We start from the raw sequence: 72,089 nt of genomic DNA, 5'->3' as shown, positions 1-72,089 counted from the left end.
CAATTATCATTATAAAGAGTATGATACGTACATGTTAACAAATCAGATTTAATTTTTTTCAACGATGGACATTACGAATCTTCTAAATTTTGTACATTTTGTATATATTCTAAACGTACATCTACTGATGCCTGTTTAAGAAACTCATTTTGTTTTGAACAATCAATAAAAATTAGAGGAAATAGTTGTTTAAAAATAGCCCTTGTTAAAATAGGTTCTGAGTCTATTCCATAGTAAGATGTTTGAAAATTAGCATACATTTCATAAAGCAGAGCATACTGATTTTGATCAAAGTTTAGATTTAAATTTCCATAAGGGTAATATTGTGAATTTAAAAATAGTTTAACATTTGTAATGTTACAATGATCAAAATGACAGGCATATTTTTTTCGTTTATCTTTTCTTGCTGTTTAAATTCCTACAATTACATATCGTGGATTCTCCAATTGTGTTGATGTTTTTATTTGCCATAGGACTTTTCAACTTGTTGGAACTAACGGATACACGTACATTTCCCATGATCGAAAACTTATTGAAATTAAAGGATCTTTTTCAATAAATTTCAATAATTTTATTTTATTATTATCAGCTGGTAAAACGTATGGTACCATCCATTCTAGTTTCTTGATGAAAATTTTAAATTCTTCATCAGCTCCTTGTCCTGTTTGAAATATGGCATTAGTGTCATTACGTGCTCTTGTTAAAATAAGTTCATGTTTAGCGTTCATAAGAATTTTCTTATAATCCTCAGCAAAACCAAAAATCATGCCAAGTGGTATTGTAACATCAAAATATCCATTTTCTAAAGAAATTCTTGCATCAGCTGTAATTTTTGAAAACCCTGCATTTTCAATTAGATTTAACTGAGGTGGAGTCAGAGATACTAAATTTTTCATAATAGTTGTATGTCCAACGTATTTGCATCGATCAATCTCGATACCATTTAATTTATAGCGAATTTCATCAAATAAAAAACATATTGCATTGCTACTCAAGTGCACGTTTTCTGTAACAGCAATACCATCATTTTTAGTCAATTTCCCAAATATGTGCAATGAACTTTTACTCGGTGGAATACATAAATCTTGATGTTGAACTGCAATTCGAGTTTCATCACTATTGTTAAAAGAGGATGAAGCATACGGTTGATGAGCATGAATTTCATAATGAGCTATGGACTCATCAAAATTCACTGCTGCTGGAATGTTGAGAATTTCGTCCATTTTTGTTGCAACAACACCCAAAAAATATATAAATTATTTGTCTTGGCGTTTTCCTTGAGGTATAACTTTTAGACCTAGTTTTTTCAGGAACAGGCGATTAAGAGGTGTTAACACCTTGTGAGCAAATTTAAACTGATTTGTCTTTGACATGTTGGTTGACTTTTATAGTTTCCAACAACTTTTTGATTATATACAATTCCCATTACATTGACTTTATGTGCAATCGGATTGTTATAGTTTCTCCTCGAAAATTAATCAAATCACCTTCCTGATCGAGATTGCGGAGTTGAATATTATGTATTGTCTTGACAACAATCGGAAGGTAAATGACGTGTGCTGGCACTTCCACAATCTTATATCCTGGTGGAACGCTAGGGAAGAATTCATGGATGGTGTGGGCCTTTTGATTATTTATATAAGCTCCAGATGTAATGCTACACTCAACTCTGACTGAATTTACCTTGAGAATTGCTACAGGTAAATCAGAGATGTGTGTTTCATTAGGTGATAATTTAAGCGGCATAAATCCCAATAATTTACCAATTGAATCTTTATGTTTAAAATCAATTGGTAAATTTGATTCAACTAAACTGCGTAATGTATTGTTATTAGGTTTTATACTAATAACAGTTCCAAGTTTTACTGAATTTTTTATACATGTTTCAATATCTGTGATTTCATAACTTCCAGTTGGTATATCAATTATATGATTACCAATGTAAAATTTATTGTTATCTTGATCAATATTGGGAATAGAATTAAAAGTCAGTAATTCACCAAGACCGAGGACATAATTTTTATTTGGATTAAGTTCTATTGGAGGGAAATATTCAGCTTCAAGAACTGAAGTGTTTCCAGTTAGTGTTAAAGTAAACGAATCACTCATGATGCTGTCAGTTTATATACTAAAAGATTACAAAAGTTACATGTTCTTATACAGACTAAAGCTACTCTTAACATCATTAAGTTGTTTACATAAAAATTTTAAACATAAATGTCCACACACATAAGTATCATAACTTTGATATCTCTCATGATTATATTTTATTAAGCTACCATCACCCAAGTATATGATTAGATCTGTTGGTGGAGGAAGGTTGCCAAAACTATCAAAATACATTATTTCGTTATTACATTTTTTATATGCCACCCAATGTGTTCCTGGACCTTCTTTATTATCCAAGTTAATAATTCCAGACTCATATCGATAAGGTCCTTTAAAAGGTAGTTCATTTCGCATAAAAACTCCTCGAAAATATGGTATTTTCATAGTTTTAGCATATTTCAACAGATCAAAATCAGTTAGAGGACGGTGAGGTAGCTTCAATGCAAGTTTTTTTTCTTCCTTAATGTTGGTTTCTTCTTCTTTTTTAATCCTTTCCCCTGATTGTATGGTTTAATATGAAGACCAAGTCCTTGTCAATAGGATTTGAGATGTAATCCTTTTCCAAGAGATATTGCTTCCATTGCTTTATTATGTCGTTGAGCTTCAACAAGTTGTTCCTTGGCAGTTTTAGCCTTATTTACAGCTTTCACTATACCTGAAGCTCAACCAGCAAGAGCTCCCAAAGCACTAAGTCCTGCAAAAATGGGAACTGGTGGTAAAATACCACCAACTTTAGAACGTACAGGTAGAATTCGCGGTGATAAAATTTTTGATTTACCACCAGCATTCTTTATTGCTTCTTTTGCACCAATCAGAGCAGCTTGAATTGATTCTCCAATTATGATTAGGTAGCATACTTTTTCTAGCAGCATCAACAACTCTTCGTAATGCTAGTCGCTTTTTCTTACACATGGTTTTTCTTTTCTTCTTCATTGTAGACTTTTTCTTCCTTTTCATTCCCATACCTAATGTTGATTTAGCTTTCATCGTTCCAGATATCGCTAAAGCTGCTGCCTTTTCACTAATACTAGAATACTTAGATGTAACACGTTGCCACGCCTTTTCAGCTAGCTCTTGGTCTGCAACGTTTCTTGCTTTAATGTTTTCTCGATTTTGCGAATATGCAATATATTGCTTTACATGCAGCATCTAATCACCACGTGCTAATCTTTTTGTCAACTTTGTACCGGGTCCACAGAATTGGTATCGAGGTAAATGTAATTCAAAAGGTAAACTATTGATAATACGGTTAACTAATCCTCTACCACGACAAAGATGTTTTTTATCACTTCGATGTAAAATCATTCTACACTCTATGAAGTTTGATATGCAACTGACTGTAATACTATAAAAGCCGAGTATTTATAGTTTACAGAGCAGTTACTGTCAAGATGCAGTTCACGAAACAACCTGTAGCACTGCCAATCACACATTTTGCGCATGTACATAATCATTATCTGAAATATTAGAATCATTCAAAGTGCTATAAAAATTTTCTTTTGACGGTAATTGAGTTTCATCGAGTTTTTCCTTCGAGTCAATGTACTCATAGGGAAAAGCTCCTTTTCGCGTTAACAATTGAATTTTTTGGTGGCTGTAATTGGAAAAAACCGAATTAACAATTTTATATTCGTTGAGATAGGACGCTAACTTGTCCAATGATGATGCCATGAATTTAAAGGAATCAATGAATCGAAATTTGATTAAACTATTTTTAATATTTTTTGTAAATCTGATATACTTTTCTTTGTTTATTGGAAGTAGATCAACTCTACCTTCAAACTCAGTAGCAATAGCTTTAATAATAAAATGAGCGTCATAATCGCTAAGGTTATGAAAAACAACAGGTATGGTCGGTGATTCATGGTAATTAACATTGCAATTTTGATGCGCAGCACCTCGGTACTTCCCTGATAGATGGTTGTGGTCTCTTACTTTTACTTCACCTTGCACGATTTTCTTTTGACAAATATGACAAGTATTAGCATTTTTAAAATTAACTAATTCTTGTGAGGTTAATGCTTGCATGGGTTTAAAATTCTTTAAAATGAGCTCTGCTTTATCTGCTAAATTTTTTAACTCTTTTGAAAACCATTTAGCAGGATCTTCTTCAGCTTTTGGGGATGCTTTATATGTGGACAATGAGTCATCAAAGCCACACTTTAAATAATATCCAATACTGAGCGTTTTATGATTTTGCAAAACCTCAGTATTGCATGCTTCTTGTGGTGCTTCCGCAGGAATCAAAAGACTCACAATCTGTATAAATGATTAAAGGCACGCGCTCCTTATTTTGATAATTCTTAAACTCAACAGTATTTTTACCTGGTTGCGGTAATCTGATCCTTGTATCATTTCATTTTCTGCATGTTTCCTCGTGTTCTGTAAGCTGCAATTTATCTCTAAAATAATGGAGACAACGATCACAAATAAACTTTTTATTTTTCTTCTTCGACAGCTGTGATCCAACCAATCTGGATTGATCTTTTATCCAGACATAGTGGTAGTTAAAAAATATGATTGGTAGATCATCTTCATCTTCTGCGCTAAGACTTTCATCAATGTAATGATCTTCAATGCGTAAAAGATTAATATGATTTACTCTCTTTTGTGATGTAAGGTGTAGAGGATAGACACTGAAATTTTTTTTCTTTTTCGACAAACCATAGACATTAACTGAAATATTAATGTTTTGAGACTCAAATTTTGAAATATCTTTGAGAGCAACAGGAAACTTAATTCCTAAAAAATTAAGTTCACCTTCATAAGACTTATACTTTGAAACTCGTTCCGAGTTCTTTTCAACTGGATGTAAAGCAGATAACATTGCCCATTTAAAGCATTGGTTATCACTATGTTTAATATTAACACAAGCATGTTTTTTATCCACCCATTTCATTCTAACATTAGTCACTTGAACACCCGCACCACGTTTCATTAGAGCATCAAAATGGCAACGCAAATATTCTAATTTTTTATCTAAATTCAAACATCTAGATCTTTGAGAAGTAGTTAAATCTGATCTTCGCAAAAAATTTCTAAAAATATTTTTATACCTTTGACACTTATTTTGCCATTCGAATGCGGTAATGAGCTTCTCATCAACCGCCATTGACATTGTAATAATGAGCTGCTGCTCCGCGGATTTAATAAAGTTGTCAGATTCCAGACAAATTTCAATAAATTCATCAATCTCGATTCGTTGCCGAGACTTTTTTACCACCTTACATTTATGCATCTTAAAAGATAAATCTAAAAAAATACCTAAAATAGAAAAAATACCCACCACCTCCTGAAAAGAAAAATAAACTAAAACCAAAATACCCACCACCTGAAATAAAAATAATAAACGAAAAACAAATTCTGAAATAAAAGAGAGAACCTAGAATAGAAAAAAAAATCGGACAAGTGCGAGTTACACTCGCACTGAAATCGAGGGTTCCGTACTCGAAGCGAACTTATTTGGTATAAAAACAAATGTTTAAAAAATATGTGTTGTATGACAACTAATATAAGTGGTACAAAAAGGAACAATTTTCTTGAATTTTACAAAATTGTTCCTTTTTGTACCACTTATATTAGTTGTCATACAACACATATTTTTTAAACATTTGTTTTTATACCAAATAAGTTCGCCTCGAGTACGGAACCCTCGATTTCAGTGCGAGTGTAACTCGCACTTGTCCGATTTTATTTTTTAAAAAATATTTTACTAAAAAAATATAAGAAACATAATTTTATTTCAACTCGCAATATTTTTATTGTATTTACATTTTAAAAATATATTGAATATTAAATTTTATCTTTCTAAGTCAAAAAGAGATAAAACTTAAGATATTGATATAAGGCTAGTAGCTGCTTGTCAAGGAAAAATCGAAAGTTATCTAAAAAATAAAATTTGTTTATTAATTCCAGAAAAATCAACTCCAATCATCCTCGCTATATTTTTTTTGTAATCTACACGTAAAAATACGTCAAAATATATAAATTTGAATCACTGTAGAAAAACTTTTTTCGTTTTTTGCGGAAAAATACATTTTTTTCTGAAATTTATCATTTTTCTTCAAAAATTTGATAAAAATTGATCATCAACTCCAATCGCGCTTACATTTTTTCCCTGTATTTTTCACGCAAAAATTGAGTTTTACAGCAAGTATGAACAGTCTGGATTGAATATTGTGTGCGCTAGGGAGAATAAATCATTTTTTTCGAAATTTTTGATTTTTCCTTGACAACGCTATGTAAATTAATCCGAATCAAGTTCGCTATAATTTTCCTGTAATTTTCACGTAAAAATACGTAAGTGTGTCAAATTTGAGCTCTTTATGTCAAAAGATGTGGCCGCTAGGGGGGGGTACATACTCATTTTTAGGTATTTTTCGTAAAAATTCATGGTTTTTCCTTGACAACGCTATGATAATCAACTCCAATCATGCTCGCTATATTTTTTTTGTAATCTACACGTAAAAATACGTTAAAATATATAAATTTAATTTCCTTTAAATAAAATTTTGTTCGTTTTTGGTGGAAAAATACATTTTTTTCCTAAAATTGTCATTTTTTCTTGAAAAACTTGATAAAAAGTTAATCATCAACTCTAATCGTGACCGCTTTTTTTCCCCTCTATTTTTCCCGTAAAAATACATTTGTATACTAAATATGATCTGTCTGGGTTGAATATTGTGTGCGCTAGGGAGAATAAATTATTTTTTTCGAAATTTTTGATTTTTCCTTGACAACGCTATGTAAATTGATCCGAATCAAGTTCGCTATAATTTTCCTGTAATTTTCACGTAAAAATACGTAAGTGTGTCAAATTTGAGCTCTTTATGTCAAAAGATGTGGCCGCTAGGGGGGGGGTACATAGTCATTTTTAGGCATTTTTCGTAAAAATTCATGGTTTTTCCTTGACAACGCTATGTTAATCAATTCCAATCAAGTTCGCTATAATTTTCCTGTAATCTACACGCGAAAATACATATGTGTACTAATTTTCAGCCCTCCAGATAAATTTATGTGGCCGCTAGGGGGGGGGGGTACACGATTTCAAAAAAACCGATATTAATAGGGTTCCGAACCGAGTACGGAACCCTAAAAAAGCTGGAATGCTGTGGAAGTACTGCGCTAGACCTGTAAACAGAAAGCAGTGATGCTGGTGGCCCGAGCGCTGTGCTATATACCCTACTCCCCACTATGAGGCACCCCACTTCGTCGCACCCCACTACTCAAGCGACGCGCGCAACAAAACAAACAAATTATTTTGCGAAAAGAAAACATGTGAGTAACTTTTTTTCGGTTATGATATGAATCCAATAGTTAGTTTGGCGTTAGAATCATTGTGTAATGTATGGGCCTCAATGCGCTAAATAAGACGAAACCCGACTCACAGTGAGAGGAAAATAGAATTTACTGTTCAAAGAGGTGCAAGCCTTCATTTTTTAACCGATTTAATTAAATTTCGTTTAAATGAAAGATTGTAAAATTTATAGGAGATTGGTTGAGACCGATTTTTATTTTTTTTATATGTTTATATTAACTAGAACTTTATTTACGTGCTACGCGCGTCCATTTATTCGTCTTGAACTACTATTATAAATAAAATAGTCCATACCATCTATTACAACTTCCCTAAACGGTAAAAATATTTACTTTAATTGAAAATAGTTTATTTGAGCTTTTTTACCGACGTTGATCTATCACTGGTGCCTCATCGCTTAAAAATCGTTACTCAGGGTTTTTGGGGTCGCTGATTACGAATATAACATTGGTTTTCAAAAATTCCAAATTGCGGATCCAATATGGTGGATGAATTTTTTAAAATTATCCAAATTCGATTGAAAATCGTTACTCAGAGGTTTTTGGTGTCACTAGTTAAAAATATGATCTTTGATCTTAAAAATTCAAAATTGTCGATCCAATATGATAAACAATATGATATCCGAGTTTTAAAAAAATATTAAAAATTTTTTTAAATTTGAAGTCAAATTTTTTATCAACCCAGTAAAAAGACTAATTAAAAGGAATTGAAATGAATTGACTTTTGGTTGAATTCTTCTGAATCCCGCTTACTGATTTGTCACGACAAATTGAAATGAATAGAAATGAATTCCTAATGGGAAAAATACCATTGGCGTATTAATCGCCCAATAATTGCATGTCGAAACATGAATAACATGAAAGATGTTACGTGAAGAATATTAGTTTCACTTATGAAAAATCTGATGTTACATTTAATAAAAAGTTTCCAAACTTGAATATCATATTAGTTATCAGATTGGATCGACAATTTTTAATTTTTGAAAACCAAGATCATATTTTTAATCAGAGACCTCAAAATCCCTCGAGTAACGATTATTAATCGAATTTAGATGATTTTAAAAAATTCCTACGCCATATTGGATCCGCCAATTTGAATTTTTGAAAACCAATGTTATATTCGTAATCAGCGACCCAAAAAGCTTGCAAAGCGAGTTTAAAAATTTATTTAAACTTATCGGGCTCACTCTGAAACCTTTTTCAAAGTATTTTTTACACTTTAAAGTAGGTACACAAAAAAAATTTGTTTATAAATCGGGCCGAAATGTAAAAAAAGTTTATTAGTTTATAAAATTTTTTTGGAAAGTTTAAGGAAAAACACATTTTGTATGTTTAAACAAAATTTTTTAAATATCATGTTGAAAAATAAAATAAATAGATCATCTTAAACTTTTCTGATTTATGTAAGTAAATTTAAGATTTACACATTTTATTTATTATTTTTTGTCATTTAAATATTGATCATAATTTTTTGACTTTTTTTATTAAACTTTCACGGTTTGCATAAGCAAATCTCGGCATGAATTGTTTTTAATAATCTGAATTATATACCAAATACCATTCCAAAGAACCCAAGAACTAAAATGAAAATTTTTTTTTAACTTTCATTAATTAATTAAATTTACCTCAAATGTATACTTTTTACATACCAATCATTACTGTTTTTAAACAATTGATTGTTTAAACAAATAAAAGAATTTTGAAAAGTTAATAACAAAAGCTGAAAAACTAAATAATTATTGGAGAGATTCCTCTAATTTAGTTTGAAAAGCATAAACGCACGTATTTTCGAAAAATCGGGTAGAATAAATATATACGAACATGAATTAGAAGTGAAAGATGACAAACCATTTTTTAAGAAAACATATCCAATACCAATTAAATTGAGAGATAGAGTAAATCAAGAATTAGAAAAATTATTAAAATTAAATATTATAAAAAAAAATGAATACAAGATTTATAAGTCCAATTTGTACTGCGTTAAAAAAGGATGGAACGATAAGATTTTGTCTAGACGCGAGAAAATTAAATGAAATTTTAGTTGAAGAATTCGAGCGTGCGGAAATTACCGAAGTTTTATTTCAACGTTGTAGTGATGTGAAAGTGATGTCTTCATTAGATTTAGTCAGTAGTTTTTGGCAAATTCCGTTGGCTTAAGATAGTAAAAAATACACGAGATTTATTATTGAAGGAAAATGTTATGTATTCAATGTAGTACCTTTCGGTCTAAAAACCAGTACGAGTGCATTAGTAAGACCGCTAGATCAGGTATTTTGCGGGATAGGTAACTTTGTAATGACTTTAATTGACTATCGATGAACATCTTTATCACTTAGAAAAATTTTTTAGAAGATTGGAAAAACATAATATGACTATAAATTTTGCGAAATCACATTTTTTTGGTCCAGAAATAAAATTTTTAGGACATATTTTATCATCGGAAGGTATAAAACCGGATCCTGAAAAAGTAAAAGCAATTCATGATTTTCCGCCACCGAGAAATTTAAAAGAACTACGAGGATTTTTAGGTTTAGTAAATTTTTATACTAAATTCACAAAAAATTATGCGCAAGAAATAGTCCCTCTACTAAAATTATTAAAAATTGGAAATAAATGGGAGTGGAATTTGACAAAAGAAGAAGCGTTCAAACGAGTTAAAAATCTTTTTTGTGAATTCACTATTCTTAGTTATCCAGACTTATCAAAACCGCTCTATTTAGAAACAGACGCGAGCCACGTAGCGATAGGAGCCGTGTTATATCAAATAGACAAAGATGGAAATCACTCACCTATAGCTTTCGCAAGCCGTACTTTAAAAGGAGCGGAACTTACATACTTTACAACAGAGAAAGAATTATTAGCTATTGTATGGGGTTTATTAAAATTCAGATCATACATTTTAGGTTGTTATATAGTTATAAGAACCGACCATAAAGCATTATCTTTCGGGAAAAGTTGCAAATTATTAAGCGGTAGAATTACGAGATGGATCTTAGCTATTCGGGATTTTAATTTTGATATCGAATATATCCAAGGCAAGAACAACATCGTAGCGGATACTTTAAGTAGAGCACCAGTTTATGAGAAAACAGGCATAGGACTAGATTTCCATGAAGGAAAACTATTTCTATATAATTTAGCGAAACGACCTTCATCCCCCCAACTGCGAAATAAATTTAAAAACATTATAAAAGAGCAAAATAATGATTCTATTTCAAAACAAAGAAATTCAGATGTTAGACAAGGAAAGACCAAGCGTTATATAATCGATAAAAATGTACTTTATTTTGTCGTAGGAGATAATCAAAAATTATGTTTAACTAAAAGTATAATTAATGATTTAATTGATGAAACACTTGAAATATATGGACACGTCGGTCCACAGCGAGTTTTCCGTATGTTAAATGAATATTTTTATTACCCACATTTTGCAAAAATAAGAAGACATAGAATAACAAGTTGTGACTTATGTCAGAGAAACAAAGTTTCTTATCAAACAAATTTTTCTGAAATGAGAAACTACACACCCAAAAAACCAGGTGAAATTTTATCGATAGATTTTTATGGTCCATTACCAACTTCTAAGGGAGGATTTAAATACATACTATCTACTATAGATGCGTTTAGTAAATATTTCAAATTATATCCTATTAGAAAAATGACCACAAAAGCGCTTATAAACAAAATTTTCAATCACCATATTAAAAAATTCGGTAAACCAGAGAAAATAATAACTGACCATGGAACTCAATTTACTTCAGGGATTTGGACTAGTAAACTAAAAGAAGAGGGGATACAGCCGGTTTTTTCATCAATTAGACATCCTCAGGGAAATATTGTTGAACGTATACATCAGGAGTTATCTAGATTTTTTAGGACCCTTACTAACGGCAAACATAGTTCTTGGTGGAATTGGATTAATATAATAAAAACTTTTTGTTATGAAACCCACCATGAAACAACCGAGTTTACGCCAGTCGAATTACATCTTAACAAAAAACCTAAAAGAGCATGGGAAAATTGGTTTAATTTTCCACCGAATCCGAAAAATATGGATTATGATAGGAAATTAGAATTAGCATACGATAATATTTGTAAGAAAGGTAAAAGAAGAACTGAAAAATTTAACATTTTGCATAAATTAACGGAATTTAAAGTTGGTGAGAAAGTCCTTATTAAATTATTAAATAGGTCGGAAAAAGAAAATAAAATCATAGCTAAATTCCTACAAATATATGAAGGTCCTTACGAAATAAAAAAAGTAGTAAAACCGGGAACATATATTTTATGGAATTCTAAAACTAAAATAGAAAAAGGAATGTACCATAGTCAAGACTTAAAAAATACATAGCAGACTATAATAAATAAAATACAATAAAATAAAAAAGTGTTAAGTGCAGTAAACATTAATATAAAAACATATATAAATAAATTAAATATAATAAACATTAAACAAGCGAACAATAAACAAATTAAAATTACTAAAAATAAACAATTTATTATAACAAGTGATTTTAAAAACAAAGTGTTAAATACTTAAAAAAGTATAAATAAAACAGTGAATAAATAAAGTGAATAGTGATAAGTAGTTGTATATTTTGAATAAAAAGAAGAATAAAGAGGAAATATAGAAGTGATAGAGACACTAAGATTCAATTTCTTTTATTCATGTACTAAATATAATAGTGACAAAGACAAAAACAATAATAAGTAAAATAGATTTATATGTATAAAAAAAGATTTAAAAAAAATAAAATAAAATAAAAATAAAAATGATCAATAAAAATAATTGTTACTAATAAATAAAAAAAATATATAATAAATAAAGATGTATACAATAATTATATATTTTCAAATTTGAAACAAATAGCGCCAAAATCAAATAAATAATATAATTGGTCAATTATCTTATTATAATGGAAACCAATTATATTAATACATTAAAAATAATCAAATGAAAATTGAAATATCAAAATTAAATAAGAAAATATAAATTTATAAAATTGTAGTGTACAAACTGTCATTTAGTTGATTCAATACTGTTTCGTGATCATCAAAACAAATTGTGTTTAACTAAATTTTGAGGTATGCTACAGTGCTATTACTTATCATAAAATTAGTATAATAATTATTATTATAGATTAGACTAAAATAAACCTTAAATTAGTAAAATATGCATGCATTAATAAAAATTAGAGATATTTTTTTATGTAGCCAAAAGAAAATTTTTTTTTATTTTTTTTTCTATAGATGGCATTAATAATAAATAAAAGTCAGGCAACGAGCACTGTGTGCGATGGCGCAACAGAAGGGGCAGGTCCTCTATCCATCTCTGCCAGCGACTATCATATCACAAATAAAATAATAACAATTGAAGTAGCCAATAAGGCTACACAAACCAAAAACGAAAAAAAAACAACAAATAATTTAATGAAAAGAAATAAACTAAAAAAAAATAAAATGTTAAGAATAAAAAAAATTAAACCACTAATTACAAAAATCGAAAATGTTAAACTTAATGTAGAACAATATTTGTTCTACAATAAAAAAAAATAATGTAGAGGAAGAGGAACCTTTTCCTCTATTTGTAAAGATTAATGGGGTGATATATCCTAACATAATCCGCTTAACGGATTATACCGAATAAAAAAAATAAATTTTTATATACTTTATTTTTTATTTTTTTACCTTCTTAAAAAAAGAGTACATAAATTATAAATCTCAATTCTCCTATTCATTTTCATTAGCATGTTTTAATTAAAATTAAAGATTATGATTATTATTATTTTTTGTTGTACTTTATTTTTTTTCAAGATGCAACAACAAAATTTAATTGAACACGACATTATAACAGGATATGAACAATATCGTGATATGGTCCTTAATAACAAAAAGTATAAAATGAGAATAATCAACTCAATTAATCCATCAGCTATCAAAGCCAAATTAATGGATATAGAGGAGGTACAAATGGAAATGAAGAAGGAGATTTTCAAATTTAATAAAGACAAGGAAGACCAATATAGAATTACAAATTTCGACAATAGAATTTTGGCGGTCCCTATTATATATAAAAAAGAGTTAAAAATTTATGAAAGGGGTTATGTTATTCTAATAAATACCGGTATGGAAGACCTAGTGCTAGTATATAATATTGATGAGCATCTGCATACATATATAAAAAAAATAACATCTTTCATATAATATATAAATTTTTGATAATCCCTAAATTCACACTTAATATCGCATTAAGTGATATTTGTCCACCACGACGTGAAATTTGGGAGCCTGGAACTAATTCCAGCTTCCAAGCCTTTATAAAAAATATGGTGGTAGATTTCCATATAAAAAATTCGTAAATTGTCATTATGTGGGATGGGCAAAAATGAATCAATTATACTCACTTGATGATTGGCTATTGCAAAATGAACTAGCTATAATTAAACCAGACTTATGATTTATATATTAATCACGACGAGGTGGAAGAGGATTATGATGAGGACGATTTTGAGGATGCACCTGTAAGAGCCCAAGGAGCATAATAGCTCAGCATTGTAAACATCATAAATAAAATCTTTTTTTCTCTTTATAAACGAATAAATTTATTCATAAATTAAGAAATTCATTCGTTTAGATGGGCATTTTCTTCTCTCTTTTTGCCAATTGAAATAAATTTTTTTTTTAAATCAAATAAGATTCCTTTTATGTTAAAAGAATTCATTTGTTTAAGGGAGCATTGAAATGGTATTTCAATAGTCAAAAAATTTTATTATAAAATAATTATAAATTACTTAAAAATTATAAATTAATAAATATTAAAAATAAAATTACACAAAGAAATGAAATTAAAATTAGATAAATTGAATTTCTGAAAATAATAGAAAGAGAGAGAAGATATTTATAGATAACACAATGAAAATATAAACAGAAAAAATAATAGAAAGAGAAGGTAGATATATAAATACGAATTAAGAGAATTATTAATTTAATTTAAATTTAAAGTTTTTTTTTATAAATAAAGAATTTTTATAGATTATTATTTAAAGAATAAATTTATTTTATATTTTTTCTTTAAATTATTTAGAAAGTGAAATAATAAAAATTATTTTAAAAAATTGCTGAAATTAATAATAATTAAATAAAATTATATGTTATATTAAAGTAAACAAGTTGTAAATTCAGATGTTCATTACATGAACATTTTGTTTCCTCTTTACGATCAGCAAAAAAATTTGCTTCCTCGTGGAGAAAGCAAAATTTTATTGCCAAAATGTGATTTTGATTTTTTAACTTTCATTAATTCTTTAAATTTACCTCAAATGTATACTTTATATATATCGGTCGATTCGTCTTGACGTAAGGAATACAATTTTTTTATATATAAACTTCAATTTAAAAAATCACAAAATTTTATAGCCAAAATGTGAATTTTTGATTTTATTTTATATAACCTTAAATTTTTCTATTTAAGAATTTTTTCGATTTAAAGAAAATTTTTGGAAAAAGACGATAAAATTTTTTTTTTTTGGGTATTTTTCAAATTCCTTTAGTCAGATTTGAGATATTAATATAATAAATGAGCCTACCAAATTTTATCTAAATCCATTAAAACCTGTTAAAGTTATCTTCTAAACAAATAAGGGATCCACACACATACATACATCCGGACAATTGATCAGGATCTCATATAACATGTTTCTATAAAGAAAAAAATTTGTTTCCGCCACTTTGAAATGTTTTAGAAACGAAAGGACTACAAAGCTTCCTCCACGAGGAAGCAAAATTATTTAAAAATTAATGGTAAAAGTTAAATAATTTTAAAATTATTATTTTTTGAGAAATTAAAGATTTTAGAAAATGAAAATCAGTTAGAGAAAAATGATTGACAGGTAGACAATGGCACTGTTCTTGGCGAACGTTAGAAACGGTATTAGAAAGAAAAAAATATCTCTGTTCTTAGAAAATAATTTAAATATAATTGGCTATCTGAAAATAGACGCCGCGAAAAATCCAAATAGAGGGAGAAATTGGCGGTAAGAAATACATGGGAGAAGCGCCCTGCGTAAAGTGGTGAGAGAAACTCGCGGATTTTCGCTCAATCAATTTGAAATTCCTTACTCACACACTCGCACATTTTGAATTTTACAATCTTCAAAGTCAAGCCACGGAAAATCAATGGTCAGGGGCTTTCTAACGATCTCTACCAACACTGTTGATTGTCCAAGAGTGGTAAAAAGATTATATCGTAATTCTTGTTTAATATTCTTATATGCCATGTGCATTGCAATAGGCGATCCACATGACAATTCGAAAGATTGAACAATAGAGATGATCCTGACAAACCCAAGCATTATCTAGAATAGGATATAATTAATTTATTCAAATTAATTATCTAGTAGGGTTTTACAGAGATAAATCTATTGAAGTTTAATGTAAATATTATAGTTTAACAATATATTGTTGAACTATGATGACTCATTAAAGTTTAATTTTTTTTATACCAAGAATAGCAAAGGCAGAAATAGAGTTAGGAGCAACTAACCCTTAGAATTTTGTTAGGTAAAGTTTTATAATATTATTATTATTATTATAGAATAATAATCTTTGTATTCATTCCTTCATTCATTCACATTTTCTTAGTACTTGAATTTTCTCATTATTATTACATTATATGTACATATATATCTTTACTTTGATAATTAGGGTTCTCGAAGGTTTCTACCTGAAATTTGTTTTGTCAAAACAGCTTTCGGTTGAGGGTTCGTAAGATGGTCTATGACCTTTTAAATACTGTCCTGAAAGGTGAAGTTGTGTCCCCTACTTTACCAGCCTGGTTCGAACAATGACCATGTGGTTATATGTACTGGAGAATAAAAAGCAAGAAAAAAATTTTTGGTGCCAGCACCTTTGGGTTAAATCGATTTACAACACATCATGTAGGTTCATTGAATTGAACTAAAATTGTAAAACTTTTGAATATTAACATTTATTATTATTAGAGCAATATATGCTCGTAATCGTGAACTTCTGAGGAAAACGAATATATCAAAATAAATTAAACAATGTTTGTATTTAAAAATTTTATAATTTTTTTAAAAAACTCATTAAGCGTCATAAAATAATATTGTCATCAAGCCCGAGAACGCCACACAGGCCCACCGCTGTAATTGAATTACTCGAGGTCTGAGCCCGGGAGAGGCCGATAGAGTGAAGGTATACCACTTCCCTTTACAGGACCCAATATGTGATCGCTCGATTCGTCCAAACAGCCTTGGTTTGAGGGAAAATTTTTTTATTATTGTATATTTGATATAGATGATAACAGTTTAGTTCTCGTGAGTGGAAATGGTGTATCCATACTTAACTTACCAACACCTATCCCGAGGACGCTACTTAGGCCTACCGTAGTGTCTGCCTCACGCGAGAACTTAACATAGGCCCGGGTTGGAAGAGTGGGCGTATAACAGTTTTCCTCAATGGAGTGAAACGGCTACTGCTGATGTAAGATAAACATAGAGCAAGCGTCTACCGTTGTAACAACCTTGTAGTAGTGTCGCTAAAAAAAAGCTTGTTATAGTCTCAGGTAATTTAACTTGATTATTATATAGTTTATAATATTTTTCTGCAATTTGTCGATCAATAACTTACTGCATGTGTTGAATCTTCTTATATTATATTTGTCTTTTTCATTTTTGTATTGGGCCCAAAAACTAAATTCCTATTTTTGTATAGTATTAATAATTATATACGTATTTTAAGGATAAAACATTGATTATTAAATAATTTTTTAATGCATAAAATATGGATATTTCATAATATTGGTATAGAAGATATTTGTTTCTTTTGGTTGTCTTAAATGTTTCATATAAAAAATACTTCAATCCATTTAGTTTTTTTGGTATTGGATAACATTGGCATTAAAGCTATTACGATTTTGAGAATAAAGAAAGATATTAGATACAATTGGTATTGAATAAATTTTGATAATGCAACAAAAATATTGATTGTTTGATAATAGTGGAAGCTGGCTTTTGGAAAATTTTTTTGGTATTGGATAATTTTAGCATTTAAGATATTTGGGTTTTAAGGATAAAAAATTATATTGGATAACATTAGTATCGAATATATTTTGATATTGGAAAAAAATATTGATTATTTGAACATAGTGAAAGTTGGTTTTTGGAAAAATTTTTTGGTATTGGATAAGATTGGTATTAAAGATATTTGGATTTTGAGGATAATAAAATATGATATTGGATAATATTGGTATTGAATATATTTCGATAATTAAAAAAAATTGACTGTTTGATAGAAGTGGATGCTGGCTTTTGGAAAAGTATTTAAATAGAAAGAAAGAGGGTTGAATATTGTTTTAAGGGTTGAAGTTGTTTTATGGGTTAAATAATAGTTTGTGAGTTGAATATTGATTTGAGAATTAATAAAAAGTGCGGAGGAAAATAAGTTAAATAATAATTATTATCGAAAATGATGTAATGTGGAAAAAGATTATTATACAACGCTAATTCACGTTCATAAAAGACTATCATTGTTGTATTAGTTAGCTGAATTACAGTTAATGAAATATTTTATTGGTGAAACACATGTAAGTAAATTTTTTTAAAGCAAGAAACTAAAATAAACGATTAGTTTTGAAAATTGGCTTTATCGGCAGTTTAAAAGTTCAAGAAGGATACCATGTCGAACATAAAAGAGTATTTTATTTTAAGTAATAAAGATTTTAAAAATATTGAAAATGTAAATGAAATGTTAAATCGAAGTGTCCTACGAAAAACTGTAAGATTTTTGGTTCATTTCAATGTTGAAAATTTAATTGACATTTATAAATATGACAAAAAAGACGTGCAAAATAGTTATACAATTCCAATTCATGAGAACATAAGTGTATTAAAAATAGATTTTAATGATTTCAACTTTGCAACGGATCGTGATGATGAACGTAAGATTGAAACGGTTAATTATTTTTAATCTATTGCTTTCTATCCGTACAAATTTTTAACCTAAATAATTTTGTTTTATAATACTGGACAAAATATAAATATTTATTAAATTTATTTTATTTTTAAAAATATATATTTTGTAATGTAATTATTATCAACAAAACTAATCATAGAAAAATTTTTCTTTTAAAATTGTTATTTTGTTTTATAGGTAATGCATGTTTACAAAACATTCCTTTCGAATTCGAAGTCGAAATTCCGGAAAAGTAAATTATATAATATTTTAATTAAAGAATTATAAAAATCTATTATTAATTAAAAGCAAGACAAGCTGGAGAAACATACACTAATCGTCAAGGACATGAAATTGAATCTCGCAGTATGAAAGAAGCATGAAACTCTAACTGTATTCAAAAATGTAAATCGAAAATTACAGATAATAAAAGATTTGAAGTGTTTAATTCATTTTGGAAAGTACCTTCTCAAGAAGAAAAATGGTATTACGTTTTGAGCCACGCACAGTGGGGCAGAATACTGAAAACGTGCCGAAAACCTCAAAACATTTTTTGATTGATATAAAACATGGTAATTATATGTTTTTAGGTCGCTGATTACGAATCTAAAGTCAGTTTTTAAAAATTCAAAATGGCGGATCCTATATGGTGGATTAATTTTGAGAAAGTTAATGGATTTTTATAAAAATGAGTTTCAGGGGGTTTTTTATGTCGCTGATTACGAATCTAAAGTCCGTTTTTAAAAATTCAAAATGGCGGATCTAATATGGTGGATTAATTTTGAAAAAATTAATGGACCTTAATAAAAATGAGTTTTAGGGGGTTTTTTATGTCGCTGATTACGAATCTAAAGTCCGTTTTTAAAAATTCAAAATGGCGGATCCAATATGGTGGATTAATTTTGAAAAAATTAATGGACCTTAATAAAAATGAGTTTTAGGGGGGTTTTTAGGTCGCTGATTACGAATCTAAAGTCAGTTTTTAAAATTTCAAAATGGCGGATGCAATATGGTGGATTAATTTTGAGAAAGTTAATGGATTTTTATAAAAATAAGTTTCAGGGGGTTTTTTAGGTCTCTGATTACGAATCTAAAGTCAGTTTTTAAAAATTCAAAATGGCAGACCCAATATGGCGGATTAATTTTTATAAAGTTAATGGACTTTTATAAAAATAAGATTCAGGGGGGTTTTTAGGTCGCTGATTACGAATCTAAAGTTAGTTTTTAAAAATTCAAAATGGCGGATCCAATATGGTGGATTAATTTTGAGAAAGTTAATGGATTTTTATAAAAATAAGTTTTAAGGGGTTTTTTAGGTCTCTGATTACGAATCTAAAGTCAGTTTTTAAAAATTCAAATTGGCGCATTGATTTTAATGTCTTTTAACAATGTGAAAAGTAATTGAAATAAATTTGTTGTTATTTTTTAGAGACACCTGATTGGTCGAAATCGTTTAAGCTCATTTCTTTTTTTGACAATTTTTAATAGCGATTAAAACAAAAAAGTTATTCCACTTTTTTAAAAAAAGACAAAAAATGACAAAAACGGATGAAAAATGGGTAAAATGCAGAGCAAAATCACTTTATTTTGAAAAAATGTGTTCAAATATGTATTATTTCTCTTTAAACCACCTTTAATTAACACAAATAACAGTAACTTACTCATAATATTTCGAATTTTTTTTTTTTTTTTTTTATAAGTTCTTGCAACAAAGTTCTAAAGGTAGCAACTGTTTACGTTGGCGTTAGTAGTCCGTGATGTGATAATTGTTTGTTTGAGCTGCGATTATGTTACTTATGGAACAGTTACACCTTGGGTAAAATATTTTTTATTTTGCATTTTCCGAATTACACAATCCTGATTGGTTGTTCGCATATTAATGTTATTGATATTGGGCAGCTTATAAGGGTTTGGCATTTCTTAAAATCAAAGTAAAAAACAATTTTTTACCAAAAGTGTTAATCCTCAATAAAGGTACATTCGCACCTCGATAGACAGCGTTGTTACCTACTTCTAATATTAATATAACGTTAACGTGATGACGTCACAATGCTAGTTTCAAGTAGAGTCTACAGGAGCTTCTACAATAGCTCCGTTTGACAACTCCAAGTCCAAGTCCAAGTCGCTTGGAGTTGGTTGCGCACGCATGGTAATAAAAAAATATACAATTAATAAGATGAACTGTCAATACAAATTTTTTTTTATGTTTTTTATTGACATTATAATAAAAGTTTTTCATCATTTTGATTTCACAATATATTAAAAAGGTATTTTCATGAACATAACCTTACAATATTTTTACATTTTATCACATGAGAAGAGCGTAATCATAAAATGGAATAATTAAATTTAAAAGTATTTGAAAAATAATGGAAAACGTGCGTTGACATATTTATTATATTTTTAATTAAATACGATTTTTAAAAATAATTTAACTTAAGATTACATTATTCTCATTAACAGATTATTTTACTATATTATTCTAATGTAATTTTCAGAATTAAATTCAGATTAGAGTATTTAGATTATAGTGTTTAAAATGTTTGTAGAGTCTTAAATGTTTTTTTTTCTTCTAATAAGAAATCTGTATGTCAGGGAAAAAGTTATTATTTACATGGAAAAATGGAGAATTCAGGAAATTGGATTACAAAAATATTATGGCAACGCATGAAGAAATTAACTTTTTAAAGAATTATCACATATAGTAATTATATTCAATGAATTTTAGACGAAAAAATTCATTCATAAAATATTAAACTTTGAAAATTATCTGCATTCTCTACACCCAAAAAAAAGTAATCTTAAATTTAGAGGAAAATTCCTCTTCTAAAATCCTCTGAATATTTCCTCTTAAAATACGAATATTCCATTTGACTGTAGAATATTTTTATTCTTTGTTGTAATGGAACAATGACAAAAGGAGTACTTTTGCATGTTCCTCTTCAATTACGATTTTCCTGTTTAAATTTAGTATATTTGAAAAAAGGAAAAGTAAATACATGATATCGATTACATTTTTTTCCTGTTTGACATTTGCGCTTTTGTTTTTCGAAACTGTCAATTTTCGTATGTCATAATAGTGTTGTGTTATAAATCGAAAGACCACCTTTTCTTTTAGCAACTTTCTTCTCTATAGATTTAAAGTTTTTGAAGCAGTATTCATAAAACATTTTTTCCACTATAACGAAAGCATTGTGAAGTGAAACAAAAATAATAAGTGTAGCAGGCAAAATTATAAAGAATTATAAATTAACTAAGTATAAACATTGCTTTTTTAAAGAGAAAATTCATTTTTCAAAAATCTTTTAACAAATTTAAATAAATCTTTCTACTCCTTGGTTTTTTAGGTCGCTCATTACGATTCTGAAGTCAGTTTTTAAAAATTCAAAATGACGTATTGAAACATTTTTGACCCGATATTTTTAGCATTTAAGGCCAGGTCCAAGTCGAGTCAGCTGTTCCTTTGAAGTTTCAATGGAACAGCTGACACGACTTGGACCTGGCCTTAAAGGTATTCTGAAGGGTTAAGATTTGAAAAAATTAAAAAAACTGAACAAAATTCTAAAAAAATCTTTTTTTGAATGCTAGTAAATTGTTTATTTAAAAATTTTCGGTTCTTTTCTAGCGTGAAACGCGAGTGTCGTGATGAGAATGTTATCCTTAAAGTCAAAGTACTTTAAGAAAATGAAATTTAATTTATAAAAACCAAAAATTTCACTTATATAAATTGTAAAAAAAATTTTTATGAATAAAAACATGAGGGCAAAACCTCATATAATAAATTTGTTGATTTAAAAATGCATTTACTTTAAAGTTCTTTTTTTTAATGTTTTTAAATTTTCAATTAATTTTTTCTTTTACTCAATTGAAATTACTTCAAAGCGGAATATCTTATTTTAGTCAATAATTTGGTTTGTCGATTTTCGTTAATTACAAAGACCTGGCCAATCCACGGCGCAAAATTAAGGAACTAAGTTCGAACAGCTGCAGTGCCGTTATTCTCTTTTTTTTGCTCGATAAAAAATTTATTCTAATACCTTTAAAACTTACTTATTTGTATAATTTAATTTAACGCATTTTAATAAAGACTATGAGTTGTTTCTAATAAATTTTTCAAAACAAGTCGATTATATGAAGCTCCCCTTTTAAAATAACTACTTTTGTACTTATTTTAACTCTGTGTATAATTAATTTTACTCTTTTTAATAAAATTAATAAAAATAATTTCTTTCTTCTTGACATTTTACTTCAAAATTAATTAAATCAACTACAAAGTCTGAAACAACTACAAAATCTCATTCTACCAAATGGATTCTTGGGTCATTCAACTACTTTCTGGTAGTATAATTAATACAATTTTTGAATGTAATTGAAAAATTTTTCAATTACACAGTGTAGTTAAAAAGTAATTAATGCTACTAAGTATTGAATTGTAATAAACAAACAAAGCGCGTAGCGCGATGCTTAAACAATGCGCACGAAGCGCGTATCAATATCGGACCGCGAAGCGGGAAGAACGTCCTTCGCGCGCCCCACAGTGAGGAAAACTGTAAATTTTTGTGTCAAAATCGTAGAACTTGGGACAGAGTTGATACAATTTAATAAAAAAAATTGGAGATGAAAGCTGTGACTCTAGAGATTAGAGGAAAAATACGGAGAAACCTGTAAAAAAATTGTTAACCTATAAAAAAAATATGCAAAGTTGGAATTTTATGGTAGAAAATTGGTTTTCAATGTACTGCGAGCATAAAAACGATGAAATCTTTGTCTATGTCGACTATACTGACGTACTCTTTCATGCTGAATTCGAATCCGATGTCAGAATTAGTGAAAAAAAATCGAGGAATAGAAATCGACCATGTTTTTTCATAAAAAGTCCAAATTATTTAGATTGAAACGAAACTCACTTTTTAAGTGTTTTTGGGGTCGCTGATAACGAATATGACAGCAGAAATTCAAAATTCAAAATGGCGGATCCAATATGGCCGACTAAAATTTTTAAAATGCTTGTGTTCTAATCAAAACTTATGTTTCTTATGTTTTTGAAGTCGCTGCTAACGAATATGACCTCGAAAATTCAATATTTAAAATGGCGGATCTAATATGGCTAACTACAGAGATAAGAATAAGATACATAAGAAACATAAGTTTTGATTAGAACAGAAGCATTTAAAAAATTTTAGTCGGCCATATTGGATCCGCCATTTTGAATTTTGAATTTCTGAGGTCATATTCGTTATCAGCGACCCAAAAAACATAAGAAACATAAGTTTTGATTAAAACAGAAGCATTTTAAAAATTTTAGTCGGCCATATTGGATCCGCCATTTTGAATTTTGAATTTATGCTGTCATATTCGATATCAGCGACCCCAAAAACACTTAAAAAGTGAGTTTCGTTTCAATCTAAATAATTTGGACTTTTTATGAAAAAAACATGGTCGATTTCTATTCCTCGATTTTTTTTCACTAATTCTGGCATCGGATTCGTATTCAGCATGAAAAAGTACGTAAGTATAGTCGACATAGACAAAGATTTCATCGTTTTTATGCTCGCAGTACATTGAAAACCAATTTTCTACCATAAAATTCCAACTTTGCATATTTTTTTTATAGGTTAACAATTTTATTACAGGTTTCTCCGTATTTTTCCTCTAATCTCTAGAGTCACAGCTTTCATCTCCAATTTTTTTTATTAAATTGTATCAATTCTGTTCCAAGTTCTACGATTTTGACACAAAAATTTACAGTTTTCCTCACTGTGCGCCCCGGGGCGCGCTCAAACTAGCGAGCGAAGCGAGCCCCTACGCGCGAAGCGCGTGATGAGAACGTGACCGCCCCCGCAGGGGGCTGCCGGATTTTTTAAAATACATCAAGCGTTATATCCGCCAAATATGTCCCGTTATGTTCTTAAAATAAAAATAAAATATAAAAATCTATTGCGCAGCCATAGGTGTTTTAGAATTTAATTGCGCATCAAATTTATAATCAGCAAACAGAAAACTTTTTAAGTAATAAAAACAGCAATATTAGTTGAAAAGAATAGAAAATCCGATAAAGGGTTATGTAATTTACTTGCAGTAATTGAATAAAAATACATTTAAAGCAAAAAAAGGCAAATTTGGGCAAGTTTTGTTTGTGGGGTTAGTTTAAGGGACGTTTATTACGGTGGAGTAAGACTTTATATTTTTGATAGCTTTATTGCAGGGTGTTTGAATATACTTCAAATAGAATATTTAATTAGATTTTTCCCTTTTAAACCAACAGAATTTTTTGTAGGTGTTGATCAACAGCTGATTGGTACAGTTAAGTGTGAAGTATATGAAATATAATCCGTTTTCTACCCCGAAGGGAGGAAAAGGGGATTTCAGATCTTGCCGAGGCTTGACCTTTCGGAGATTACCTACCGCATCTTTAAGGTGTATTTGCCCAAAGTTTATCTTTTGGTTCCCTTTTGGGAACTAGTGGGGGGCTTGACCCCCACTTTGCGGAAGTCTATGTGCCGGCTAGAGCGAAGGGTCGCGTTAACTTCAGTACATACTCCGAAAGAGCCGGCAAGGCCTTGCTCAGGTCAAGCCTCGGCAAGATGAAAACAAAAATGATTCAACGGAATCAAAATTTTTAATTATAAGGAATATGTCGACGAAATAAACGATTCCTAATATTACTTATCGTAAAAAATTACATAACGATTTAACAAAACATATTTTTAATGTTTAGAAATTAAATTTAAATTTTGTTAATGAAAACAACACATATTAGTTTTTCAATTTTAAAGAAAGAGAACATACGAACGTAAACTGGAACAATTTCAAACAGGTTCAAAACTTTCAATTACTGAATTTTTTGAAGGAACTTTAGATTTTTTGACTGACTTACAATAATGATTAAAGATGTTCTCTTTTTAGCACTGTATCCAGTGGGACCTCGTTCTCGTAGCCGTATGAAGCGACAAGTGATCTGACTGAGCCTGGACTCGCGTTGATTCCCAAGTCTAAGAATATAGTTTTTACCCAACCAGCGATTACAGTCCTTGAAGCTGCTGTTTAACTTGGTATAGGAACCCCAAGTATGTGGTGAATTGCTGGACTGTAGGCTTGTTGGGTATCACGTTGTTATTGTTACACCAATGCACCCATTGTTTCCAGGCCGATGAATACGTTTTCCACGTAGACTCTCTCCATGCTGTGCACAACAATTCGATGTCCTTCTCGTCTAATCCTGTCAGTAATTCACTCCACCCCGTACCTTGCAAACCTCCAAACACAAGTCCTTGGCTCCTTGTGGTGGGTCTCCTGTTGCCATGTCGATTAAAAATTTCTCCAGATTCCTCAACTGAAATGGGGCTGACAGACTCCTGTTCTTCAGGTCTGCTCTCCAGAATGTTTCCTCCTACCGAGGTGCTACAATCAGGAAAGTTCCCTTTGCCGTTTTCAGATGTTGAAGGACTCTCGGTATCAAGGATGAGGGAGGAAACACCCAGGCTAGCTGTACTTCCCATGATCTGATGAACGCATCTACAAAGTACGCCTCTGGGCCGTTGACATCTATCGAAACATATCTCGGTACTATCTTGGATTGGTTGGTGGCAAACAGGTCTATTTGCGGAGTTCCCCATTTTTGAAAAATTATCTTCGTTAAAGGATGCTGAAGGTGCCAGTCAGTCAAAGGTAATCCTCTCGATAATCTATCCGCTAGGCAATTGTATTGTCCTGGCAGGTAAAATTGAGACTAGTCGAATTTGGTTTTGATGTGCTAGCAATAATATTTTCTTGACTAGGTTGTGTAGGATTTGCGATCTCGTTCCGCCTTGTTTGCGTATGTATGCTACCACGGTTATGTTGTCGGATTGCACCATGATCGTTTTTCCTTGCATCTGATTCATGCAGTTAGTCAGTGCTAGCCATATCACTTACATTTCCTTGCGATTTACATACCATTGTGACTGGACCGGGGACCAAGTTCCCGCCTGCATGTGGTTGCCCATTTGAAAACCCCATCCGTGTCCCGACGCGTCCGTTGCCAAGAATTCTGTTGGTTTTTCTTCGAAGATGGGACTCGTCTGATGCACATTTTTTATCCACCATTGACAATCCTCCAAGGCTAGTGTGTCCAATGGAAATGATTTTCTTGGTTTTTCCTGAGGAAGTTTGCGACACGCTCTTTGCAGATGTCGCATAAACAGGCGGCTCAATGGATTTACTATTGCTCCAAAGTTGAGTCTTCCCAGTAGTGATGTGGCTTGTGACCAATTCCAATGACCTGTCGATATTATCGGTTGAAGATCGTTCCAAATTCGATTTCTTTTGTCCCTCGGTAGAGACTTTAGGTTAGGTTTGTTGGGGTCAGAATTGATTTTTCCCAATTTATGATGTAACCCAACTCCTGAAAAAAATTCAGCACCCATTTTAATTGTTGACGAAGTGTTGCTTCGTCTTGATGGACTAGAAGAAAGTCGTCTAGATAAACCAGGACTCTTCTTCCTCTGTTTCTCAACACACTTGCCATCCAATTTGATATTCTGGAGAACGTCAGGGGTGCTGTTGCGAGACCGAAGGGGAGACACGTCCAATTGTAAACTTGGCCTTTGTAGGAGAGACAGAGATACCTCTGATGACTTTCCTTTACTGGAACGTGAAGATAAGCTTGGGAGAAATAGATTTTTATCATGAAATCTTCCTTTTGAAGGAAGCGTGGGACTTTTTGCTGATTTAACAAACGGAATTTTTGTGGCAGAAGGTATTGATTCAGTCGACGTAAATTGAAAATTGGTCGAAACTGCCCGTTTGTTCTGGATACGAGAAACATTGGGGAGATGAATCCTGCCCTCCATTGTGCTTTTTTGAGTATTTTTAATTTTAAGAAATTTTTTACTTCCAGGGTCATTTGTGCAGATTCTTTGGTTTGGAATTTCTTTTTGTTTTCTGCAGAAAAGGGTACTGCTGGGGGCTTCATTACGAATGGGATGTTGTATCTGGTTAGTGTTTTTAAAATATAATCCAGTGCTTCTTTTTGACGCCAACGATGAAGAAAGCGACTCAGTTGGTCTCCGTGAAATTCCGAGTAAGGATCTCCTTTGACGTGGATGTTTTCTGTCCGAACTTCCACGTTTCGATTCTTTCCTTGAGTCCTTGTAGCATGGTTTTCGAAAAGAGTTGCTCGTTGAAGATGAGGGGAATTTTGATTTCTGGCTTCGCGAATTTCCGCTTGGATTGGATGAATTGTTAGGTTTAAACTTGAATCCGGAAAGATCTTTTTCTTTGAAGTTTTTGCGAGGAAAGTTCTTTTGTGGGAATACTTTATTGAATCCTCCGCGTTGCTCTAAAAATTTTGATAAGGATTCTTCGTCGAATAAATGAGATTCTGAAGGGGGAATTTCGGCTAATCCAGCGGCGTGATGTTGTTCTTTGGGTATAAGAGCCTTTCTTCGTGATTCGATGGTTTCCGCTCTTCTTGCGCAAACGAAGTGAAGAAGATCGTCAGAGATTTCTTTCAGTGATGATTCACCAGTAAAGGTTTCCTTAATATCGTTGAACGCATCTGGATGTTTTTGTGCCAATTTTCTCTTTCCATCTGAGATTTTTTCTCTTTGCAGTAATAAACCATGAATTACTGTGTTAGTAAATTCATCTGTTCTTGACAATAGCGTTTGAGTATAGGATTTCTGTGCCAATCCTTCTAATTGATAATTTACTTTTAGGGAATTGAAAACTGGTGAGGCATGAAGTTTTTTCTGCACTTCCTTGTACCGAATCTTATTCCAAATGGAAGTTCTCAACTTTTGACATTTCAGACCCTGTGCTGTTATCTCAGGTGTTGGTGGAGGTATATGGGGTTCGCTTTCCTTCACTTGAGGGGCTAACGACAGGGACTCCAAGTTTAACTGGTGTTCTTTGGGTTTTCCGGGTTTTGGGAGTTTTCCAGGTTCCTAGAGGTTTCCGAGTTCGGGGTTTTTCCACACTGAAGACGTCTGTGATCGATGTTCCGAATGTCTCGATTCTGCTTCACTAATCTCGCCCTATTGAAAATCCCCACATAAGAAACCACATGCGATCACATGGTAAAACCTCATTCCCCATATGGGACACCATATGGTTTCCCATATAAATCCCCATGGGAAATTAGGACAGGAATTGGCATAGGAAAATATCAAAACGAGGTTCCTCATTTCCCATGTCATTTCCTATGTTAAATCCCATGTCAAATATCATGTTAAATACCATGTTAAATACTAATTGAGATCCTTTATCATTTTTTTGAAAAATTTTCCCATGTCAAACCCCATGTCATTTCCCAAGTAAAAACCTTTATCATTTTTTTGAAAAATTTTCCCATGTCAAACCCCATGTCATTTCCCAAGTAAAATCCTTTATCATTTATTTGAAAAATTTTCCCATGTCAAATCCTCTTTCGCCTTATCGAAAATACCCACATGGGAAAGCATATGCATATCCAAATGATGCATATCCAAATGATAAAACAAATAGATTTAAGCATAGGAAATCATATAAGATTTCATATAGATTCTGAAATCTCAACCTAAGATTTCACATGGATTTACATATAGGAAACGATATAGGATTTTATTCGGTAATTTTTTAGTTGTCTGTTTTATGAAGGCGGCAGTTTACAAAAAAAACTAATTATTTAATTAAATATCAAATAATAATACTGCAACTCATCTGAAAATAAAAAAAAGTTTACTTTACTTCTGCCTTAGACTCTAAGCTTTTATAGTATTCCAGACTGATCTCAACTGTGAGAGAAAATATTTTCACCATCTGGTGGCGAAACAATGAAACTATAATGACAGTCAACAACTATATTGAAATTTCCTATGTCATTTCCCATGTCATTTCCCATGTAAAATCCTTTATCATTTTTCGAAAAATTTTCCCATATCAATTCCCATGTCAAACCCCATGTCATTTCCCATGTGAAATCTTTTATTATTTTTTCGAAAAGTTTTCCCATATCAATTCCCATGACAAACGCCATGTCATTTGCCAGGTGAAATCCTTTATCGTATTCCATTTCCTCTGTGGATTCCTATATGGTTTCCCATGTGGATTCCCATATGCTTTCCCATGTGGGGATTTTCGATAGGGCAAAAGAGGATTTGACATTGGAAAATTTGTCAAAAAAATGATGAAGGATTTCACGTGGGAAATGATATGGGAAATGACAAGGGAAAATTTTTCAAATAAATGATAAAGGTTTTTACTTGGGAAATGACATGGGGTTTGACATGGGAAAATTTTTCAAAAAAATGATAAAGGATCTCAATTAGTATTTAACATGGTATTTAACATGATATTTGACATGGGATTTAACATAGGAAATGACATGGGAAATGAGGAACCTCGTTTTGATATTTTCCTATGCCAATTCCTGTCCTAATTTCCCATGGGGATTTATATGGGAAACCATATGGGTAATGGGGTTTCACATAAAATCCCATGTGGTTTCTCATGTGGTTTCCCATGTGGTTTCCCATGTGGTGATTTTCAATAGGGTGGAATCAGAGTCCGATTCTTCTGACCTATCGCTCTCGATTCTTTCCGAATTATTATTATTTTGAATTTGATCGATTTTTTCGCACATTACTTCGAACATGTTTTCCACGCGATCTTCAAGCATCTCTACTCTTGATCGTTTCTTTGGTTGTGTCGAGTTCTCCATAGGTGAACCGTGACGTTTCCTGGGGCTTTCTTCGTCCTCATCCTCTTCAGATTCGGGATCACTAATATCTTTGCCGAGTTCACGAGCTGCTTGCTTACGGGGAATGAAAAGGTGTTTAAAAGGCTTGATTGATTCCAAAAATATTTGTGTCTGTGCTACGGAACCTTTAGTTTTATTGACGATTGCGGGTGGACTCATAATTAATGCTCTGCAAAAGTCCCACTCAAGCATTTGCATTTTGAAATCTCGATATTGTTTCTCTGGCAGACTTACAATTGTAGGGTTAAATGCCCGAGCAATCTGTACTGTAGGAAAAGCAAATCTTATTTTATTTAAGATTTGGGGATCGACTCCTACGTCGCTTCCAAATAGGTACTCTTTCGTATGATTTACCGTTTTCTAGTTTAGCCATCCAACTGGTAGAGTCTCCTGGGCTGTCAGCTTCAGTCGCTCTAACACTCTGTCAAGGTCCTCTGAATTGACTGATTCCTCCAGAAAGTCGTTCATGGTGAGAAATTCTGTCGATTCTGCCATCTGCGAAAAGAGATTCCTGTTAGCCTTTCGGGATATCAGTTTGCTTGTGGTGGATACTTGCTTGAAATAAATATCTGCAAGCGTGCTTTGTTTGAGATAAAAAATCTGCGAAACATTTTACTCGAGGTGGAATGCCTGCGAGTACAATAAGCACATGCGCCCACGGCGCGGCCAGTTCGTGCGCAATTGCCACGGCTGCGGCTGCGGCTCCTCAGGCGTCAACGGATCATATCTGTGAACAAATTTTTAATTGGAAATGTTAACTAAAACTTACCTTGGCTAGATTATTCCTGAATCGTTATGACTGCGGATTCCCGCTTTTGCACTAACAACTTCCACTACAATAATTTTAATTACGAACGTTACAACAACCAAAAGATAAACTTTGGGCAAATACACCTGATAGATGCGGTAGGTAATCTCCGAAAGGTCAAGCCGAAGGCACAGATTTGAAATAGCATTTGCAACATCTGTATTGGTTAACAGTGTAAATAAAAAGATTAATTTATGAAACTGATAATAATATAATGAGCAAGCATTTGATATCATGTTTTGAAAACAATTAATTAAATCATTTTCCGGCAGATAGAATGTCTAATATTAGGATTTCGATTTGTAGAGAAACATTGGAATTGTCTTTTCATAAATCGAGCTAAAGAACTTCAAAATGATGAACTAAACCTTTCATATTTATTAAAGACTTTTCCCAGTAAAAATGACAACAGAGTTCTGTCTACTGAAACTGAGAATGAAAAGAAAATACCCAAAGAAAAAAATTTGTCATGAAAGATGAAGAAATTATCTACAGAAATTGAAGAGGGATTTACATGTTGATGTAAATTAAGTATGCACAACAGAAAATAATAAGAAAATAATTTTTAATCTTATTGTTAGGGAAAATTTTGATCCCATATCCTACAATGTTTCCTTATGATGATCCTGGATGGACTGTTCATCTTAAGCATACTCAAGATACTTGTAATTTTATTCATTTACAATTTTATATGTATCGTCTTTCATAGAAAAGAAAGAAGCGTGGATTGCCACATGTGCGTTTAACTATATGTTTACGTACACAAATTTGCGATTCAGAAACTTTATATAAAATGATATGTGCTGAAATCACAGACGAAATAAAGAATCCAGGGCCGGGATTACGATAAGCAATACTGCTAAGTTAGCAAACTGCTAGTTGGCAATGTCAGTTATATTCACGCTGGAAAAAATATTGCTACCGGGTGTTCGATAAAATTCTAATCATTTGACAGATTTAGGTTAACCTATGAATTATTTACAGAAAAATACACACTTAAAAACTATATTAATTGATAAGAATAGAAACATTTGATTTCATACTAATTCAAAAGAAAAACTTTAAACATTTCAATTCATAAATATTCTTAATATGATAGTATTAATATAATTATTTTTATTTAATAAATAATCATAATATTTTCGAGAAACATTTCATTATTTATAATTTATTTTTTATTATGGTTTAATATATTTAATTGAATAATTATTTCATTTTGATTCTTTTACGTTTTCATTTAATTATTTATTATTTAATCCTCTATTTTATTGTACTTATAATAATTAATATCTTATAAATGATTAACATTTTTCTTGCTACCCTGTATATGATTAAGCAATTGAAATGGTTATGTTGCATGAAATCTTTCAATTGTTTTCATGCTGACTGCTATCAATCCGAGCAATTTGACAAAAATTTGGTGTCAATTTGCTCGTTTTTTAGGTTAACTTGATTTTAATTTCCATTGTATAAGCTTGTACTTAATTTTTTTTACCAAATAGCAATAAAATGTGATTGTGGAATAAATTTCCTACAAATGTCATGAAATTTTGTTAAGTTATATTTGCTAATTAGCAATAATTGCTAACTTAGCAGCATTGCTAGTCGTAATCCCGGCCCAGAACTTTTTAACATTGTAAAGCGATTTTAAGTTCATGGGCCTTGTGGTAAACAAAATAGGAATTCACCCTGCATGCATCCTGAGATGGGTCATTTAAATGTATTGCTGGCAATTGGATGATCGTAGCATATAATCTTTATTTGAGTACAAAATTTAAAGGTCATATTGACTGTGCAATAATAGGTATTATATTATTATAACACCATAATGTTGAAATAGTAATACAGTAACGATTACAAAAATAATATTATTATTTTTGTGAGATCAAAATTCCAATAAGTGTCCGTCAAATAAAAATAAATTTTTAATTTTTCATAAAAAATTATAGATACCACGCGCGGTTACGTGCGTTTCTTTTAGCTAGTTAATAGAATAATTTGAAATGCGTTGAAATAAGATTTCGGCAAAATGAAAATGAGGTTAAATAATCTTTAAGCCAAATGAATATTCGGTTTAATGGTAGTTCGAGGTAAGTTTATTTCGGTTAAATAAACATTAGAACAAATAAGCTGATGACAACTGGTGATTCGTCGAAGTGAATTTCGGTTAATTGTCAATTTCGGTCAAATGGGATTTGTTGAAGATTAATATGTTCCGCTATATGCACTTCTACGATCAGGCGATTAAATCAGGTGATTAAAGTAACCATACTTCCCAGTTGGCACATGGACATGGGACATATAAAATTTTGACTCCTGTAGAATTAGCATGGAGTGGCGGTCAAAATTTTGTGTATCGTTCTACTTTCCAGCGGCTCATATACGCAACAGTAAAGAATTTCAACATGTATGTTATAAATTCACACGTAGATTGCAAAAAAATATTGCGAATAATTTTCCAAAAATGTTTCTGACCCCCCTCAACTTCTACAATTATAGACGTAGTAATTCATCATTTGATACACAAAGGTTTTTTCACTAAAATATTACAACATAATATTTGAAGCCATTTTCTTTTTTTTCATGAGTTTATAATTTTAAATGTGTAGTTATTTATTTCTCTGTTGTCTTATTTAGGGATTTTTGAAAAACAATGAAAATTGAACGTTTAATATGCTCGAACTCACTCGAGTAGCTACTCGGATTTACCCGAGTGCTTGAACTCATTCAAGTACTCCAAATTTTCGAGTTCTCGAATTGTTTCGAGTACTCGATTTTCGAGCCAAACTTGGGCTCGGCTCGAAAAAATTTCGGCTCGTCTCGACCATTTGAGTTTTTTACACACCCCTAATCATTTGATAAAACTTGTGTATTTTTTCGTGTAGATTTTAGTAAAATTCACAATGTTTTATTCACAAAACCGAGTTTTGTCAAACGTGGTGAATAATACAGAATTAACTTCAGAAATGTTGAAGTTGAGAATTTGTGGAATAAACATTCCACAACTTCTGAACTTTATCCTGTATTATTCACCACATTTTACAGAACTCTGTTTCGTAAATGGTTGTATCTGCTAGATCGCAATCGTTATGTAAAGTTCACTAAATTATTTTTCTCGTGGAGATGACCTTATTGGGTTATATATGTGCCATAAATTCAGTTAAAAATAAAATCCTGTCCCTTAGAACTATAGTTCCGAAATCAGTGTATTAAATTTTTGCTGACTGGCAAAAGATTTTTAAGTTTTATAAAACTAGAGGTGTGCAAAAAATCGAATTTTATATGGATTCGAAATTCAAACCGAACTGATTCCATGTTAATTCTTATGAAGAGAATCGAATTTTTGACATTTATTAGTAATTTTATACACTGATTTGACACAGAGAGCAAAGACATTTTTTGTCGCTCTTTGTGATGTATTAATTTTGAACCTATAATTACAATCTTTAACGCATACATATTACATAGCTAAATTTTTTATAACTTGTGAGATATGATGTTGCACTAGAATATCAATAACATTAACTTTTCTAATTTTTGATTAAAAAAAATAAATGGTCAAGGTCAATTTTTAAATAAAAATTTGTTGTTGATTATTTGATAAAATTCATATTCTTAGATTATACATTTTCTTTTACTATCAAAATCATAATATGAGCTTTAGCAGAAACTAAGACAGAAATGTAAAACGGGTATATAATATTTAGCTAATAGTAATTTTAGTTATCTGAACATGCTATATCCCGAAATCTATGGGAGCATTTAGATTCGGTATAGGCCACTAAAATAGACTCTAATTTTCAGGGTATTTCGGAATTTGTATGCTGATTCTACCTTGCTTATTTTTACTTGGATATTACATGAGTATTATAGCTAAACCGATTAGAGTTTATGGTTAGGACCAAAGATGATGAGAAATACATTGCTTTTGTTAAAATTCTAAAAAATGACACTAACCACCCCCCTTTAACTTCTATATTTTGGTACACATACGTATTCTTACACGTAGATAACAGAGACGATTAGATTTCATCATTATCAGCTAAAAAGGACGGAAGTATATTTTTTTAAATATTCCAAAAAACGGACAAGTGCGAGCTTAATTCACACAAAAACCTAGGGTTCCGTGCACGAAATTTACTTCTTTTAGTACAAAAAAATTCGCATACATAATAATATGTGCTTCACAAATAAACTAATGCAACAATAAGCAACAGAACAATTTTTTATTTTGGAAAATTTGTTCCTCTTCCCATTTCTTACACTATTTAATATACACATGCATATATTATTATAACGTATGCGAATTTTTAATACTATAAAAAAAGTTAATGTCGTGTACGGAGCCCTATAGGTTTTTCAGAGTTAAACTCGCACTTGTACGATTTTTATTTATTATAAATTAAAATTACTCGGGAAAAAACACAAAAAAACATTTTTTAAATCATAAGGTTTAAAATCTATGTCACTCCATACAAAAAAATCGGACAAGTGCAAGTTACAATCACACATAAACTGCATGGATTTTGTAGACCAATAAAAGGTTTTTGTGTTTATATTATGTATCGTGTTACCACATCTCTATGGTAGGGAATTCTCTATTCCCAAAAATCTTGACAGATTTTTTGGTACTCTCTAAAGCAATTATTTAATATAAAAATCGAAATAAATTGCATTCACGGGCTTTGGATTGAATTTAAGGATTAAAAAGTCGCTTCAGTAGATTACAGATTAGGAAAAGTCGAAAATGTCGTTAATTTAATGTATCACGAAAAATTTATTTTGTTTTTTTTCCTGATTTTCCGCTGACTTTTAAATTCAATTATTCAAAAATAAAAATTTTGTTAAATAAAATTATTTAAACTCTTACAATTAGTTTTAAAAAAAAAAAATTTTAATATTTTTTAATAGTAGACTACATATCAATTAAAAATTTTCAAAATAATTAAAATATAGTAAAGTTACTTAACTAATAATTGAATTTTCAAAAAAAGAAACTTTGAAAAATATTAAAAATAATCAAATTTTGAAGACTTTTAATTACATATAAGCTATGAAAATCACGGTTGTTTAAGAATTTTAATTTACTTGTCGATAATGTTAATTTTTTTAAATAATTGGATTTCTTAAAAAATTTTTTTGCACAATTTAAAAAAAAATTATTTGATAAATTCTTCTCTAAATTTGGAAAATAATTGTTTTCCTTAAAATGTAATTAATTTTTTTTAAACTTAATTTTTCAAAACAATTGTTATGTAATTTTTTACAGATTCTTAAATTGTCCAAAATATGTAATTTAAAATATTAAAAATTGAATTTAAAAATAAAAAATTCTAAGAATTAATTTCTTAAATGCTTAATAATATAGAGTAAAATTGCTTTTATCACTCGGTCGTTTTCAATAATAGAAGTTAGGATAACTAACGATCACTCCAAGTCAAAAGGAGTGCTCGAGTTCTTTGACTCGAAGTGATCGTTGTTTACCCTAACTTTTATTACTTAATAATATACTAATTTGAAGCTAATTTTTATTTTCCTTTCAAATTTTTCAGGATTCATTCATTTGAATTAAATTAAAATAAATTTGCAATTAAAATTTTTCAAAATTTAGTTTTCAAACATTTCAATAAAATACTTCTAAAAAATCAATTATTTTCAAAAAAATTTCAACTATTTAGAATCTTTTTATTCATATATTATCGAAAATTTAATTATCTTAGAAAAATTTAATTAAAAAACCTAAATTTTGAAATGTTTGTCTGCAGTTATTTTTTACACTGTAAAAGTAAGTAATTTGCATTGTATACAAAAAATGTCCTTTAGTAGATATACAGTGCCGGTTCTAGATACAGATTCCTGCACCGACATTTACCGACAATTACCGACGAGAAACGAATAAGTATATTTATGAAGTATAAGTTGACATACAGAGTTTCACTATATCTCCTGATCATACGGTAAGTAGAAAATATTTTTCAACTAAATTTTGTTTTCTTAATATTTAAATAAATTGTTTAATTATTTAATAGAATAATAATTATACAGATATTATTATCAGAATAAGGAAACATCACCTGTTAATGTTATGAGTGGTTTTTTGCATGGATGATAAAAATAGTTACATACATTTCAGAGAGGAATCATCTGGAGTGTAATATGAGATATGTCAGCACAATAAAATTAGAAGACATAAAATACTTATTATTATTATAAATTATTATTTATTATTAATTATTATTAATTATTACAATTATTATTATTATTATTAGTATTATTATCTCTCAAGATGTAATTTTTGCATGAATTTTAATTTATTTTCACATCAGCTGACAATAATGATTCAATCTAAATCTCTTAGAAAATGATGAAGTATATTTAGTAAAAAGAGATAGAGAAAAATGTATGACTATAAAAGAGTGAGGAAGAATTTCTTATTACTACATTGTATTGTTATGTCCGATGTGAAATATCAAGAAACAGATAAATTTTTATTAATTCACAATGAATTTTGACTATTGTAAAGAATTTTTGAAGGTTTCCCAAAGAATGGGAAATTTGAAAATTAATGTTGTTTTTGCAGCAAATTATAGTGCTTTAGAAAATGGTAGAGAAATTGATGATGTCAAATTTTTTAACACAAAAAATTCAAAAATTCTTGAATCAACAAATTTTGATAAATGGTTTGAGAGTGAAATTAGAGAAAAACTTTTTGTTAAAATTGATGATTTTCAACAGAATGAGTCAGGGTGGTCTTTGAAAGAAATTTTAAATTTAAATGTGAATATTAATAAATACGTTCCTCTTTCAACTGGATTATCAAGTTTTATAAAAATGCCACAATTTATAATCAATAAAAGAGCTGTTATTAATATTAAAAATAATGATCAATTCTGTTTTTTATGATCAATTATTGCCCAACGTTATCCAGCAAAGAGTAATGTGTCCTGCACTAGTTCATACCCACACTTCAAAGATACTGATTTAAAGATTGGTGATATAAATTTCCCTATTTCTCTAAATGACATTTCAAAATTTGAAAAACTAAACAATTTAACCATTAATATTTATGGAATTGATAAAATTAATAAAAAAAAATGATATTGTTCCACTTTATTTAAGTGAATATAAATCAGATGAACCAACATATCACTTATTAATGATTGAAAATAATGAAATTGACTTTGATGATGATGATAATGATGATATTTTTCAATTCAAGAGAATTTATCATTTTGCACTAATCAACGGTTTATCTCGATTAGTTAGTTCACAGATTACAAAAAATTGTCATAGAATATGGTTTTGTGATAGATGTTTATGTCATTTTACACATGAGCACTCTTTTAATAAACATACTCCTGATTGTGAAAAATTAAATAAGTGTAGAGTTTTTATTGCAAACGAAGATGATAATATTTTAAAATTTAAAAATTACAAAAATAAAGAACATGTTCCATTTGTTATATATGCTGAAACTGAAAGTCTTTTAGAACCTGTAACAAATACATACGTGAATACAGCACCATATCTAAAGCATATTCCGACAAGTGTAGCTATCAATTTACACTGTAACTTTGATGAATCACTCTCTGAATTTAAAATATTTCGAGGATCGGATTGTATTCAATGGTTCATGAATGAATTGAAGCAATTGTCTGTAAAAGCAAATTCTTATTTTACAAATATAATTCCAATGGAAAATTTAAATTTTTCACAACAAATGCAATTTAATACAGCAACAAATTGTCATATATGTGAAAAAACTTTTAAAGAAGATGACATGAAGCACCGAGATCATTGTCATTTTACAGGAAAATATCGTGGTCCTGCACATCAAAGTTGTAATGTAAACTATAAAGATTCACAAGTTATTCCAGTAATTTTTCATAACTTGTCTGGATATGATGCACATTTTATTATAAGAGAACTTGCAACATCTTTTGAGGGTGGTATTAAATTATTACCAATAAACAAAGAAAAATTCATTTCCTTTACAAAAGATGTAGAAAATACAAAAATAAAATTCCGATTTTTAGACTCATTTAGATTCATGCCCAGTAGTTTAGAAAAGTTATCTTCATACCTTGAAAATAATAAGAAAGAAATCACAAAAAAATATTGTAGTAATTTAGATGAATTCAATTTATTGACAAGAAAGGGGGTCTTACCTTATGAATATATTAATAGTTGAAAGAAATTAGAAAAATGTCAGTTACCGATTAAGGAATCTTTTTATTCTAAGTTAAATGACTCTCATATTTCAGACGAGGACTATAATCATGCCTGTAAAGTATGGGAAACATTTAATTTGAAAATATTAGGTGAATACTCTGATTTATATTTAAAGACTGATGTTTTACTTCTAGCTGACATTTTCGAAAATTTTAGAAAAACATGCTTCTTAACATACAAGTTAGATCCGCTCCATTCTTATACTGCACCAGGTTTGGCATTCGATGCAATGCTTAAGTAAACAAACGTAGAACTTGATTTGCTAACAGATATAGAAATGTTACTTTTCATTGAAAGAGGTATTAGAGGTGGAGTATCCCAATGCTCAAATAGATATGCGAAAGTGAATAATAGATTTATGGAAAAAGATTTTAATCCCTCTGAATTAGAGTCTTATATAATGTATTTTGATGTCAACAATCAGTATGGTGCTTCTATGAGTGAATATTTGCCATATAAAGACTTTGTATGGTTTCAAGAATATAAGAATGACTTTTACTTGGTTATTTTAGATGAATCTTCAGAAGTATATATTCTTGAGGTTGATCTTCAATATCCTGTTGAACTTCATAATTTACATAAAGACTTCCCTTTATGTCCCGAGCATTATATACCTCCACTTTCAAAATGCACACTTCCAAAATTAATTCCAAACTTATTACCAAAGAAAAGATATATAGTTCATTATAGAAATTTAAAACAATATTTATCATTGGGAATCAAATTAATTCAAATACATAGAGTTTTGAAATTTAAACAAAAATCATGGTTGAAGCCATATATTGATTTAAACACAGAATGTAGAAAAAAGTCAAGTAATGAATTTGAAAATTTTTTTTATAAATTAATGAATAACTCTGTATTTGGAAAAACTATGGAAAATATTAGAAAACATAGAGATGTAAAACTAGTGACAAAATGGGAAGGAAGATATTGTGCTATAAATTTAATCGTTCAACCAAATTTTCATAGCTGTATTGTATTCGATAAAGATATGGTTATTATTGAAATGAATAAAACAAAAGTGATGTTTAATAAACCAATTTACACAGGATTCACAATTTTAGATATATCAAAAATAATAATATACGACTTCCATTATAATTACATAAAGAAAACTTTCGGTGAAAATGCAAAATTACTGTATAAATTACCTATATATTAACGGTCATTGACAATTTTTCAAAATACGCCTGGGCTGTTCCTGTAAAGAATAAAACTGGTGAAGACATTTCAGCTGCAATGAAGACAGTGCTGGACCAAAGCAGGGTGCCGAAAAACCTACACGTGGATCAAGGAAAAGAATTCTATAATATTAATTTCAAAAATCTCATGAGAGAATATAAAATAAATATGTATTCCACATTTAGTAATCTTAAAGCTTCGATTTGTGAACGTTTTAATCGTACCTTGAAAAATAAAATGTGGATGCAATTTAGTTCGCAAGGCAATTACAAACGGTTAGGTATTTTGCAAGATTTACTTTTTTCGTACAATAACACTAAGCACCAAACCATAAAAATAAAACCAAAAGATGTAAACAAAAATAATGAAAAGAGAATTTTGTTTAACGTTTATAAAACATTTGTTGTAAAATCTTCGAAAAAGAAACCGAAATTTAGAAAAGGAGATGAAGTTAGAATAAGTAAACTAAAACATATGTTTGAGAAAGGTTTTTCACCCAACTGGACAACAGAAATTTTCACAATTGATCGGGTAAACAATACTAAACCAGTAACATACTTGCTCAGAGATTATTAAAATAGACCTATAGCTGGTAATTTTTATGAAGAAGAAATTGCTATAGTTAAAAATCCAGATATTTATTTAATTGAAAAAATATTAAAAAAACATCGTCATCGAATGTATGTTAAATGGTTAGGATTTGATAATTCTCATAATAGTTGGATAAATAAGGATATGTAAAACTTTCTTATTTAAATAAATAAACTGAAGAATTTCTAAAAATATATTTATTGTTCAAAAATTATTCTCCTCTAATATAAATATTAAGATATTACATCATCTTTTTTTCTATTTATATCTAATTAGTATCATCATTTTAACATATGGTATATTTCTGTAGTGTTTTCTTTAATTTAAACATTAATATAAATACGATAGTAATATCTAATTATAAAAATACATTTTAAATATATATTTTAGCATAACTAACATGAATACATTAAATGTTTATAATTAATTAATTCCTTTCTTCATTGGATAAATCATCATCTACTTCTTCTTGAAATAATCAATTAATTTTAAGGATTCACTAGAATTGTTTTTTTCAATTTTAAATTCACTTTGTAAAAGGTTCTGGACAGAATTTTCTGAAACATATATAACAAATATATACTAAGTAAATTATATTTAAAAAATTAGGAACATAATGAGAAAACTGAAGAAATACTTACTTTCTAATTTTCATGTGATATTTTGCTTGTGAATTTTTGAATGTAAGTTAAAACTTCATTACAAATTGCCTTGGAATGAAAAGTAATTCCAAAGCCGTCAGTTGGTGTAATTCAAATCACTGATATACAATTTCTTCAATTGTTTTAATAATATTCAATTTAATTTGTTGTAAAGGAAAAATCCATTCTAGTATTGAGAATGAGACTGGTGTTTGAGGATGGCTGCTTAATAACTTTATTTTTATAGATAAATTGCTCTTTAATTCAGCACCAATAATTACTTGTTTTGTATACGAGGTATTTAAGTTATATGTGTTTGAAAGAAGTAATTGATCAAGAGGAAGATATGCCATTTTTTATTCTGCTTTAGATACAAAGTCAAAGTAATTGTATTTTCCACCCAAAAATTTTAATTGTAATTCTCTTTTCTCCGCAGCTTGTTGTAAATGAGTAAATGATTCTGAATCTCTTTCAAGAACCTTTACCATCCTTTGTGGTAGAAAGACAACATATTCACTATCAATTTCAGCCACAATTTTTAAACCAAATTTTGTTGTTGTTTGTTTAATATCTGTAATATTATAATATTCATTAAGGATCAATTCACTCAATTTTTTGATTGGTAAAAAACTAGCAGCTCTGTTTAACTTTTTCAATTTTCCTACCATTTTCCTTAAAATTTTCAACCACAATATAAATTATTTAAATGGTATTTTCTTACACTGACAACTATTATGTTTAACGCAAACACTCAGTCACAACATCTCAATACAAATCAACTACCAGAGACTTTATGGAAACTGGAGAGTTAACCCTCACATTTTATACTTCTTTAATTCATTCTCTATCTTTTTTAAGTAATACATTTTTTCCTTTTCTAATTATTATACAGATAAGTTTGCAAAATTAAAATTAGATTTCTTTAAAAATATATACATATATTTATTCCAAGGGAATGATTTAGACATTAAAAAACATATGTTCATTCATCTGTACGTTTATACATAATATAATATAATATGCTGACATGTCTCATATTACACTCCAGATGATTCCTCTCTGAATTTTATGAAACTATTTTTATCATCCATGCAAAAAACCACTCATGACATTAACACGTGATGTTTCCTTATTCTGATAATAATATCTGTATAATTATTATTCTATTAAATAATTAAACAATTTATTTAAATATTAAGAAAACAAAATTTAGTTGAAAAATATTTTCTACTTACCGTATGATCAGGAGATATAGTGAAACTCTGTATGTCAACTTATACTTCATAAATATACTTATTCGTTTCTCAATTTTGAAAAAAATTTACAAATTTTGGGAGACAAGTTTTTGGGGAATTTTCGGGAAAAATTTTTTTTCTTTGTATCTCTTTAGAAGTTTCTCGATTAGAATGGATTAGAACCATTTTTTATTTCAAATGTCTGTAAATGTCGGTGCAGAAGTATATCTACTTCCTTTTGTTGCAATATTTGAAAAAAAGTCGATAAAGTCGCCTTTTTCAAATATGTCGAAAAAAGTCCAAAAAGTAGAAATTTCCGAGACCTGCATATGTGTCCTGACGCGGTGAAAGGGACCTTATGGTATAATAGCAAATTGTACTTTTGAATGTTCATAATAAAAAACGAATTGAACAAAATAATTTCTAGTTTTTGGAAATGAAAGAGCAACACAAATAATTTGATTTCCAAAAATTAGAAATTATTTTGTTCAATTCATTTTTTATTATGAACATTTAAAGTACAATTTGCAATTGGACCATAAGGTCCCTTTCACCGCGTCAGGACACATATGCTACCAAAAAAGTATAATTTCGTTACAATATTTAGAAGAAAAGTTGAGAAAGTGGTTTTTAAAAGTAATTAGAAAATAGTAGGTTTTTTGTGAAATAAATATTTTCAAAACCTTGAGTTTAAGTAAAAATTAAGAATAATTTTATTTATTAATATGACGAAAAATTTGACAAGAGGTCAACCAATTGGAAGAAAATGAAAAAGATTCCTTTTATGACTGATGTCATCCACAAGTTTCTGAACGCTCAAATGAACGAATTTTTTTAGTCAAAATCAATATTTTTAAAAATTCAAGCCTTATAAAAGGCAAAAACGAAATTAAACATTTAAAATTGTGATACAATAAAAATTGAAATTTAAAACACACTTGGCTTCAAGTAGATTTAGGTTTTGCAAAAATGGTGACGAAATCGGGAAGTGGCATGTTATTCTTCCTTATTTAAAGGTTTAAAAAACGTAAAGACCAAAATCTTAGCTGATCCTTTTCTCAAGTTATTGTAAAATTAAAATTTTTTTAACGAAATTTATATAAGATAATAAGAGAATAATTATTGCACATTAGTTTAATTAAAAAATTTAATGTTTTTAGTAACAATTAACTATCTTAAAAATAACAACGAAGATATTTTTCTTAATTATTTTAGTTTTAATTAACAAATTTAACACATTGGAATCATCGACAATTTTCTCAAAGGTGTTTTGAAGAGAACTCGATTACTGCTTTTTTGAATCGAATTAAATAGGTAGGATCGTCAATCAAATTAATTTTGTAACGCTCCCAAAACTTTAAAAATTCTCGGTGAATTGATTCACCAGCCTGTTCTGACCACAAACCTAAACCACGATTTCCTAAAAAACTCAAACTTTCTTGAATGTGTGTTACTGCGACATGGATTTTTAAAGTTTCGGTAGCTTCCGTACCTCTAAGCACACTTGGCTTCAAGTAGATTTAGGTTTTGCAAAAACATCACACATTCAAGAAAGTTTGAGTTTTTTAGGAAATCGTGGTTTAGGTTTGTGGTCAGAACAGGCTGGTGAATCAATTCACCGAGAATTTTTAAAGTTTTGGGAGCGTTACAAAATTAATTTGATTGACGATCCTACCTATTTAATTCGATTCAAAAAAGCAGTAATCGAGTTCTCTTCAAAACACCTTTGAGAAAATTGTCGATGATTCCAATGTGTTAAATTTGTTAATTAAAACTAAAATAATTAAGAAAAATATCTTCGTTGTTATTTTTAAGATAGTTAATTGTTACTAAAATCATTAAATTTTTTAATTAAACTAATGTGCAATAATTATTCTCTTATTATCTTATATAAATTTCGTTAAAAAAATTTTAATTTTACAATAACTTGAGAAAAGGATCAGCTAAGATTTTGGTCTTTACGTTTTTTAAACCTTTAAATAAGGAAGAATAACATGCCACTTCCCGATTTCGTCACCATTTTTGCAAAACCTAAATCTACTTGAAGCCAAGTGTGAAAAAAGAAACAAATAAATTTCGTTTATTTGAACATTCAAAACTTAAGGAAAATGTCTGATATTTTCAATTTTTAAAAACTGCGATTATAGTTGCGTCCGTTATTATAATTGTAATCTCCATAGGGATGACCTCAATCGTTTTTTGTAAAGAAATTTCGAACAGGTTGTTAACCTCGAAATCCTCCCCTGAAAATATCTTGAGGCCGTCCCCAAATTCGATTATGATTTCCACCACGGTTACCACCCCGATAACCGTCTCGATTGCCACTTTGGTATTTCTAGAAAGCAGAGAAAAATTTGATTGCAGAATTAGAAAAAACTATTTTTCAACAAATAATATTGGCGAAAAAAATTTTCAATAATTTAACTCAAAATTTCTTTTTTCATTAAATTTTTGAATTGTGAAAGAAAAATTTTCTCAAAAACACAGACGATCAATAAAAAACATAGGAATTTATATAATTAACTAAATAGAATACCAAATTTTCTTACAACGGGTATGGGTTGTTGCTGAAAAAATGCTGCTCGCTGTAATGTGAGTAATTGTTGTTCTCTCCTCTCAATATCTAATTCCTTCATAAGGAGGTACTCAGCTCTAGAGGGATTTCGCTCATTCTGATGATTTATTTTATTTTCGAAATACCTCAATTTTGACTGTAACTCTTTTAAATTTCTTTCCTCCTACTTCTCTTTTCTTTTCCTCTTGTCTCTTTTTTTCTTCACTTCTTTCTTTCACCTCATTTTTGAATTTCTCTTCTTCTCTTTTCATAATCTCTTGACTCTTTTTCTCTTTATTTCTTTCCATTATCTCGTTGCTGACTATCTCTTCTTTTTTATTTTCTACCTCTTGCGTATTTCTATCTTCCATTATCTCTTTCATTTCCATAATTTTACTCTTTTCTTATTATTTCGCCATTTCCTTTCTTCTCTTCTTTTTCCAAAAATTTTCCCAGTTGTGTTTGGATAAATTCTGCATTGAAGATTTTGGATTTTGTAGGATCCATTTGTTGGCTGTTCTTTAACAAGAAATCTTCAACTTTCTTGTTCTCTATTCCTGTGCAATCTCCTCCTCTCTCATCTCTTTCTTTCTTTTCCTTCTCTCTTGTTTCTCTTTCAGTTCTCCATTTCTTTTTTCTTTCTTTATTCGCTGCTTTATCTATTTCATCTTTATTCTGTTCTTTCTTTAAAAATCGTTTAAAGCTGTCTAGGTAACGATGAGTATGCAGCTGATTTAAACAGTATATGCGCACTAAAAAAAACAGCGAATAATTACTGATTTTTCAGCCTATATACGCTGATTGAATCAACTGCACACTTTTAGCCATCCAATCAGCGACTTTCAGTTAATTCAAATTTGGAGAGAACTTTATTTAATTCAGGAATGCATTTTTACTACAATATGCAAATAATTATTTATTTGCATCCAAAAAATTTCTTGCAGTGCACAAAACTTATTGAAAGGTCCCTGTTTAATTTTGTAAGAATCTCAGGGTAATTAATTAATTATTTTCAGAGTAAATAACTTAAAGTCAATTTAAAATTTATTGTGATATAATACTCAGCGGTTCTTGTTCATATAAAAAGATTTTCTATTATAATTTCCGTCTCATATATCTATTATAATATTCACACATTCATACACATACAACACATAACATATAAATGTAAGAGGAAGATCGATTTTGACTTGAATGTTTCCCGTTGATTTCGGGCAATCTCAAGATAGAGATATATTAGATTTACAGTACTTATCTTTCGTTATTTGCTCGATGTTTCGTGCGCCCAAAAACTTCACCTTTACAAATTTGAGGTTCGTCTGGATGATTGTTCGTCGTATTTCGACATGCAATTATCGTCAAATTCTCACAATATTCACCAGACCCAGAAATTCGGCGATGGCGTCACCACGTGTTTAGCGATTTTGTGAAAGAGAGATTGGATATTATATATCCCCAATGAAAAACTACAAATACAAAATTTGGATTAACTTACAATCAAAATTCTTGCACTTTTTTATACTTATCACTTATCACAACGTACCCCTTTTATGGGTTTTCAGATAGATATTACTCGGGACTCCAGAAACGTCTGGCCCGAGAAGCGATCCTTCCTCTTATGAAATTACGCACGAGAAGCCAAATGCCTCATACCTTTCAGCCTTTACATTCGTCATATTTCGGATTCATCCGAGATTAATCGAAGTACAAATCGAGAACTAAAAGAGAATGAAGATAGAGAAATAAGAGAGAAGAAAAAGAAAGAGAAGAGAGAGGAGAGAGGAGGAGGAAATTGCACAGGAATAAAGAGCAAGTAAATTAAAGAGTTCTTGTGGAGGAACAGCCAACAATTGGATCTTATAAAATCACAAATTATCGTTGCTGAATCTATCCAAACACAACTGGGGAAATTTCTGGAAAAAGAAGAGAAGAAAGGAAATGGCGAAATAGAAAGAGAAGACTAAAATTAAGGAAATGAAAGAGAGGATGGAAGATGGAAATACGCAGGAGGTAGAAAAGAAAAAAGAAGAGATAGAGAATAAAGAGAAAAAGAGTCAAGAGATGATGAAACGAGAAATTCAAAAATGAGATGAAAGAAAGATGTGAAGAGAAAAAGAGACAAGAGGAGAAGCAGGAAGAAAGAAAGGAAAGAAATTTAAACAGATAGAATCCAAAGTGAGGTATTTAGAAAATAAAATTAACAAGAAAAATGAAGGATATTCCTCTAGAGAAGAGTACCTCCGTATGAGGGAATTAAATATTGAGAGAAGAGAGAAACAATTACTCACATTACAGCGAGCAGCAGTTTCTCAGCTGAAACCCATAACAACGGTAAGAAAATTTGGTTTTCAATTTTTTTAATTCTATAAATTTCTTTTTTCTGTTGATCGTCCGAGTTTTTGAGAAAATGTTTGTTTCACATTTTAAAAATTTAATGAAAAGAGAAATTTTGAGTTAAATTATAGCAAATTTTTGTCCAATATAAATTGTTGAAAAATAGTTTTATCTGCTTTCCAGAAATACCGAGGAGGCCACCAAAGTAGCAGTCGAGGGGGTTATCGTGGAGGTAACCGTGGAGGAAATCAAAATCGAATTTGGGGACGGACTCAAGATAGTTTCTGGGGAGGATTTCGATGTCAACAACCTGTTCGAAATTTCTTTACGAAAACCGATCGAGGTCATCCCTATGGAGATTACAATTATAATAACGGACGCAACTATAATCGCAGTTTTTAAAAATTGAAAATATCAGACATTTTTCTTATGTTTTGAATGTTCAAATGAACGAAATCTATTTATTTTTTCTTTAAATTTCAATTTTGATTGTTATGATTTCGCGTTAGGTATTTAAAAAAGAATGTATAACAAATTTAATTGTTTAATTTTGCTCTTTATAAGGCTGTAATTTTTAAAAATATTAATTTTGGCTAAAAAATTCGTTCATTTGAGCGTTCAGCAGTGGGATTACTAATAGCGCTAGTCGCTATGTAGCGCTTTTCGTTATTTAGAATTTAAAACTTACATATTTTTAGTGAAATTTGTTCCAAATCAACGGTAAGAAAATTTGGTTTTCAATTTTTTTAATTCTATAAATTTCTTTTTTCTGTTGATCGTCCGAGTTTTTGAGAAAATGTTTGTTTCACATTTTAAAAATTTAATGAAAAGAGAAATTTTGAGTTAAATTATAGCAAATTTTTGTCCAATATAAATTGTTGAAAAATAGTTTTATCTGCTTTCCAGAAATACCGAGGAGGCCACCAAAGTAGCAGTCGAGGGGGTTATCGTGGAGGTAACCGTGGAGGAAATCAAAATCGAATTTGGGGACGGACTCAAGATAGTTTCTGGGGAGGATTTCGATGTCTACAACGTAGATAAAATATTTTAGGAAATTGACATGAATTCTATGTCAATGTCCTTATCTAGAGGGGTTATGTTTATATTTTCTTCTAAATTACCATCTTGCAGTTTAAGCTTTGAAAAAACTGTCAACGGTATTTTATTTTGGTCATGATTTGGAACAAATTTCACTAAAAATATGTAAGTTTTAAATTCTAAATAACGAAAAGCGCTACATAGCGACTAGCGCTATTAGTAATCCCACTGCTGAACGCTCAAATGAACGAATTTTTTAGCCAAAATTAATATTTTTAAAAATTACAGCCTTATAAAGAGCAAAATTAAACAATTAAATTTGTTATACATTCTTTTTTAAATACCTAACGCGAAATCATAACAATCAAAATTGAAATTTAAAGAAAAAATAAATAGATTTCGTTCATTTGAACATTCAAAACATAAGAAAAATGTCTGATATTTTCAATTTTTAAAAACTGCGATTATAGTTGCGTCCGTTATTATAATTGTAATCTCCATAGGGATGACCTCGATCGGTTTTCGTAAAGAAATTTCGAACAGGTTGTTGACATCGAAATCCTCCCCAGAAACTATCTTGAGTCCGTCCCCAAATTCGATTTTGATTTCCTCCACGGTTACCTCCACGATAACCCCCTCGACTGCTACTTTGGTGGCCTCCTCGGTATTTCTGGAAAGCAGATAAAACTATTTTTCAACAATTTATATTGGACAAAAATTTGCTATAATTTAACTCAAAATTTCTCTTTTCATTAAATTTTTAAAATGTGAAACAAACATTTTCTCAAAAACTCGGACGATCAACAGAAAAAAGAAATTTATAGAATTAAAAAAATTGAAAACCAAATTTTCTTACCGTTGTTATGGGTTGCAGCTGAGAAACTGCTGCTCGCTGTAATGTGAGTAATTGTTTCTCTCTTCTCTCAATATTTAATTCCCTCATACGGAGGTACTCTTCTCTAGAGGAATATCCTTCATTTTTCTTGTTAATTTTATTTTCTAAATACCTCACTTTGGATTCTATCTGTTTAAATTTCTTTCCTTTCTTTCTTCCTGCTTCTCCTCTTGTCTCTTTTTCTCTTCACATCTTTCTTTCATCTCATTTTTGAATTTCTCGTTTCATCATCTCTTGACTCTTTTTCTCTTTATTCTCTATCTCTTCTTTTTTCTTTTCTACCTCCTGCGTATTTCCATCTTCCATCCTCTCTTTCATTTCCTTAATTTTAGTCTTCTCTTTCTATTTCGCCATTTCCTTTCTTCTCTTCTTTTTCCAGAAATTTCCCCAGTTGTGTTTGGATAGATTCAGCAACGATAATTTGTGATTTTATAAGATCCAATTGTTGGCTGTTCCTCCACAAGAACTCTTTAATTTACTTGCTCTTTATTCCTGTGCAATTTCCTCCTCCTCTCTCCTCTCTCTTCTCTTTCTTTTTCTTCTCTCTTATTTCTCTATCTTCATTCTCTTTTAGTTCTCGATTTCTTTTTTCTTTCTTTTCTCTTTCTTTATTCTCTGCTTCATCTATTTCTTCCTCATTCTTTTCTAAAGTCTGTGCACTATTCTTTGCGATATTTTTTTTATTCCACTCTTTTTCTTTTTTTCCTTTAACTTTTCATCTTCCATTTTTTCACTTTCCGCTTTGGGCTGCCTTCCGCTTCTCCTTGTAGAAGTTTTATTTTTGAATAGTTGGACTGAAAAATTAAAACATTACTCCAATATATTCAACAAATAATTTTTATACTGATATAATACAATTTTTCTAAATTTAGTGTAAGACTTTTTACGTGAATTTAGAAACACTAAATTAAATCATTTTTTGTCAAACAAATATAAATTGTAACGAATTTGTATACGTCGTTGTTGCCGGGTTTAATATGTGTGTACTTCGATTAATCTCGGATGAATCCGAAATATGACGAATGTAAAGGCTGAAAGGTATGAGGCATTTGGCTTCTCGTGCGTAATTTCATAAGAGGAAGGATCGCTTCTCGGGCCAGACGTTTCTGGAGTCCCGAGTAATATCTATCTGAAAACCCATAAAAGGGGTACGTTGTGATAAGTGATAAGTATAAAAAAGTGCAAGAATTTTGATTGTAAGTTAATCCAAATTTTGTATTTGTAGTTTTTCATTGGGGATATATAATATCCAATCTCTCTTTCACAAAATCGCTAAACACGTGGTGACGCCATCGCCGAATTTCTGGGTCTGGTGAATATTGTGAGAATTTGACGATAATTGCATGTCGAAATACGACGAACAATCATCCAGACGAACCTCAAATTTGTAAAGGTGAAGTTTTTGGGCGCACGAAACATCGAGCAAATAACGAAAGATAAGTACTGTAAATCTAATATATCTCTATCTTGAGATTGCCCGAAATCAACGGGAAACATTCAAGTCAAAATCGATCTTCCTCTTACATTTATATGTTATGTGTTGTATGTGTATGAATGTGTGAATATTATAATAGATATATGAGACGGAAATTATAATAGAAAATCTTTTTATATGAACAAGAACCGCTGAGTATTATATCACAATAAATTTTAAATTGACTTTAAGTTATTTACTCTGAAAATAATTAATTAATTACCCTGAGATTCTTACATTTTGGCGCCCAACGTGGGGCAATATAAATCGATATAAATTAAGTTTTAAATTGAAGTTGAAAATTTTCATTTAAATAATATATTCGTACGTGATAAAATTTAATAGTGTTAAATATTTAAGCTATCGATAACATGGCGACAAGGAAAAAGGCTCAGGACGACGAGATTCAAGGGCAGGCATTGTATCAACAACAACAACAGATTGACGAGCTGAAAGGCGAGCTAGATAGATTGCGTGCTGAGCGAAAATCGACTACTCAAGAAAACGAATTGCTTCGCCGGAAAGTTGTCGAAATGGAGGAGATCAACAAAAGGTTGCAACAGAGTGCAGCGCGAAACGTAGGTAATACAGTTGACAAAAATAGTCCAATTGCTGATAATTTAAATAAAAGAAATAATTTACAAAATAATAATTCTAAAAGTAAAACAAATCAAATAAAGCCAAGTGATGACTCATCTAGTAATCAAAGTGAAAACGACATTCAGATAAATAATAATGAACCTTTAAGTGGAATTTTAAAACATTTACAAGCGTTACAAGTAAATTTGTCATTGCCAGTGTTTGATCCTGATAATACAAATCCGGTTGAATTTATACGGAATTTCGAAAAATATTGCGTGAGAAAAAACATTACGGATGGGGACAGACTTTTAATAATTGAGGATGCATTGAAGGGTTCGGCAAAAATTTGGTTGGAAACGCTTTCGGTGCCTTGTCTGAATTACAGTGAATTTAAAGATTTATTTCTTAAAAATTTTTTTTCTATTGAAGTACGCATGCAGCTTAAAAGCGAATAGGAAAATAAAAAATACTGTGATTCGGATGGGTCACTGCAGGCGTATTATAATAAACAAATAAAAGTAGCAAAAATAACCGTACCTAAGATGGAAATATATGAAGTAAATTTCATTATTATTTGTCAGTTTCCACCAAGAATTGGAGATATATTATCAACGATTGATTATTCGGATAGTGAAAGAATCTCGAAGGCAGTCGCTCGGTTGGATTTGTCTGGGGGATGGAACCAGGGACGAAATAGAGAAAACGTGAATCCGAATAGTAGTCATGGTAAACATAATTCGAATAATTGGGAAAATAAGAATTTATCGACAGAAAATAACTCGCAAAATAATCGGGGGCGAAATGATGATAGACAAAAGGATTTTCGTGAAAACTATCGAAAAACGGTGCCGAATAATAATTGGCGTGCCCGAGAAAATAGACAATACGATGAAAATAATGAAAAAACGGGTCGAATAAATACATCGCAAGGTGCAAATAATACGGATCGTGACAAGGTGCATAGAAGTGCTGCGAATGTTCGTACATTACAAATAACCAAGAAAAATGAATTTCTCGAAATGTTATGCTGGGACGTAGAACCGGAGGCGGTAAATGATCGTAGCGAAAAGGAAAATCGTGATAATAGTCCGCGAATCGTAGTAAAAATAAATAGTGACGAATATAATATGCTAATTGACACCGGAAGTGAGGTGACGTGCATATCTGAAACATTTTATCAATTAATAAAAAACGATACAGGATTACTCTAGATGCCAGTTGCGAACGTGTCAATTCATGGAGCCATTCAAAATAAACAAATTACAATTAGAAAACAAGTTCAGATTTCTTTATAGATAGGTAATCAGGAAGTGCGATTTCCGTTTTTAGTTATTCCGGGGTTACCCACAGAAATCATCGCTGGTTCGGATTGTCAGATGTATTTCGGCATGATAATTGATTATGAAAAACATAAAATTAAAATTAAAGGAGAATATTTATCGGATAAACAGGTTAAATTTTTCTCGGAAACGATAAATAATTTGACGCGTTTCTGTCAACATGTACGAATTAATGATCATTTTTGGTATCATAGCATAAAAAATGAAGACAATAATTCCTCTGGCCTTTTTTTTATTCATGATGATCGGGTTAAAGAAATAGAAAGTTTGGGGGATGCGAGGGACAGTGATCAAATAGATAAGAAGTCAGATGATTCTCGCGGCTTTGAATCGGAAGTGCATTAGTATGTAGAAAAATTGAATCTGTTGACTGACGAACAAAAGAGGATAGTCGTAGATCTGTTTATAACTAACCGTGAAGTTTTTTCGCTAAAGCCGGGATGCACGTCGAGTTATCAGCATATAATCAAACCGATCAGTGATAAGTTGTATGTAAAAAAGTCATATCCAACGCCGATTAAGTTGCGCGATTTGATAGATGATCAAATTTTAGAGATGGAGGACTTAAAGATTATTGAAAGATCCGACGCGCAGATTTGTAATCCGTTGCGGATAGTTAATAAGAAAAATGGCAAAGTTCGGGTGTGCCTTGATGCAAGATGGATTAATAAATATATAGAATATAGAAATATATAGAACCTGTTGCAGGATGTAGACGGAATACAATTTATGTCAACCACCGATTTCGTTATGGGCTATAGGCAGGTGCCACTAGTTATATCGATGATTTTTTTATCCCATCTAAGAGTTTTGAGGAACATGTTGAGACCTTAGATATGTTATTTAAAAAATTGATCTCGTTAGGATTCACTTTGAGTTTGCAAAAGTCAAATTTTTTTTGCGAGTCAGTTAAATTTCTCGGAGTGATAATTGATAAAGATGGAGTTAGGGCTGATCCCGAAAAATTACAAACAATCGAAGATTTCCCCATACCGCGAGATAGAAAACAATTACAAGGCTTTCTAGGGGTGTGTGGATTCTCGCGCAGATTTGCCTTGAAACACGCGGAATTTGTAACTCCGTTTCGAGATTTATTGAAACCCAATGTCAAATGGAACTGGACAGGGAATCATGTTCATTCATGTTTGCCAACTGTTACTTTCAAATAAAATAATTAACTAGTGACGAAATAAATTATACTATAATATTGTAAATTTAAAAATTAATAAATTTTTTTAATTAAATTAATTAATTATTTTTTAATTAAAATGATTTAAAGTTTCATTTCTTGAAAAACTCTTTAACTCACAAAAAATGCCCTATATATTTTTTTAGAGAACCTTTGCGTGAGAACAAAAATTCTATTTCCGAGGTTATATCTTAAAAATTTCTTAAATTAAATTTTTTTTTCCATATTACACAATGTCTAATAGAAACTTTTAATCCTATGAAAAAGATAATAAATATAAATGCAATAAATATTTAATTATTAATATAAAAAAGAAAAGTAAATAATTTATTATTATTATTGGATAAAGTTAAATTATTTTCTTTATTTTTTTGTTAGGATAGAAATTAGAAATAAATGTCTCCTTTTTTCCTTTATTATTATTATGTTTTATTTAGTTTATAATTATTAATTATAAAAAACTTTAAGGTTTAAATTCAGAAATAAAAGTGTTAATATAATAATATTAATAATTATCGTTGCCTCGAATTGCCTTTTTTATAACTTTTGAGATTTGACGTGTTACACTTGAAAAATTTTTCAGGCTTTTAGATATTTCTTTTAATTGCTTCATTTCTTCATCGTGGAAAAATCCTTATGAATTTAATACATTCTTGATTCTAAAAAAAATTGTTAAATTATAAAAGAAAGCAAATATGAGAAGAAAAATACACACAAAAACAATTGCACCAACCTAAATCTATCAAAATGGTACCATTTTTTTGAGTCATCCGAAAGCTAAAAATTTTTTTAAAGTGAAAGTAGCTTTGAATCGCTACGTAGCGAAATCTTCGTAGCGCTGTCGTTATTTGTAATCCCACTCCAGCATTGGGATTACTAATAGCGCTAGTCGCTATGTAGCGCTTTTCGTTATTTAGAATTTAAAACTTACATATTTATAGTGAAATTTGTTCCAAATCATGACCAAAATAAAATACCGTTGATAGTTTCTTCAAAACTTAAACTTCAAGATGGTAATTTAGAAGAAAATATAAACATAACCCCTCTAGATAAGGACTTTGACATAGAATTCATGTCAATTTCCTAAAATATTTTATCTACGTAGCAAATAAATACAACATGAAGGTGGAATCAATTCTCTAACTTCATGTTTGCCAACTGTTAGTTTCAAATAAAATAATTAACTAGTGATGAAATAAATTATACTTTAATATTTTAAATAACGTATTAATTTAATAAATAACAACTTTAAAAAAAATAATCTAGTTTAATGTTAAAATAATTTATAAATGAAATAAATTTTTTTAATTTAATAAATAAAAATTAAGAAAACTAATTTTATTGCAAGAATTAAAAATAATAATTGCATGAGATTTAAAATTAGGATATTCTTTACCAGCCTAAAGTTAAAAATTGATAAATTTTTTAAATTAAATTAATTTAAATTTTTATTTCTTGAAAAACTCTTTAATTCACAAAAAATGCCCTATATATTTTTTTAGTGAAAAGTAAATAGTTTATTATTATTATATTATTGGATAAAGTTGAATTATTTTCTTGATTTTTTGTAAGGATAGAAATTGGAAATAAATGTCTCCTTTTTGCTTCCTCGTGGAGGAAGCTTTGTAGTCCTTTCATTTATAAAACTTTTCAAAGTGGCGGAAACAAATTTTTTTCTTTATAGAAACATGTTATATGAGATCCTGATCAATTGTCCGGATGTATGTGTGTGTGTGTGTGGATCCCTTTTTTGTTTAGAAGATAACTTTAACAGGTTCTAATGGATTTAGATAAAATATGGTAGGCTCATTTATCATATTAATATCTCAAATCTGACCAAAGGATTTTGAAAAATACCCTAAAAAAAAAAATTTTATCGTCTTTTATCCAAAAATTTTTTTTTAATCGAAAAAATTTTTAAATAGAAAAATTTAATGTTATATATAATAAAATCGTTTTCCTTACGTCAAGACGAATCGATCGATATATATAAAGTATACATTTAAGGTAAATTTAAAGAATTAATGAAAGTTAAAAAATCAAAAATTCACATTTTGGCTATAAAATTTTGTGATTTTTTAAATTGAAGTTTATATATGAAATAATTGTATTCCTTACGTGAAGATGAATCGATCGATATATATAAAGTATACATTTGAAGTAAATTTAAAGAATTAATGAATGTTAAAAAATCAAAAATTCACATTTTGGCAATAAAATTTTGCTTTCTCCACGAGGAAGCAAATTTTTTTGCTGATCGTAAAGAGGAAGCAAAATGTTCATGTAATGAACATCTGAATTTACAACTTGTTTTAGAATTGTTTTGTTATATACTTTCTAAAATTTAATTATTTTTAATGTTTTCGATTACATATTTTCAATAGTTCACCTTAATAACATTAGAAAGAAGTCATGAGGCGTTACAATTACAATTATTTTAAAAAAATTGCATAGAAAATACATTTTTTCTTATATGGGGTGTTGAATAGATTGTCAATTTCAAAATCTGCTGCCGATTGTCGTGATTTAATGACTAACACTGAATATTTAAGTCAAATTTATTTTTTGTAGCAATTTGACGTATTGCAATCAAAAAATAAATTTGACGTCAAAGACAAATCAAATTACATAATGGACTCTCTAAATGTAGTTTGTTAATTTACTTCCGAAACGTCAAAAAACTACACTTATTTTGTGAATTTATTTTTGGATCTACACAATATTCAATTGAAAGTGAATTTTTAATTTAGTTTCGTTTCAGAGAAGATACCTGATTCAAAAATCTTTTTAAAATTAACTAATTATTTAAAACTTTAATTGTAACTGCATTCAAATTTCATATTTAAAAAAAAATTAATTTATGTGACCAATTTCAATTCTGTGATTACCCTCATTTCGATATTGAGGCAGATGTAAAATTGAAAATGTATTTTGTTTGCTTAAAGGCTTTTTCCAGTACTAGATTAAAATATAAATATATTCATTATTTATTTAGTTTTCTCAAACAACCAAACATAAATAAAATTTAATTCTCGTGAAGTAATCTCTGTTTATAACCTTTAAATAATTGAATTTTTTTTTTAAATTCATCTTTCACCTTTTTGGAAGGTAAAAGATAGTATTATTCCAGTTATAATTGTAGTAAAAGAATTTCAGTGTTTTGAAAATGTTTCTTTTTACAGAAATATATTGAAGCTAATTTGAGGTGAAAGATAATCCATATGCAAACTCGTTACATCAACAACAGTTCTTCATGTGCTCCTGATCAATTCTGCGGGTGTGAGTGTGTCTTGAAAGGATGTCCTTCTTCTTATGACAGAAATTCTTAAAAACTTCAAAATTGAAATACAAGTTAGTATTCGTAATATATATTTATATTAATAGGTATATCTAAACATACTCAGAACAAAAAATTTAAAAATTATCTAAAGAAACTTGTTCAAAATTATTTTAATTTATTTTTTAATAAAATTTTTTAAAAAATAAAAATTCTTTTAAGTATATAATAAAAATAAAATTCTTTTGCATTAAAAAAATAAATAATATTTAAAAATTATACATTTCATTCAATATTAATTAATTTAATCGAAATTATTATTGTATTTTTAAAATAGAAGTTTTTATTTTTTGTTTTTTAATATATCACATTTTTATATAGATAAAATTTATCTAACATATTAAGAAAATAAATTAAAAATTTTATAATTTGAGTATTTTCCATGATAAAGTATGTAATTAAAGAAAAACAATTCTAATACTTCTGTGATGAGAAAGCATGAATGTTTGTCTATTATAAAAAGGAAGGAAAATGTTTATTGAATAAAGAAATTTTTTCAGTCGAATTGGACAACTGCCATAAGACATGCAGAAGTAATTTACACTCCGACTGAAGACGACAAGAAGGCAGTTATAGGACAAAAGGTTTACTATTTACTTGCAATTAAACTTGTCGAAAATATATTTAACTCATTTTTAATGTGTTTTCTTCTTTTAAAGGATTTGCTGCCTGTACCAGACGAATAGGAAAGTGGTTTGAGTGTGGTCAAGGTATTCATCACGTGTTTTAATAAATTATCTAAAAATTCATTATTCAATTTCGATAAGTGCATTGTTTTACTTGTTTCTTTTAATATTTCTTTAAAAATTTGCATTTGATATGTTTTATTTTGTCATTTACTTTTTATTACTTTCTCTTGCATATTATTGCTTATTTATTATTGTAATGGTGATTCTAATCTTGATTAGTTATATTGATAGTGATTTTACATTGTGATTAGTAATAGCTATTTTATTGGTGATTATGATAGTAAAGCAATGATTCTAAGAAAGTTATAAATTTGATTATGATTGTTAATAGTGACGGTGATTATGAATTATAATTGAAATGGTAATTGTGAAGTATGAATATGATGATGAATATGATAATGTGTTATCGTGATTGTGAATTAAGTTTAGATTAGTCATTGTCGATTATAATTACGATGGTGATTCTGCTTGCGATTGGTTTTAGTGATAGTGATTTACATTATTAATGGCCATTTTGATGGTGATGGTTAATTCTAATTATGATTGTTATTGGCGATGGAGATTATGAATCATAATAAAAATCATAATTGTAGATTATAAATATGATAATGAATGTGGTGATGTGTTATTGTGATAGTGATCGTGAATTATGTTTAAAATAATAATTGTAGATTACAATCACGGTGGTGATTATAGTTGTGATTGGTGATAGTGACTCGGATTATGAATTATTATTGCGATATAGATTGCAGTGATGATAGTGATAGTGCTAGTGATTTTCTCCATATAAATTTCTAGCAGTAAGTGTTTTTAAAAATTATCATTGACTATTTTTTAAGTTTCCTTGAGCCCTGCCCCTTTTTCTCAATATTTTCTATTCTCGCTTTGTATCCAATAATTTTATCATCAATAACGCGACACTGAAAGCAAACTATATATATAATTTGAGTCCACATTATGAACTTTTATTAATACAGGTATACTGTTTTGTATATAGTTCCAAATCAAAAGGCAAGAAAATAATTCATGTTTAGTAGAGCTTCATTATATTAACAATAAGCAGGATCAAAATAATCAGGATTGTTTATGAAACTGCCTTAATATAATTCAAGTGCAAATTGGAAAAAATTTTGACATTTTTACATTAAATAGAGAGTTTTATCAGTAAAAATCCCAGATAACAAAATGCCAGGCTCCTGGGTAGCCCAGCGCTAGCCCGGTGGCCGATTGACATGCCCGTTGGGCAGGCTAGAACGCAGCATCTTGTGCGCGCCATTGATAGCCATAAGGCTCGCCCCCGTGGCAGGCACCCGCATGCCGGCAGGCTGTACGCCTTAGATACCGATAATATTTTAATGTATAAGAAACATTTTTTTTAATAAAAATAAGTGATCGGATAAAGAAACAATATTTATGAACGATAACACAAATTTATTGCTTTTTTAAATACAATGTATGTTAATGTACACTTAGACGTATTTTTATGTAATTTTTTAGACAATAATACTTAGAAATTTTAACAAAAGTCCAAAAATTAAAAATAGGGAAATTTTACACAAACTATAAACATAATATCGACAAAATGTTCAGCAGCGATTGAATCATATGCCAAAAGTAATTTTCACTGAATTTCAAATTCGTTTTCCTGAGACTTCTTGACATACACTGTCAAAAAAATCTGTATTAAATTTAATAAATTGTATATGAAGCAAATATGAAATACCAGTACTGTAATTTAATATACATTTTTATTAAGATTAATATACATTTACATTAAATTTAATAGAACTTGTACTACATTTAATGTGAATGTATATTAATGTATATTAATCTTAATAAAAATGTATATTACATTTCAGTACTGGTATTGCATATTTGCTTCTTATACAATTTATTAAATTTAATACAGATTTTTCTAACAGTGTATGTCAAGAAGTCTCAGGAAAACGAATTTGAAAAAGAAACGTGATTCTAAGAAACAATTAATTAACGTGTAAATTATGAATAACAGTGATTAAATAGAATTTGCGCAGACCAATAGCGATTAAATCACAGAAGTGAAGCAGGAGCAATTTTCATAAAATTTAAATAGAAATTTAGCATAAATTAATTTCCAATCAGGTAAGTTAAGCTAAAACTTACTTACTAATATAAGAACAAATTAAAAATTAATTTTTTCAACATCGAATATAAATTTCAACAACACTAAGATAAAATTTGGATAACACCAAAACTTTAAAGAGTACTTTAAGTAATAAAAAACAGCAATTCTTAGGATTCATTGAAGTTTTCTTCTTCCTGATCTGATGCTTCCCTTGTTTTTCTTCAACTTGAGGCGGCATCTTTGTTTCGTAGCTTTGAATATTAAAAGCATTGCAGCTTTATAAGCTGTCTTATTCGCAGGTCCAATGAACAATGGACAGTTAATGGCAGCCTCTACAACATATACATAAATATTTCTTTGGTATCAATACAAAAATGAAGCAAACTTAAAAATTAATTAAAAGTTAACAAAGGAACGAATTACGGAAGTTTTTTCTGTAACTGTTAATTCAAATCTCAAGATTTCAACTCAAAAAATTTTTAAAAAGAACTCTATTATAAAAATAAATTTTCAAAACTGAATTCTTTTTTTTTATGCCAAATTATTTTGCAAAAGAATAAAATACCTACTAAGAAAAGAGAGAATATTTAATTGAAAAGCGTTTTAAGTAATTAAATTATAAAAAAGTTAAAATCAAGATTTTTTCGAAAGATTAAATTTTAGAGAATTTTAATTCAAAAATATTTTAAAAAGTTGAATTTTTGAGTAACTTTATGAAAAATAATCAATATTTGCAAAATATTTTAAATACAACTATTCAAAATAATTTAATTTTGAAAGAGAATTTTATACCAAAGGAAAAGTTTGATAAAATTTTTTCCGGCGAACCTGTTGAATAACAGGCGTCGTGAACATATGTAGGTTATGGTGGACTTACCAAATTTTGCCTCTGATAAATCACTTTTTCTATAATTCGCCGGTGTATTTACGTTTAAACGTATATTCTTATTTATAGAATTATTTAAAAACAGAAACACTCGCGAACGTTTTTCGGCACTTTTTTTCACGTTTGCCGATCAACACAAAATGAAAAGATACGTGCAGTTCTAATACACAGCACACCGGGTTTAAGCATGCAGGTTGGGTTGAACCATCTCACTGTTTCCGATCGCTGATTGGTCGACGGTCAGGTGCTTCTATCACGAGACATTTCCCGCTCTGCGTTTGACTCCATTCAATAGATATTCGATTTTTATTCTTATTGGGTCATAATTTCTGAAATTTTTAGTTCCAAAAAATTTTTTTCATAAAATTATAATAACTATTACAATCATTTAGCAGTCTCAAATAAAACATTTTTTTGGTTAAAATCTGCTTGACCGATGAAATAATCAAAAAACAGTTTTTTTTGTTTTAAAATGTAATTTACAAAATTTTTTATTTTTAATAATTTTTTAAATTGCGTATTTATAAAATGTTAATACAAAATTGTGTTCTTCATGTCTCATTAAAAATCTAAAAATTGTTTAATATTCCTCATATATTTCAAATTATAAAACCATTAATAAAATGAGAAATAAGTTAAGAAATAAATAAGAATAGTTATTTAATAATATATAAATTTTTAATAATAAATAATTAATTTTATTGTTTGAAAACTGTGCACAATTGTAGCATTCAATTTGCATAGTTCCCTTACACGTAATACTTATATTTATAAATAATTTTTTGTTAATTATTTTTTATTGAGTGACAATTTTTCTCAACAATTTTATACTCAAAATGTATGTAGAATATAAAACAATTATTTATAAATCTGTAATGGGATATGGAGAATACCTTATATTATCAGTTTATAAATAAGCAATTTAAAAACTATTTTAAAAAATTATTTAAACAAAAGTTGTTGTAAATTACATTTTGAGAAGAAAAAACCTATTTCAATTCTTATGTCTGTCAACTGGATTTCGATAAAAATTTTTTTAAGGCTACAAAAAATTAAGTTGTCAATAACTTTAAAAACAAAACTTTTTTTTCTAAAAATTTCAGAAACTTTATTTTCACAGCAGGAATGAAAAACATGATTTTAGTTGAAGATGAAGTACTTTTTCAAAATTTTACGTGAAGCCTTCAAGAAATTCTTATCCTATAATTTTTATTATACTGCGTAATTCAACAATTGTTATTATTATTATTAATATTTTATTAATATAAATATAATAAATGTATTTATTTCAATTTTTTATTCGAGTGTATATTTTTTTCTGTCACACCGAAGATTTTTTCTCATCCCCTTAAATCGTGTAAATCATTGAATAAATAATAATCCAATTAAAATTAGACACACAGATAAAAATATTTTTTAAAAAATTTATTTTTTTGTAAAGAACAAAAAAAGATTAAGTACCGATTGTAAACATGATAATTCGAAATTTCTTATCTTGTTTCAGTATGATATACAATTTTTTCAAAAAATTTAAAACAATATTTTTTAAAAAAGGCCAAAAGAATTTTGATTTTCAAAATAAGGGTTGAAAGGGATTAAAAAAGAATATACATTTTTTATATATAATATAAAAATACACTACGAATGGAAAATTCACGTATTTGAAAAAAATTCCAGGGGTTTTACTGATTTTCCAGTTTGCTAAACATACTGTGTAAATATTTGATTTGAAAAATAAGGAGAAATAAAATCTAGACAATTGCTGGCCCTCAGCCGGCACGCGATCTAGATAATGTGTAAGACAATACTCCAACCCATTGCTTGCCCGCAGGATTTACCACAATCGCGGCAGCAGGTGCTAGCTGAATCGCAGCGTCACAGCTTACATGCTGTGTAACGGCCGCAGCGTGCCGGGCGGGCCTGGACACCTTTGTTATCTGGGATACCATATAAGTCATCCAAAAGTATAAAAATGTTCACAACGGTTTCAAAAAAATTTTGAAAGTGATAGCTACCATAATGGTAGTGGTAATTGTGAATTATGATGTTCCAGCATAAATGTATAATAATTTTGAAACAGTTATAATAAAATACAGATGTATATAACGGTTATTTTATAATTCCGGTGTAAAGCAAAAAATTTTAATGCATTACAATATAATTATAAATATAGATGTACATGTCGGTTATTTTGTAATTCAGGTGTAAAGAATAATGTTTTAAGGCATCACAATAATAAAAATACAGATGTACACAACGGTTATTTCATAATACAGGTGGAAAGCAGAAAGTTTTGAGGCATTACAATATGAAATAATATTAAATGCAAAGTGTTGAATAATAAAAAATAACACTAATGAATTGGAAAGTTCTCGACGGTAGAAACCTTTTCGGTGAACACATTGTTGCAATTGTCTACATAGAACAATAAATAAAGCATATGTGACGTCATAATAAAAAATAAGAAGTTTTATATGTAAAGTAAATAATTTTATTCAACACAACGGTACATTTCTAATTTCTGTGTAAATGTCCCATATCATATACAATATTACATCTACCAGAGAGCGGAATTAAAAAAGCGGAAAATATGACAAAGTATGGAAATATTCACAATGGTTTAAATCATTCTGATGAGTGCAGTATTGAAGTTAGAGAAATATAAACCATGTAACAAGTGTGATGCACCATGATAAACATATAATCATTTTTGTAAAAAAATGAAAAATCGAGAGTTACACAACGGTTTTTTATAATTCCGGTGCCAAACGCAAAGTTTTACAGCATTATGATATGAAATAAAAATGTATTTTCAGTAATAAATATTAAACCAATCAGTAGAACTGTTTTCGATGGTATAAATTATTCTGATGAAATTATTGATGCAATTCTACGGTGTTACAATAACAAAAATAATTTTTACAAGTTACATATTATGCAAAGGGAAAGAAATGTTCACAACATTTTAATTGGAGGTATAAAAATTATATAAAAACTAAAATAAAGATAATAATCTTTATAAAGACAATAATTGAACTTTGCAGAATATAAAATGTAATTTACTCCACATAATTTAATTTTTAAAAAACTCTCATAAACTTATTACTTAGAATTTGTTAACAAATAAGTTAACTTAAAAATTCCAAGAGTAATTTAATTTTAATAAAATTCCGTTTATAATTTTTATAAACAATTGAATTACTAAAGGTTTCAAATTGAATGTTTAGAAAACTTGAATTTTAGAACATTTTAATTACAGGTGAACTACCTTTATTTCTTTGAATAATTCAATTCTCAAAGACATTTTGCAAAAATTATTAAGAATAAATGATTTCAAAAAGCAACTTTTAGCAATTTGTATAAATTATCGAATGTTCTAAGGTCTGAAATTTGAAATGTTTGAAAATCTTAATTTCTATGGAAAAAAATAATAATGATTCAATCTTTATTTAAAAAAAGTATTTATGTTTTAAATAATTTGAAAAATAAAGATATTCACAAATAAATGTATTACAGACATTTTTTTGTGTGTACCTAATCATTTTTGTAGTGAATCGGAATATTCTATAGGGTCAGGGAAAAAGTGTAAATTTTGTTTGAAATTCAGGATCATCCAAATATAAAACTTATGGTATAAAAAAAATTATCAGGAATTAATAAATCACGGTAAATGATGTTGTTAATATATATATGTTATGGTAAATGTACACATTGACCATGTTGTTTGGTAAAAGTGAATAATCCCATATTCAATGAAGAAATTTTGTACATTTACCAAGAAAATTGGTAAATGTGCACAGTAACCATAGTAGGTTGGTAAATGTAAATATTTTGTTTTACATCGATTGTGCGATACGCGGAGAATCACCCATATATAAAAATTATAACTATTTATTATATCTAAAAAACTAAAACTAAACTTAGTGCTATTGTTGCTCCTGATTGTTTTCATTATTTTTATTATTATTATCTCCATTATTTTCATTATTCTCATTATTCATATTATTTTCTCCATTATTATTATTCCTATTATTTTCATTGTTTTCATTACTATTATTATTATTTTTTGGTGGTTACGGTACAGGAATCTGAAACAAAAATATGAATATTGATTGATATTGAATATTGATTGAAAAAATTTTTACGAGGCCTATTAAACGGTTATTATATTTTCTGTTTATTGAAAAATTAATGTACAACGTTTCGATGAATTATGGATCCTCTTCAAGTACAATTTGTTATTTCAAATCACAAAAATATTGAACATCGAACATCAAATATAAAGACACGTGGATATTAAATGAAATACATATAATTATTAGAATACATTAGCAAGAGAGATCCTACACGATATTTGTATTTAAATGTGATACACATATTAAACTTACCTCATAAAGAGGGTTTCTAAAAATTTATAATTTGAAATGAAAAACATATATAATTTAAAATTAATAGTAAAATTTTTTGAAATTTGAAATGAATAATTTAAAATGATTAGTAAAAATTTTTGAAATTAATAGTGGATATTTGAAATAATAGTGAAAATTTGACATTAATGGCGAAAATTTGAAATTAATAAAGTATACGATTGACTCAAATCTGCAATATCAGTATTAAAATTTACTGTTTAGTTTAAATTTTTTTGTACTTTGAAATAACAAATTGTACCTGAAGAGGACGCATAATACATCAAAACGTTGAACATTAATTTTTAAATAAAAGCAAATATAATAACCGTTTAATAGGCCTCGTAAGAATTTTTTCAATCAAAGTTAATTGAAAACGGAGTAAAATAATAATCATCAACATATAATAAATATTATTACATGGTATTAATGATATATAATAAACAGTGATACGAATAGTAATAAATAATAATAAATTTTAATATTTATAAGAAACCACCCTAAAAATCTTTTTTATTTTTTAAAACTGAATTTTTATACTTACGACATGAGTGACTCGCGACACCGGATGGGACTCAGATCCCTTAAAAGATACCAGTGTTCTTGGCCTTTGTGGCAACGTGTACCACGTTTGCCTCCCGAAGAACCACTTGATCCTTGTGCAGGATCTCTCCCCATCCCCATAATTTGGGCAGCACCATCATCCTCCTTCTGCCCTCATGTATCTTGTACCAGCACAAGGGGCACCCTTTTCTTTGAATCGGAAGGTTCCTCTTCCGGTTCCTCCCTTCTTGGCATGTATCCCTCACATGCTGGACACAAAAAACCTGAAAATAAAAACAAAATATCATTTATATTTTTTTATTTACAATTTAAATTAATTACACATTTTAAAAAAATATATATATACTTACAGCTGAGGACAGTACTGACACCTGTAATCGGCCCCTCCTCACCTTTCCACAAACATTACACTTGAAACCTTTAAGTAAAAACATACTTAATATTATTGTCTATCAATTATGTTAAAAAATTTTCTGAAATATAATAATTTCCATTTAAATTATATGTATTCATATTTACTCTCAGATAAAGATATCCTTCCTGTTCAAAGTCACTATAAGCACAACCTGATCACCCTTAAATGAGAATGAATTAAACAGCGATCATGAAGAATTAGAAGAAGTTACAGAATATGATTTTGGAAAAAGTATAAAATTAATACCAGAATTTAACGGGAGCGGTTTAGAAAACTTCATTCATTTAATAAGGTTGTCTAAAAAGAAAACAAAAAGAAATTAAAGACTAACATTACTTCATGCAATAATTTCACAAAAATTAGTAGGAAAAGCGGCAAACACAATTAGAGCCGATGCAGTTAAAACATTTGCTGATTTTTTTGAAAGATTACGAATTTTATTTGGAGGAAAGGATAGTTTAGAATCACTTCAAAGGGTTCGCGATTCATGTATAATGGGCAAAAATGAAGGTTTAGAGTTATTCACCTCAAGATTTATGCAGTGTCAGGATAAAATCAGGCAGTCTATAGATAGTATGAATATAACACCTCAAGAAACTTTCGTAAGACAGGAAATTGAAACAAGTGCAAGTGTCAGCACATTCTTAAGAAATATACGTGAAGAATTTGAAATTAGAATCCGTCCTCAGAAACCGAAAACTCTGAATGAATGTTTTAATATTGCCTCAGAAATTAACGTGAATATAAAAGATAAAAGAAGAATAGAAAATTTTACAAGAAACCCAAGAAATGAGAACCCAGTTCCAAAACCGAGATTTAGTAAACAGACAAATATAGAAAAATGCAACCATTGCAAAAATGTAGGACATACAGAAGATGTCTGTAGAGGAAAATTGAGAGGTTTACCACCACGTCAAGAGAAAACTCAAAATTTTCAGTCACGATCGATCAACAGCAAACCACCAGACCGAGTGCAGCTAAGCGAAGAATTTTCTTTATCAGAGAACTAGCTAAGCACAACCTTCCACCGATCCCGAGAGAACGAAGAAGACACGACACACCTATTGTGGCTTTAAAATTTGATAAATTAAAATCGGGAAAATTTGTAGTTGATACAGGATCGAATATATCAATCATAAAAAACAGTATGTTAGAAGGAAAAAACTTTAAAAAATACGCACCTCATAATGTTTTAACAATAGGAAACAATCCCGTAACATTTGAATATTCTATTTGTTTAAAACTTTATGGTAAAGAATCAGTTTTTCAAGTTACGAAAGATGAAAATATGATTATCAAGGAAATCCAATTTTACCACCTAATACAGCAAAAATTGTAAGTATGTATGATGCTTATGAAGACTTATGGATAGATTCTATAAAAAAATTGACTGACGAAAAAATGTACCAATTCCGCAATAATGAAAGAATTAAAGAATTATTATCTAAAACACGACTAGACCATATCAAAGAAGGAAAAGAAGACTTACTAAGAATCATAACAGAATTTCACGACATTTTACCATTAGGAAACGATCCTTTACCTTTAACTAAATTAACTGAGCATACAATTAGATCAACAGACGATCAACCTGTAAATACAAAACAATATAGATATCCACCTATGTTACAAGAAGAGGTCTACCAACAAATTAAAGAAATGTTAAAGAAAAATATACTTCGAGAAAGTATGTCTCCTTTCAATTCACCGTTATGGATAGTCCAAAAAAAGAAAGACGCTTCAGGCAAATTAAAATGGCGAATTGTTATAGATTATCGAAAACTAAATGAAAAAACCATTTTAGACAAATATCCTTTACCGTGTAATGATGAGATAATTCAGCAGTTAGGAAATTCTAAATTCTTTTCTTGTTTTGATCTTGCTTCCGAATTTCATCAAATAGGAATGAATCCAAAGGACAAAGAAAAAACAGCTTTTAGCACAAACGAAGTTCATTATGAATATAATAGAATGCCTTTTGGTTTAAAAAATGCCCCTCCAACATTTCAAAGAATGATAAATAATGGATTAAAAGGACTAATAGGTAATGGATTCAAGATAATAAAAACTGTAAAATTGATTACAGGTACTAAAGAAAAAAGGCAAGGGTATGCAAATTATTCTCTTTTGGAACCGATAAGTAACTTGAGAGATATACTTAAACCTATAAGAGACACAAATTATATTTGGAAAATATTAGTTTATGGAAGAAAAACAATACCTAAAGAAAGAGCTATATACAAAGTAGTAAGAGATTTTAACGAGGAAACAGAAGTACAATGGATCAAAGATATACCTCAAATAGATAGTGATGACGCGAATAAAATACGATTAAAAAGAAACAAAATAGAACAAACAGGACAGTTAATTATAAAACGAGAATTTTGACCGACAAGGATAAAAGAAATTTGGATCACTAACGAAGAAACAGAAGAAAATTACAAAATAAAAATTAGTCCTCAGGTGACAGATCATCAATTATCAGAATTTTTAGAAAAAGAAACTAAAGAAGAAAGATTAAGAATTATTTACGAGGATATAGATGAAAGGAAAATATCGAGGATTCTTTTTAAAATATGGAAAGGAGGTGACAAGGAAATATATTTAATAAAGAAACACATTGAAACGAATAGAAGAAAAATTATAGCATAAGCACATGAAGGAATATTAGGAGGACACTATTCTAAAGATAATACAGTACAAAAGATAAGAAATATGACAATCTGGCCCAACATTACAAAAGATGTTGAAGACTTCATCAAAACATGTGATTTATGTCAACGATTTAAACAAAATGAAAGAAAACAAGAATATTATGAAGAATCAGACATACCAGAAGGACCAAATGATAAAATATCAATAGATATAGTGGGACCATTAAATGAAACTACCAGCGGAAATAAATATATTTTGGTGATTCAAGATTTTTTAACTAGATATGTGCATTTAGAATCATTGAAGGACAAATCAGCAACTTTAGTCACAGATGCTATGTGGAAAGGATATTTAAAAACGAACGGTAAACCTTTAGAAATGGCAGAAAAGCAAGAGAAGCATTTGAAACATTAAACAAAATAACAAATCTCGTAAAGAAAAATGGATTAAAACAATTAGAACACGAAAGCAAATTACATGTTGCAAGCAGAAAAATCAATGAATCTCAAAGAAAACAAATACTGACTGATAAAAAGACAATTTCAGTTGGGGAGCAAATATTGATAAGAAATCATATGAGAAAAAAGGGAGACCCTTTGTGGTTAGGACCCTTTATAGTTTTACATAAAATTGGAAATACATTACAATAGAAAATAATCGAAAGATTCATAGGAAAGATATTAAGAAATATTTTGATTTAGATAGTGAAGAAGACGATTTGGATGACGACAACAATGGCGATCTTGATAAAGATTTTGATAATGAGCCTCGGGCTGGTTGTAGCAGAAACTGATTATAATATAACGGAAATATAAGGCAATATATATAAAGAAGAAATAGGAAAAGTGTATTTATATTCAGAGGAATGGAAATTGATGATTATGATAAACATTACAAGAACCGAAGATAGAATAGTTGTTATTCAAAAAGTGTTAACGCAGGTTAGTCATCTTTGCATGACTAAATGTCAAGAAAATTACGAAATTAAAACTATCTCTTCTAGATTTAGCCGTTTAAGAAAAAATGAATCACTATTATATAACATAATGGGTAAACAAAGAGTTAAAAGAGGACTTTTAAATGTAATAGGAGACGCATCAAAAATATTATTTGGCACATTAAGCGATTCAGATTTAAATATAATTAATAAAGAATTCTATCAATTATATAATGATAATAAGGTCTTAAATGAAGCAATTAAAAACAATACTAAAGTAATAAAAATGATCTTAGATTCATCATCTCAAGATTATAAGTTCTTAGAAAATAAACTTGTAGCAGACTACGATATACTAAACCAAATGAAAGCAGAAATAAATAATAACAAAAAGAGTTTGTTTATTCAACAAAAATTATTAATAGCTGAAACATTAATAGAAGAAATGAACGACGACATAGATTTAGTAATAAGTTCAATTAATTTAGGGAAGCATGGAATTATAAACCCCCAAATTTTAACGCCTAGAATGTTGCATGAAACAATTGATGGATTTGAAAAGGAATTTAGGACTAAATATCACATCGAAAGCGATGAAAGAAACTATCAACATATTATAGACATTAGTGAAATTACTACAATTATAAAAAATCATCACTTAGTATACATAATTAAAATTCCGATTTTAGATGAAAAAGAAATGACAATAGTAAGAAGTTTACCAATTCCAGAACGAATAATTAATGGTCAAGCTATGGTGTTTTTACCAAACCACGAATATATTTTGCAAACAAAAACTGAATACGTACCGATTGACAAGACAGATTTAGAAAAATGTAGTAATATAGAAGACTATAAAATTTGTAAGAGAAATCAACCGAATTATTTAATATATCAAACAGAAAATTGTGACGCGGATTTAATAAAAATGTCTAACAGAAATTGTCTAAAATCTCCGTTACTACTCAGCGGTGAAACATTTATGAAAACAGAAACAAGTTATATATGTATGTTTGTAACAGAAACAGTTATAGATATAGTATGCGAAAATAATAATTATAATGGTAAAAAATTGGGGACTTATCTAATAACAGGGAATAGATGTAAGCTATATACGAATGAAATAAAGCTAGATCTTAATAAACCGATGAAAAATATAAGTAGATACTTTGAGGATACAATCACAATAGAATTAGATTTTGAGAAAAACGATTTAAAATTAATTAATGATAAATTACTAAAATTACCAAGATTTCTTAATTTAGATAGAATAAAAGAAGCGAAAATTAGTATGGAAGATACCGAAGCGATGCTAGATAAATTAAAGACACATGAAAGATTTAAGAGTTGGACAGAAAAGTCTTTGACGTATTTAGAGTACATAGGATATGCAAGTATTGTAATTATAATCTTCTATATAATGTTTAAAACGGGAATTATACAGTGTATTTTAAATTTAATAAGATATTGTATTGGGAACTGTTATACAAATTGTAGTTTTAACAATACAGGTCGAACGCAGCTTGTAGCTACTGAGAAAAATCTACCAGGATTAAATTTTGAATTACATTCGAAACCTCCTAGAAGGAAATCTGTGGGGACCAACCTTTAGGGTAAAGTTGTGCGCGTGCGCGAGAATGAACAGAAAGTCAAGAAATAGACTGAAATGGGTAAAATCTAGAGAGTCGTTTAGCTACCGACAAACTGAGCAGTAGTCTAGTAAACCTTTGTATTCTTGTGATAAATTGTTAGTAAAATATACTGGTGTTAATTGTTAAAAAATTCAGTTTTTACCAATTTCCTTTTATTGAACATCCTGGTAAATGGAGAAACCAACATTTCCCTTAAATTCCGAGAACAATTCTCCATAGTGGTGACCCCGT

General features: G+C 29.3%; 1 protein-coding gene across 1 annotated transcript; it reads left to right on the top strand.

Moving 5' to 3' along the window:
* The first annotated feature begins 51,473 nt into the window (after positions 1–51,473).
* Positions 51,474–58,236, top strand: LOC127277922 (probable cyclin-dependent serine/threonine-protein kinase DDB_G0292550). The gene is made up of 4 exons (XM_051299370.1): positions 51,474–51,926; positions 52,266–52,835; positions 58,051–58,134; positions 58,210–58,236. The coding sequence occupies exons 1-4, from the start codon at positions 51,474–51,476 to the stop codon at positions 58,234–58,236; spliced, it is 1,134 nt and encodes a 377-aa protein (XP_051155327.1).
* The last annotated feature ends 13,853 nt before the right edge of the window (positions 58,237–72,089 follow it).

Source organism: Leptopilina boulardi, unplaced genomic scaffold (assembly GCF_019393585.1).
Source record: "Leptopilina boulardi isolate dan_hultmark-lab unplaced genomic scaffold, ZJU_Lbou_2.1 LbouV2_190, whole genome shotgun sequence".
Taxonomy (NCBI): Eukaryota; Metazoa; Arthropoda; class Insecta; order Hymenoptera; family Figitidae; genus Leptopilina; species Leptopilina boulardi.
Note: the sequence above shows the minus strand (reverse complement) of the source record. Positions and strands in the feature narration are given on the sequence as shown.

What these genes read in the sequence shown, in the direction of transcription:
- LOC127277922 (XM_051299370.1), top strand. Translation starts at nt 51,474, where the DNA reads ATGGCGACAAGGAAAAAGGCTCAGGACGACGAGATTCAAGGGCAGGCA. An exon ending in TAATTGACACCGGAAGTGAG is followed by an intron (nt 52,836 to 58,050) that starts GTGACGTGCATA and finishes AAATTTTTTCAG; the next exon opens with TCGAATTGGACAACTGCCAT. An exon ending in AGGCAGTTATAGGACAAAAG is followed by an intron (nt 58,135 to 58,209) that starts GTTTACTATTTA and finishes CTTCTTTTAAAG; the next exon opens with GATTTGCTGCCTGTACCAGA.